The sequence below is a fragment of the Tachysurus vachellii genome, chromosome 17 (genome assembly GCF_030014155.1).
Source record: "Tachysurus vachellii isolate PV-2020 chromosome 17, HZAU_Pvac_v1, whole genome shotgun sequence".
Taxonomy (NCBI): domain Eukaryota; kingdom Metazoa; phylum Chordata; class Actinopteri; order Siluriformes; family Bagridae; genus Tachysurus; species Tachysurus vachellii.
The window spans coordinates 8,544,919-8,604,015 of NC_083476.1; the positions used below are offsets into that span (position 1 = coordinate 8,544,919).

The following is a 59,097-nucleotide window of genomic DNA, read 5'->3' on the forward strand; positions in this document are numbered from 1 at the left end:
ATCTGATGCGTGCAGCTGCGGGGTGGTATGCGAGAACTTTGGCAGGTTGAAAACAAGCCGGGCAGCTGCATTTTGGATCATTTGCAGAGGACGGATTGCGTTCATAGGTAGACCTGCCAGCAGTGATGCCAGCGTCCCTATGCAGGGACGCCCAGACTTCCCTCTCCCCAGACACTTCCTCCAGCTCTTCCGGGAGAATACAGAGACGTTCCCAGGCCAGCCGAGAGACATAGTCCCTCCAGCGTGTCCTAGGTCTTCCCCAGGGCCTCCTCCCGGTTGGACATGCCCGGAACACCTCCCCAGGGAGGCGTCCAGGAGGCATCTGGAACAGATGCCCGAGCCACCTTAGCTGACTCCTCTCGATGTGGAGGAGCAGCGGCTCTACTCTGAGCTCCTCCCGGGTGACCGAGCTCCTCACCCTATCTCTAAGGGAGCGCCCGGCCACCCTGCGGAGGAAACTCATTTCGGCCGCCTGTATCCGGGATCTTGTCCTTTCGGTCATGACCCAAAGCTCATGACCATAGGTGAGGGTAGGAACGTAGATCGACTGGAAAATAGAGAGCTTCGCCTTGCAGCTCAGCTCTTTCTTCACCACAACAGACCGGTATATCGACCGCATCACTGCAGAAGATGCACTGATCCGCCTGTCGATCTCCCGCTCCATCCTTCCCTCACTCGTGAACAAGACCCCAAGATACTTAAACTCCTCCACTTGAGGCAGGAGCTCTCCACCAACCTGAAGGGGGCAAGCCACCCTTTTCCGGTTGAGAACCATGGCCTCAGACTTGGAGGTGCTGATTCTCATCCCCGCCGCTTCACACTCGGCTGCAAACCGTCCCAGTGCACGCTGAAGGTCCTGATTTGAGGAAGAAAAAAGCAGAGACGAAATCCTGTGGTCCCCAAACCGGACTCCCTCCAGCCCACGACTGCGCCTAGAAATCCTGTCCATATAGATAATGAACAGGACCGGTGACAAAGGGCAGCCCTGCCGGAGTCCAACATGCACCGGGAACAAGTCTGACTTACTGCCGGCAATGCGAACCAAACTCCTGCTCCGGTCATAAAGGGACCGGACAGCCCTTAGCAGAGGGCCCCGGACCCCATACTCCCAGAGCACCCCCCACAGGTCACCACGAGGGACACAGTCGAATGCCTTCTACAGATCCACAAAGCACATGTGTACTGGTTGGGCAAACTCCCATGAACCCTCCAGCAACCTGGCGAGGGTATAGAGATGGTCCAGTGTTCCACGACCGGGACGAAACCCACATTGTTCCTCCTGAATCCGAGGTTCGACTATCGGCCGAATTCCCTCTCCAGTACCCTGGCATAGACTTTTCCGGGGAGGCTGAGGAGTGTGATCCCCCTGTAGTTGGAACACACCCTCCGGTCCCCCTTCTTAAAAAGAGGGACCACCACCCCAGTCTGCCAGTCCATAGGCACTGTCCCCAGCCTCCACGCGATGTTGCAGAGGCGTGTCAACCAAGACAGCCCCACAACATCCAGAGACTTGAGGTACTCAGGGCGGATCTCATCCACCCCCGGTGCCTTGCCACTGAGGAGCTTCTCAACTACCTCAGTGAGCTCAGCTTGGGGGATCGACGAGTCCACAACTGAGCCCTCGGCCTCTGCTTCCTCAGTAGAAGACATGTCGGTGGGGTTGAGGAGAACCTCGAAGTACTCCTTCCACCGTCCGAGGATGTCCCCAGTCGAAGTCAGCAGATTCCCACTCCCACTGTAAACAGTGTGCGCAGGGCACTGCTTCCCCCTCCTGAGGTGCCGGACGGTTTGCCAGAATTTCTTCGAGGTCAACCGATAGTCCTTCTCCATGGCCTCACCGAACTCCTCCCAGACCCGAGTTTTTGCCTCCGCAACCACCCGGGCTGAAGCTCGCTTGGCCCTCCGGTACCTATCAGCTGCCTCCGGAGTCCCCCTAGCCAACCAGGCTCGATAGGACTCCTTCTTCAGCTTGACGGCATCCCTTACTTCCGGGGTCCACCACTGGGTTCGGGGATTGCCACCACGACAGGCACCGGAGACCTTGCGGCCACAGATCCGAGCGGCCGCGTCGACAATGGAGGTGGAGATCCCCTCGGGATCTGGTTGAAGCTCTGCCGGAGGTGGGAGTTGAAGATCTCTCTGACTGGAGACTCTGTCAAACGTTCCCAGCAGACCCTCACAGTACGTTTGGGTCTGCCAAGTCTGTCCAACTTCCTCCCCCGCCATCGGATCCAACTCACCACCAGGTGGTGATCAGTTGACAGCTCTGCCCCTCTCTTTACCCGAGTGTCCAAGACATACGGCCGGAGGTCAGATGAAACAACCACAAAGTCGATCATCGACCTCCGACCTAGGGTGTCCTAGTGCCATGTGTACTGATGGACACCCTTATGCTTGAACATGGTGTTCGTTATGGACAAACTGTGACTAGCACAGAAGTCCAATAACAGAACACCACTCAGGTTCATGTCGGGGGGGCCGTTCCTCCCAATCACGCCCCTCCAGGTGTCACTGTCGCTGCCCACGTGAGCGTTGAAGTCCCCCAGTAGAACGATGGAGTCCCCGGTCGGAGCACTTTCCAGCACCCCTTCCAGAGACGCCAAGAAGGTCGGGTACTCTACACTGCCATTTGGCCTGTAAGCACAAATAACAGTGAGAGACCTATCCCCGACCCGCAAGCGCAGGGAAACGACCCTCTCGTTCACCGGGGTGAACTCCAACACATGGTTGCTGAGCTGGGGGGCTATGAGCAAGCACACACCAGCCCGCCGCCTCTCACCACGGGCAACTCCAGAGTAGTAGAGAGTCCAGCCTCTCTCAAGGAGTTGGGTTCCAGAGCCCAAGCCGGCAAGCCCAACTATCTCTAGTCGGTATCTCTCAACCTCCCGCACCAGTTCAGGCTCCTTTCCCCCCAGCACGGTGACATTCCATGTCCCTAGAGCCAGATTCCGTGTCCAGGGATTGGGTCGCCGAGGCCCCCGCCTTCGACTGCCACCCAATCCACATTGCACCAGCATCTTACGGTCCCTCCTGCAGGTGGTGGGCCCACAGGAGATCGGCCCCACGTTGCTCCTTCGGGCTGAGCCCGGCCGGGTCCCGTGGGGTAAGACCCGGCCACCAGGCGCTCGCATGCGAGCCCCAACCCCGGGCCTGGCTCCAGAGTGGGGCCCCGGTTGCGCCATACCGGGCGACGTCACAGACCTTGTTATTGAATTACTCAAGAGTATACCAATAAACCAAAAAAAATTGTGGTATCTTACAGAAGTGAGTACACCACTCACATTTATTAAATATTTTATTGTATCTTTTCATGTGACAACTGAGGAAATTACACTTTGCTACAACGTACAACAGTGAGTGTACAGCTTGTATAACAGTGTACATATGCTGTCCCCTCAAAACTCACAGCCATTAATGTCTAAACCTCTGGCCACAAAAGTGTGTCTTGCCTACAGTCAAGCATGATGGTGGGAGTGTCATGGTCTGGGGCTGCATGAGTGCTGCTGGCACTGAGGAGCAACAGTTCATTTGGAGCTGCAGGGCAGTATTCCAACATGATAACCACCCCAAACACATCTCCAAGATGACCACTGCCTTGCTAAAGAAGCTGAGGGTAAAGATGATGGACTGGCCAAGCATGTCTCCAGACCTAAATCCTATTGAGCCTCTGTGGGGCCTCCTCAAACGGAAGGTGGAGGAACGCAAGGTCTCTAACATCCACCAGCTCTGTGATGTCATCATGGAGGAGTGGAAGAGGACTCCAGTGACAACCTGTGATGCTCTGGTGAACTCCAAGCCCAAGAGAGTTAAGGCAGTTTTGGAAAATAATGGTGGCCACAGAAAATATTGACACCTTGGGCCCAATTTGAACATTTTCACTTAGGGGTGCACTCACTTTTGTGGCCAGCAGTTTAGACATTAATGGCTATGTGTTGAGTTATTTTCTGGGGACAGTAAATTTACACTGTTATACAAGCTGTACACTGTTTACTACTGTACATTGTAGCAAAGTGTCATTTCTTCAGTGTTGTCACATGAAAAGATATAATAAAATATTTACAAAAATGTGAGGGGTGTACTTACTTTTGTGAGGCACTGTACTTGAGCATCACAGTCTAGATTTCCTTTACATTCAGTTTGCTGCCACTCTTTTGGGAAGGTTTTCCGCTAGGTATTGGAGCATGGCTGTTGGATTTGTGATCGTTCACCTTCAAGAGCATAAATGAGTGCTGCAACACTGTTTGATTCAAGTGATTTGGCCAAGGCTCAAAAATTTAGTCCACATTGTAGGTAGAAATGGAACACTGCTGATCACGCTGATAACACCTTCATGCAGTAAAGCACGTTAATGCTAGCATTATGTTAAGACTTACCCTGGGTTGCTTTTCTGGCTAATGTCCAGAGTGGTTATCATGTTCTTCTATTGTGCATGTCTTTTGAAATAAAGGCTTTGAACAGCACCCACGATAAGACCATCATGTTTTCATAAATATCTATAATTATGTGCCAGACCTTTTTTTGTTTATTTTGGGCAAAAACAGAATAGTTTTTTTTAGTTTGTGATTTCTACAATTGTGTGCATTTCAAATGTGTGTTACTGTGTTTATTGTATCCAATAATTTCTGTCTATTTTTAAGCATGCCAATACTTCTGGAGTTGATTTCAATTTGCAGATTATATGCTGCCACCTGGTGGCTATTTACCGTCTCTCTCGATATCTCTTACACTCTCTCCCTCTAACTAACACACACCCTCACTCACTCTCACTCATCTTCTACCACTTATCCGAACTACCTCGGGTCACGGGGAGCATCAAGGCAGGATACATCCTGGACAGAGTGCCAACCCATCACAGGGCTACCCACACACACTCTCATTCACTCACGCAATCACACACTACGGACAATTTTCCTTGATGCCAATCAACCTACCATGCATGTCTTTGGACCGGGGGAGGAAACCGGAGTACCCGGAGGAAACCCCCGAGGCACGGGGAGAACATGCATACTCCACACACACAAGGCGGAGGCGGGAATCGAACCCCAACCCTGGAGGTGTGAGGCGAACGTGCTATCCACTAAGCCACCGTGCCCCCCCACACACCCATACCCACACCCACACCCACACACACAAACCAAATTTGTAGACCCTTTACATATTGTACATCAGAAGTAACAAATTATCAGATAGCATATGTAAGATTATTATTATCAGATTATCTCTGATTGGTTAGTGGTTATGGTTAAATTGTGGTTAATTTTATTTCAAAGCCTTGGAAGGTTTGTGATGTTGATATTGAGACATAAGATGGAAGAATTTCGGAAGAGGAAACCGAGAAACGAGGAGTACCCGGAGGAAACCCCCGAGGCACGGGGAGAACATGCAAACTCCACACACACAAGGCGGAAGCGGGAATCGAACCCCCAACCCTGGAGGTGTGAGGCGAACGTGCTAATCACTAAGCCACCATGCCCCCCCCGTGTTAACTGTGAAACAAATTTCTAGAAGTTACCATATAATATAACTATTATATCTGAACCATATTTCATGCTGCCTGAATCTTGGAAAGCAATATTTCCTACACCTTTTTCTTTATTTCTTTTTTCTTATTTCTGAACAAAATAGTCACATAATAGACATGAACAGGTTTTGTTTTTATGAGAAATCCTATTTCATTTCATTCAAGTTATTTGTATGGTGCTTTTAACAATTCACAACTATAGAAACAGTATAAAAAAATGAAAGTTCAAAACTAAGTTACTATATCGCTAACATCTATCCCTATAGTAGTGTGCAAAGTGAACATACTGTATAGTGTGAAGGTATGTCAGCATTCTTGCTCTTTCTGCTTGCTCGTATCAGATGTTATGTAGTTTATATAGATCTTGTGAAACTATAACAAAAGGAACCAAAAGGAACAAAATTTAAATTGAATGCTGAACTGCTTGCTTCACTTTGGCATTCATCACCTTTAGGAGCTTTAGCTAACTGTGGGGTGGTATGGTATGGATGCAGTAAAAAAAAAATAATTACTGTTTAATTAGTGAGGATTGCCAGAAAAATCTTGAAAAACCCATAAGGAAGAATGTGGAATGAGTTGGACATGCAAAGGTGTACAGGTTTTATGTCACATATTGGATTTTGAATTTTATATGGGTTACTATGGTCTAATCATTGCAATTTGTAATTAATTATGCGTTGATCCTCTCTACATCTCTGGGTCTTTATCTCTTTACTTGTAACCACGTCCACACTGTAATTCCACAGAGATAAGCAGAGAGAAAGAAATGTAGAGCTAGACAGCAGATAACATTTTATCTGAGCCAGGTGTCTGTACTTTATAAATATTTTATATATGCATATTTTAGAGACAAGTCAAAATGTGGTATATTCTATTGCACAACCAGTGCAAAACAGTAGGCTACAAGTGGTACATACAATTTCTTGTGGATATAGGAGCAGCATTCACAGGATGTCCGATTTTGGGATCACACTTCCTGAGTTCCACAGGAAAGGACTGAATGTTAAAAGCATGGTGTAAATCCCCCATTGCATGCCATTCCTCTCCAGCTTGTTTGTGGGGAGAATAAAGAACCCCACTGTTTTATTTATTTATTTATTTTAAAAACTGAGCATAAAAGAGGGTTAAAAAAATGATGGAGAGGTGGCCCAAATTGCCAAGCCACTCACATCTGCTGCAGAGTGCAAGAACAATGTGGAGTCACATGGTTTTAAAAAGGTGAGTGAATTTTGAAAATCTTTCATGTATTTCCACCCTTTCCTAAAAATAAATCATCTAAAATATTGATTGATATTTAATTCTGTTAATTTCATTGTTTACAAGACCTGCATACTGTTTTGGCATATTAGTAATACTGTACATTTTGAAAGACTTTTACCAGGTATACTGAAGCTTTTGTTTAGCCATGCTTACACTGTTTTTCACTCTCACTCATTTTCTACACTTATCCGAACTACCTCGGGTCACGGGGAGCCTGTGCCTATCTCAGGCGTCATCGGGCATCAAGGCCTCTGTTTTTCAACCATGAATAATTTCTAGTCAATAATTTAAACAGTAATAAGGCAGTTAAGAAATCCAGATATGTATATTGGTGTAAAATTTAACAGAGACTTGATTAATTTGAATAGATTAATTTGCCTTAATATACTGGAGAGATAACATTTACACCATATTGGCAGACGTCCTTATCCAGAGCGACTTAAATTTTTATGCAACTGAGCAAATGAGCAACCCAGCAGTGGCTGCTTGATGGACTTGGGATTCGAACTCACAACCTTCCAATCACATTCCCCATAACTGCGCCATATGGACATTCCTATTTCTCATATTCACAATGATTGACAACCCGTATGTTCTGGGTTGGCCACTGAAGTAGATAATGATTTCAAGGGTGACCACAGTAAACACAGAGGAGTATATCTTCATTGCAGAACAAAAGTGTCTAGGGGGTGTTTGTAGTCAATCCTGATCCAGCTTACCTGGGCAGAGACACACAAAAAAGTTGGTGTGTTTCAGTCTGTATAAGAATCTTGTTAGGTATGTTGTTCTGTGTTGTAGAGTGTTGGATCAGATTCAGCTCCACCCCCTGAGCTTCTTGACTGAATCTCACTGCAGACCACCCCTTAGCTTGTGCCTTGGTGCAGTGTGTTTGAGTTTGGATTTGCTTAGACATGCTTCTGATTACTCTTTATGATCTGACTGTATAGACACTCCACTGTTCTGTCATGACTAAGGGCCCGTTAGGTTGGCCCCTTCAGTAATGAGTATTTAGTGCCATTAAACACTTTAGTTACTTTAGTTTGGAACAACTTCTACAATTGGCTGCATAGTGTGTTTGTGTGTGCGCGTGCGTGCGCAAATGCGCTTTTAGAAACTGACGGAAAGTTGTTTTTTTTACCCCTTGTGCTTTTTTTTTGACAATCTTTTGGCTCGAGTTCATCCTACGCTTCCAACACACACACACACACACACACACACACACACACACACACACACACACACACACACACACACACACACAGTTCTCATAAAAGGAGCAGTAGGATGCGTGCTGTGTATGATTATCGCGTGGTTACAATTTTCTTTACTTACTTTTAATAGTGTTTTGTCCCAAAGTAAAATATTTAAACACACTTTCGACTGTGTGTTTGTGGGAATTTCGGATTTGGGACGATCTTGACGATCTTGTTCGAAATACACTGTGTGAGTCTGGAGACCGGGGGAACGCTCCGTAAGTTTTGACTAGTCAGCACACACACACGCACGCATGCACGCACGCACACACACACTCACGCACGCACGCACGCCCTCACACACACGCGCGCACACACAGACACACACGCGCACACACCACGCACACACTCACACACAGGCGCGCACACACACACGCGCACGCACGCACTCACACACAGGCGCGCACGCGGCGAGGACCCATTTGCAGCAGAGATGTTGACTTGTGTGGGATTTGTGGTATTGTGTGTAAGTCTGTATGGAGGTGGTGCTGCAAAATGAGTGTTTAAGCAATCCTTGGGCATTAAATGTTCAAATGGTTTATGCTGCTGAAAACAAAATGTGTATAAGTGTATAATTATAGTCCATTCCCCAATAGCATTTAGAACATTTGTCAAGATAAGTCCTGCTTGAATTTGAGAGATCATTGTATTCTGGATTGTTCTAAGTATATTGTGATATCAGATAAAGTAGGACATTATAATATAATAGTATTTGTTTTTGCCCTGGTAAGTGAAAGTCTTAGAAGTTAAAGGTTCAGAATCAGAATATCAGGGATTCAAGCCCCAGTACTGCCAAGATATCTCTATTTGGCCCTTGGGCAAGGCCCTTAACAATTTGCTCCACAGGGCACTGTTCCATGGCTGCACTTTTTTGCAAGAATGTTTATGATAATTAATAAGAAAAACAAGTTTTACATCTCAAAAGTTAGGTGAGTACTTGAAATGTAGACCAAATTTGCTGGAAAGCCACTCCATCTTTTGAGATGTAAAAAAGCTCATTTTTAGGCTTTGGCACAAATCACTACAGTTTGTAGAAACCCAGTCCTTCAACCTGAGAGCACCATCCCGAATGAAGCATGATGGTGAGAGCATCATATTGTGGGGACTCTTTTCATTATTTCATCGAGAACGTAAAACTGGTTAGGTTTTAAGGGCAATATGAAGTTATGTGCCTCTGTCCTTAATGAAAAATTGGTCCCTGGAGTGATTCAAAACATAGGTGTCAGACTGTCACTGTCAAAGCCCAAACCTCAATCTGTTTGAGTCTTATTAAAAAACTAAAACTGCTGTTCACTTATATTGTCTTTACAATCTGACAGAGGGTGAACAATTGTGCCAAGAAGGACAGGCAATAACATTAGGGACCAGATGTGACAAGCTGAATCTTTTCAATCAAATTGTCGAAATTCTAAATAAATTAATTTCAATTTCAGGCTGTAACAATACAAAATGTGGAAAATCTTAAGGAAGTGAATACTTATGCATTTTACTAAAATTACTTTAGACTAGTATATGTGCTACCATTTCGGATCAAATTACAGTAACAATCATAACTGGCATTCAAAAATATTAGGAATATTAGGACAGTCATTAAGATTCTTTAATATTAGTTGATCTCATTGTCTTGTCATTGAAAAAAGAAAGACACACTCACACGCACATTTTCAAAGGTACTTTGAAAAGTAAGTTTAACATGTGGGGCTGTTAGTTGTGTGTGCTTACATGTGGCTGCTGTTTTAGACAACCACATATCACCCACATGTGGTAAAGTTCCAACGAAAAGGTAGAACATATAAATCTTCAGACTGTCTCATATACCTCAAGAGGTTTAACATAGATTAACCATATACCTTGTTGTCTGTTGTCTGTTTAATATAGCTCAATTAACTAATGGTCTTTCATCCATACAGAGCTGTTCTGCTATATATACGTGTGTATATATATATATATATATATATATATATATATATATATATATATAAATATACACACGTATATATATTTGGTATTTAAAAATTAGTTTGTTAAAAATCATAAAAATAAGTTGCATTGTTACTTGTGGTAATACCAAAACACTTAATTAAAACCTTCTTATGTATAAATAAAAAACCTAAATTAACAGCTTTTAGGCCTTATTGTCAGCTTGTGGGTAGCATAAATGACATTTTTAGTTTAATTTGTAGTTCCTTGACTATACAATTGTTTTTATGATATTTTGATATGGTAGCAGTTTTTGTTTGATATATTGCTAACTGTCAGTTAGTTGATGATACACAGCTACTCTACTGTGAGCAACATTAACTTTCCCAAAACAAAGCTTTGGGAGATCTTGCTAGATATTTTGAACATAATAGCTGTTAGCAAGTCACCTGAATTATCGACTGATTGATGTCATGATGTGTGCAAAAATTCTTTAATCTCTCTCTCTCTCTCTCTCTCTCTCTCTCTCTCTCTCCCACATACACGCAATATCAGATAGCACTCATACTTGGAAAGAGGACTTCTATCTGCCAGAGGCACCACAGACTTTGAGAGAATGACAGTGGCTGTGTGTGTGAAAAAAGGGGGAGGAATGTATTCCACCGTCATACTCTCTTCTTTTCTTTTCTCCCTCCATGCAAGTTGCACTCCTGCACAGTTCCACGGTCATCATGGGTATCCAGCATTTCTAATTATAAATGGTTGTGTTTGCTAATGTTCTAGTCATAGAATAATAGCTTCTTCTGATTTGCAATGCATCCTAATGTGAACACTAATGCATGTCATGATCACAGGGGTGCATGTTGATACTGTCCTTTGAGACAGTGTTTTGTTTTGTTTATTCCTAGTACTGTGTATGTGCCTCCTGCAGGCGGAGAGTATGTGTTGGGAAAGCCAACAGAGTAGTGACCAGTACAGAATCTTTCCTCCAGCCAGTACACAAACCGTACCTCACCATGTGTCTAAACCAACGCATCTGTAGCACATACAAGTAGGAACACAAACACTGGAACTGACTGGTTGTATGTGTGTATATGTGTTGTAAAGAATAGCTAATTGCCGTGTTTATGTGGGTGTAAAAACCTAGAGTATATAAGTTTGTTAATGAAACCCTAAAAGTGTATCTGATCCATGCCTTTCAGGACAGTGTATAAAGTCTCCTACAGACAGGTGAGTCGGCTAGAGCTGAGCTCCCACATTTTCCCAGAATGCTGTCCAGGATGGAGACGTGTCCACTCGCTCAGCTGTAATCACGGTAATACACCCAAAGACACTAAAATGCCTTGGCCACACATATAAATATGTTGGAAAACATTGTTTTCTTTTTTTTTTCAGCAGCAAATCAGCTATCTATATCTTATAAAATGTGTGTTTGTGCTGGTGTTTACCTTAATGTTTCTACAGCGGTGTGTGCGCAGGCATGTCTTAATGGTGGATCCTGCACGAGGCCAAATCACTGTGCGTGTCCAGTCGGCTGGACAGGACGCTACTGCCAGATAGGTGCCCAAAGTCACACATATCACACAATCCATTGAAAATACTCATACTACCAGCATATCCTTATATTATAATCCTCATACTATTTCTTCCTCACATATACATTTACATTCTGCAGACAGGTGACTGTGAAAAGATGCAATGTATTCACAAAATCTGTTCAGACCTGAAAGATTTTAATGCTGCTTTATACAAATGCTTAAGTGGTCTAGTAACAATGAAAGACAATTTCAAACCTATTGCATAAATACTTTATACAATGAAGTCATCAATACATAATCAATGTAAAGGTAGCTTAGCTGGCAGGTTCATCAGTTCTGTTTGATTGAGTTTGAGTTTCACATGATTTCTTTGCATGTAGGAAGAGAGATATAACATTGTGTAATTACTTTTTCTTAAACTAGCATATTTTCTTTCTTTCTTTCTTTTTAGTTTTTTTTTTTCATTTTACTGATCATAATAATTTTTTCCTCTTTTATTTGAACTCTATTTGCACACAAATTTCTTTGCTTTTATTACACTACTGTGACACCATGATGGAATCTTAATTTAGAAATGAATTTTAAGAGAAGAACTTCTGTAAGTGCTACACACACACACACAGCTGGAACCATTCATATCCTATTTGTCAAATTGATGTCCTCTATGTAATGCTCTCTTCCCCCCTCTCTTTGGTAGATGTGGATGAGTGTAAAGGGGCACATGGTTGCAGTCAACAGTGCATGAATTCTGCAGGAAGTTATCAGTGTGTGTGTGCTGACGGATTCCATCTGGCTAAAGACAGACAATCTTGTCTAAGCCGTTGTCCTCTTCCTCCTCGTGCAACTGTAGAGAGCCAACGTGAAGTAGACAATCACTTATCCACAAATAACAATAGAGGTGAGAAATTCATTTAAATTATAATAAAGATATTTTGCACTCAGTCTCTGTATTATGCATGTGAAAATTAAAACACAGACCCTGTGCATGAGCACACCAGTCCCCTTCACTAAATTCTAGTTCACACAATTGTGCAATTTTCGCCCCAATTTCCCCTTTACCAATTTCCCATTCTAAGTCCCTGACTCAGGGACTACCTCCTAAACTCTCCTGTGGTGACTGCTTGTGTAGTGTGAACAATTCAGCTATGCGAATTTCACAGCTTGTGACCTGTAGCTAAGGCTATTTTTAAGCATGTTTGTTATTCTCTGAGATGAATTGTGTAGTCTAAGACCCTTTGGAGCTAGTAGCAAGAACAGTGCTGAGAAACAGCCAATGAAAGTCTAGAGTAAATCAAACCCATCTGCTGTCATGATAAGCAGATCCCTGTTAGTCATTATTTCATCCATCAGTTTGTGTCGGATTGCAAGGGCAAAATGTAATGCTTCCCTAAGAAATTATTTGGCATGTCTTACAGCAAAAGCTAAAACAAACATGGTATGAATCATGGCAGTGCACAGTGTAAATGTGGCTGTTTTTGTATTTTACTTTTATCACTGAACCAACCAATCTTTTCTACATATTTTATCTTATTTCTCCTTTTTCTTGTTTTCATACCAAATAATAACATGTTAGAACAATTATTTTCTATTTAAGTGATCAGGTGGGCTACAGCCGGTATCTCTCCAGCATATAGTTTGTGTTGCATGTGAGCCTTTTCTAGAAGCCTTTATCTTGTCTCATATACATTACAGTACAGTGAAATTCTTTCTTCACATATCCCAACTTTGGAAGTTGGGGTCAGAGCACAGGGTAAGCCATAACACAGCACCCCTGAAACAGAGAGTGTTAAGGGCCTTGCTCAAGGGCCCAACACTGGCAGCTTGGCAGTGGTGGGGCTTGAAACCCAATTTTCCAATCAACAACCCAGAGCCTAAACCACCTGAGCCAACACTGCTGACCTCTGTCTAGGAGCAATTATGTTGTGTGCACATCATTATGTCATAAATGCTAAATCACTTATATATCATACAATTCTGTTGTGTTTTCTGGCTACAATTTTATATTGGTTCATATCAGTGATAGGGTTTTGAGCTAGTATCACGGTTCATTATTACTTTTGGTACGCGCTATGCCCTCGTCACCTCGTACCGTGAGTAATAGTGCACTGTGACTGGCAGCAACATCAATGGACAAAACACACTTTCCGACACACACTCATGCGCACATACAGTACCTTGGATCAAACAGGATAGAAAAGCTAACGCAGATATTTCACATTTTCATATTTTTCTCAGCTGTTAAAAATATTACAATATTACAGTAGTTGCTCTGAGTGGATTTAACTTGGACTATGAGTGATGTTAATTTATGAATTTATAACATTTTTAGAGGCTTTAAAATGCTATATCTGTGATTTCTGGGCTTCTTTGTTTGTGTCCAGCTGTGCAGTCAAACAGGCCAAGAATTCTGTTGTAAAACTGCAGCTTGCAATCAGCCAACATTTCTGTAACACCTACTGTAAAAGATAGTTCAACCAACCCAAACGTTCCAGAAGAAAACTTAAGAAAAGCACAGTAGTCCCTTCTTTATGCCTGAGCACCAATATATGATGAACCCACATATGATGTATTCACTGATTATTAGTCTTGAATATCAGCTAAAATATCAGTCAAACCTGGGATCTCAAATATTTCTTGTGAAGAAACAAGACATGGCCCATTCAAGTGAGGCAGATTCTGACTTGTGAATGGTTTGACCATCAGTTATCAACACTTGGTTTAACCGAAACCACAGGATAGCCTATGAAGAAAACAATTAGGACCAGAATAGAATCAAGACACCTTATGCAAACCCCATTACCCTCTGGTGTGGCCCAGGCATTGAGAGAGAGAGAGAGAGAGAGAGAGAGAGAGAGAGAGAGAGAGAGAGAGAGAGAGAGAGAGAGAGAGAGAGAGAGAGAGAGAGAATAAATGGCAGACTAGGAAGCTATACACACTAGGAAGCTATACTTAGGCAAAAAAATGCAACTGACTTTTTTCTATTTTAATACACAGAGTTGGTTCAACCTCCCCCTCATCTTTCTCTCTCTCCTCTCTCTCTCCCTCCCCGTAGCCCAACTTGCATAATAGCACACACATCTGGGACAGATTCTCAAGATATAATTGTGATATATGTGTATGGAAGAAGCCAAGTCAAATCTAACGTAGGCATGTGTGTGTAGTATAGAACTGGCTGGCCCTCATTCAAACCCAGATCAGGACCCAAGCATTGGGGTCAGTAGACCCAGAGAAACTTATTGTCTGATTGGTTTGGAGTCCAGCCAGTCAGATATGTGCTACTAAGATTACATTCTCCTCTTGTTACTTAGTGAATTTGGAAAGCACTCATAACATTCCTGAGTTGGGGTCATCGGTATAAAGTGGGGGACGTCTAAAGTGTCTGACTCACAATGAAAACCACTAACCCACTAACCACAGCAGAAACTAAATAAGTTAACAAGCTTTTAAACGGGAACCAAATATGTTTTATTTATATAAGTTAAAATCTGTGCAAAAATATGGCTTTAATGTTCTTGTCCTTCAGACAGTCACACTGTTTTTGAACATAGCAGGATTGTTGAGCTGCACAAGCAAAGACTCCCGCAATGTGTTATTGCTGCCGAGGTTGGATGCAGTAAGACAGTCATTTAAATTTCTTAAAAGATCCTGAGAGTTATGGGACAATAAAATCAAGTGGTAGACCCAAAAAAATTTTACCTGCACTGAGCCGGAGGATCCTCGACCCAAATTAAGGCCATTACTGATGTTGACTGCAGTATAACCATAAGACAGTAACTGCGAGAGAAGGGCTTAAAAGGACAAAAAACGTGACGGTCCTGATGGCATCCATTGATACTGGCATGACAAGGAGATCCCACTGAAGGTGTTTTATACCCGGCACAGTGGAAGATTCTCCATCATGATCTGGGGTGCTTGTTCCTTTGATGGGAAAATAGAGCTTCAGATTGTGCAGGGGCATCAAATGGCGGCTGGCTATGTGGACACCTTGCAGCAGACATCCCTCTTGACTGAGGGCCCTCGTCTGTGTGGTAATGAATGGGTTTTTCAACAGGACAACGCTGCAATTCACAATACCTGCCCGACGAAGGACTTTTTCCCAGGACAATAACATTGCACTTCTGGACCATCCTACATGTTCTCCTGAGGCAAATCCCCTTGTGAATGTTTGGGAATGGATGGTAAGGGAAGTTTACAAAAACAGACATCAGTTCCAGACTGTGGATGCCCTTCGTGAAGCCATCTTTACCACATGGAGCAACGTTCCCAACAGCCTCCTGGGAACAGTTGCATCAAGCATGCCGAAACAAGTGTTTGAAGTTATCAACAAGTACGGTGTGGTTACTCACTATTGAGAACTTTTAGTTCTGTTGTGGGTATTTTTGGCCTATGGTCTGAAACTTTTGATGGACAGCCTGTTTGAGTTTGAATGCAGTTTTTCAATAAATTTCCAATCTCTGTTTTTTGTCTTTTGCTCCTTTTTTCTTCTTTTGACATTTTGAAACAGTTCTTATAAGCTGGTTATGATCCACCATTGCAAAATGCAAATACTTGGAATACTTGCAATATTATTATTTTGTTCAGGAATGTATTATTTTTTTTCCATTCTGTTAATCACAATCTGCCTTATTATATTTGAGATAATATTAGACAAATACTATTGCATGTTTATTTAAAACTTATTGGAATAGATATCTAGTATTAAATGTTTAGGTGTGTTTATTTGAATGTGGGTGTGTGGGACTCATGAATGTGTGTATTTGAAGATGAAGATGCTGGACAGGTGGCAAATGTTACAGAAGAGGTCCAGATTCTCAGAAATCGAGTACAGCTGCTGGAACAGGTAAGACACACACCAAGTATCTGCATAAACTATGTACCGTATGGACTATAAATTCTGTATAGTTGTCAGATTAAACAATTAGACTGTGATTAAAAGGGAACATAAGATCCAGGAGAAACCCTACGTGGGAATAAGAAAGATGCAAAGATAGGAACTTATGCTCAGCACTGAACTAAGTATCTCGGAATACCAGGTGGAAAAAGCCACACAGACACAGGAAAACCTGGTTGTGTAGTTGCACTTTTTGACCATGTAGTGCACAGTTATAAAAAAGACATTATTTATAGAGATTTACTGAGATAAGGATTCAATTTTGAGTTTGATTCCTCTCAAGGTTTTTTACTAATATGAAATCAGGAAGTTTTTCCTTGTCACTGTTTCCTCAGGTTTGCTCATTAGGGATAAATCTAAATTTGAAAATTATATATTGTGAATTTATATATTTCTGTAAATTTGCTTTGTGTCTATTGTTAAAACCACTACAGAAATAAAATTTAATTGAATAAACTGAATTCACAAACATACATTTGTTGGATCCATGGCTGAAATTTAGCTTTACTGGCTTGGCTTTAAACAATTGTATAAGAGCTAAAGCTATACAGGTTTTAAACAATTTTATAAGCGCTAAAGAGCTAAAGCATCTTCACTCTTAGAAATAAATGTTTTAATATGTCTTAGATTTTCCCTCCAAATTGTAAGAATTTTATATGTATAATTCTCTTAATTTCTTTTGTGTAACTTTCTCACATTATTAGACAAAAGGTTAAAATAAATTCTTTTGTCTTTCTCTTGGTAGAAATTGGAGATGGTCCTTGCACCATTTTCCACTCTCTTTCCACCGGAGGAGGATATGGCCAACAGAAATGGTATCCTGTTGGACAGGACAGATTTCCTGTCAGACCAGACCAACTTCCTGACACACTCGCTGCGGCAGCTGGACAGAATAGACTCTCTCAGCGAGCAGGTCAGCTTCCTGGAGGAGCGCCTTGGATCATGTGAGTTTGAGCAATGGTAAATGAGAACAGAGTGCAAGTATATTCCTCAGGTTACTGATGTATAGATGAGTGAACTGAGGAAGGACAAACAGTGAACCAGGATCCAAAGTTCACTGATGCACATGGGGAGTGATGCCCATCTGGGCCAAGCTCACAGAAAAGTGTCAGAACACAATACATAAGCTTGCTGCGTATGGGACTGGTCAGACACAAACTGGTTAGAGTGCCCATACTGATATCAGTCCACTGACAAAAATGGCTACAATTGGCATGAGAACTAGAGCATTGAGTAATGGAAGAAAGTGGCCTGGTCTGCTTTTTTATTTGCATAATGTGCACATGTGTATCACTTACCTGGGGAAGAGATGGTACCAAAAAAGGCAAGCCAGTGTGATGCTCTGGGCAATGTTCTGCTGGGAAAGCTCCTGGCACTCATGTGGGTGTTACTTTGACACACACACAAAACGTTGTTGCAGACCAAGTACACACCTTCATGCGACTTTCTGCGGAATGCTCACTGTCATGCTGCAAAAATTGCTCAGGAAGTGTTTTAATGTTGCATATAGCCAAATTCTAAATCCAGCACACTATAAATGGATCCACAAAAAACATGCCGAAATGGGGTGTGGGTATAACACCTAGGACAATTTAGAAGAACCAGTCCACCTACTGGTAGATTTTTAGAGGAAGAAATTCCTCGAGGGAGCCCATACATTTAGATTTACATTTTGGTATTTGGCAGATGCCCTTATCCAGCGCAATATACAGTACAAAGTGCTTTTAAGTCTCTATTGATGATAACACTGGTTCACTACGTTACAAACTTTGGATACCATCAAGTCTGTTCAGGTTTTTTTATTATAAACAAACAGGGGAAGAAGTGCTACTTTAAGTGATTCAGGAAGAGGTAGGTCTTCACTCGTTGCCAGTGACTTAGCTGTTCAGACATCCAGGGAACGTTAATTTGAATCATTTGCAGAGGATGAATTGTGTTCATAGGGAGACCTGCCAGCAATGAGTTGCAGTAGTTCAGTCTTGAGATGACAAGAAACTAAGAAGCCTGTGTTGTTAAAAATGGCTGAATCCTTCTGATGCTGTAGATAAGAAACTGACATGAACGTGTCACATTAGCAACGTGTGACGAAAGTTGATTGTCCATGGTGGAAGGACCTGTGGAAGGGCCTGTTGTTTACCGAAAAACTACTTACAGTTATTGCTGCAAAATTTCACATAGTTTTACAAGTCACAGATATGTAAAGCTGGATCATTTTTCACAATAATTAATTGATGTTTGATTGTGTTCACTTTGTTTAATTTTAGGACTGTAACCTGTTCAGCTCAAGCCTGGGACCTTGGAGCTATGACAAATGAATTCTAACCACTGTGTCACCATGCCACCTCAAATTCATAATAAATTAGATTTAATGCATTCTGCAGTTCTGCATGACAAACCTGACCTGTAGTTTTAAATGTCATGTTACTGGATCTGAAATACAATGAAATTTATCCCATAGTTTCCCCAGGCTTTAACTGTCCAGTCTTGGTAAGTCTGTGCCCACTGCAGCCTCAGGCTTATGTTCTTGGCTGAAGAAGCAGAACCAGATCTTCTGCTGCTGAGGCTTATTAGCCTCATGGTTCATTGTGTTGTACCTTCTTAGATGCAGTTCTGCTCACCACAATCATAGTGTTTATTAGAATCACTGCAACTTTTCTGTTCAAACCAGTCTTTCTGACCTATCTCTCACTGGATATTTTTTTTATTTATTACAGCATTCTGAGTAATCCCTAGAGAGTTTTGTGTGTGAAAATCAGTAAGCCAGTAGATCAGCAGTTATAGAAATACAAAACCAGCTTATATGGCACCAACAATCAAACCATGATCAATATCACCGAGATAATATATTCCTCCCATTCTCATAGTTGATGTGAACATTCCCCAAAGAGGATGGTTCATATCTGCATGATTTTATACATTGCACCACTGACACGATTGGTTTATTAGGTAATTCCTGGAATGTAAAGGTGTTCCTAATATAATTTTTAATAAGTACATATTACTGGATATTTGACTTTGTATAAAAAAATAGCTGTATGTATGTACATTTCATGTCCACATTAATGAAGTGCAGCTTTTCAGTGATGAGTGATTTTGGTCAGTTCAGTTGCTTGTTCAACAATTTGTTCAGTTACTGTACACTCTTTTCCCTAATCAGAATTAGAATAATGGCAGGTTTGCGGTCCTCGTTACATACTTTCACAATTTTTCTGTCCTTAAGGTGTGTAGCTATCTTTTACATTATGGTGACCATTTTCCAACTTTTCTCCATTTCAGGCTCTTGCCAGGAAAACTAGATGATCAGTAACAACAAGGCACATCTGCAACCTACAACTGAACACAGCCTGCCTTCAACTTCAGGAGAAAGAACAGTTAACCAGTGGTCACATTGACAGCTTTGTCTTTAAATAACCTGTAAGACAAAAAGTATGTGGGCACCTCATCATCACACTCATATGAGCTTGTGAACCCATGTGCCATCTCTTTATAACAGCCTCCACTCTTCTGAGAAATCTTTCTTAAGTGATTTTGGAGTGTGGCTGTTGGAATTTGTGCTCATTCAGTCAAAAAAGCATCTGTAAGCTTGAGCACTGATGTAGGATGAGGAGGCTTGGCTTTCAATCAACATTCCAAAGGTATTCATTGGGGTTTTTGAGCAGGGGCACAGTAAAACTGAAATAGGTAATAGGTCTTTCCTAAATTGCTGCCTGAAAGTTTAAAGCAGACATTATGCTGTGGCTTAAATAATACAATTAATTGAATCTAAGTGGCTTAGCCCAAACCCTGAAAACCAGCCCTGTTATACCTCCTCTAACAAACGTTATGATTGGTACTATGCATTGTACATAGTGCTCTTAGGCTTGTGTTGAGTTCTTGCATGGTCTACAAATTTCTGGCTAAGTTGAAGCATCGGAGCTGTTCCTGGATGCTTCTGTTTCAAAATAATAGCACTTACTTTCACTAGTGCAGAACCAGGGCAGAAATTTCATGAACTGACTTGTGGCAGAGGTGCCATGATCAATAATTTCTTGAATATGACCCAGTTTAATGTTCCATGTTTGCCTATGGATGTTGCTTGGCTATACACTATGAACTCAGTAATTAGGAGTGGTGTCTATATACTTTAACCCACATAATGTAAATCTATTAGCCTCCATTCATGTGAATCGTGAATGCAGCGCATGCCAAGTAAAGAACAAAAAAAAAACAAAAAAAAAAACAATGGGTTAACACCCTCAGGTTGATTATTTTCATATAAATAAGTGTTGTAAACAACTATATTTGTGATGTGACTTACATATAGTAGCTATAAACATTCTATTCCATCACAAAATTCCTTTTCTTCTTTTAATAAGACAAAAAATGCTGCTTGTCATGATCCAGAAAAAAAGAAAATGCAACTCCTTTATCCTTAAGACCCTCCTTTTGCAGAAAACCACATTACCTTCGACTGTTACAAAGCACTGACACTGATGACTCCTCATACGTTAACTGAAATTTCACAGAAAGCCATAAATGGTTTTCTTTTCATTAAATAGCACGTTAAAACCTGTTATTATGTACAGAGCATCAGAACATCTGCATATTAAAATGAGCAATCTATCCATTCTCTACACTGTTTATCTTATTAGGTACAGTAACAGGGAAACTAGAGCCTATCCCAGGAGACTTGGTGCAGGAGGCAGGGTACACACACACACACACACACACACACACACACACACACACACACACACACAAGCCAGTCAACCTACAATTCATGTCTTTGAACTGGGGAGGAGAAAAGAGAACATGCAAAATCCACACACATTGCAGGTGTAAGGGAAACCATAGTGTGAGGTGTGAGGCAAACCCTGCTAACCACCAAGCCACCATAACCCCAACAAATAAATAGAATTCTATAAAAAATCTTGTGATCTTACTTTCAGTGCTCTTGCAGATCAGACATTTATTCGAACCCTCTGATAAGCCAGAATTGAAAATCCAACAGTATGGTAATGTAAATGATGCATGGGATTTCTAATGGCTTTGAGAACAACCATATTAATACCACTATGAGCCAAGTATTTTCTGCAAAAGCAAAATACTCAGGACTCAATACTTGCACACTTCTATTGGCAACTATTTTTGTAAGCAATGTTTGTCATTTTTATACTCAACATTTTTCTCCAGCTGTATTATGTGAGTGAATTACTATTTTGATTAGAATGATGAAGTGCTTCTTGTGAATCAATAACGGCATGCCTATTCATTTATTAGTGTTTTACTTTATTACCTTTTATGCTGCAGATGTTTCTAATAAAGTCTGTTTGTTATTTAGAAGATGAAGGCCTGGTGTGTGGATCCTTGTGAACATATCGCAATTTTACCATCGATCAGCCTCAGAAGCACAGATACAGTGCAATGCAATAAAATGCAAAAAAGCCTATTATCATGTGGAAAAAGATGACATTTATTTAAGTTTATTTATCCAAGGTAGTTTACACAGGCTGTTTTCAGATCTACTGCATCTTTGTGTATAATTACAATGTAATATTAGATTTTACAATGGGCTTTCACACTGAACATTTTGTGCATTTGTAATACAAATTCATCAAAACACACCAGACCAGATCGTACACACAAATTAAAGGTGATGGATAGAACAGTTTCCTTCAATGCAATAAACAGCATTTTATAACTAACCACCAGTTTTTACCAGGAACAGCTTTAGTGACTTGAAAAAAATAAACAAAACAAAATGAAAAAGCTCCAAACAAATCAAAGTGCTCAACATTAAGCGCTTCAGTGCAATTATAATAATATGAACTATTAATGGTTTAGACGTTTGCTATTTATTTGAAATCCCAAATAGTCTGGATTCTGTATCAGTATGAACTTTCACATCCATAAAATGTATCATACTCATCAAAAATCAATATGTTCTGAACAATACTGTAAATACAATCACTTGTGTACATGTTATATGGATCACTGAGAATATACAGTTTTACATAAAGCATGCATTTCTATATTTCCTGTAAAAGACAGGTTTAAATAAGGACACATGCCTTTTAGAGTAGTGGGTCACATTCATTTTGGTAGTTTTGACATTCAGTTTAATTTTTTACTTAAAGGTGTAATAAATATATTTACCGCATTACATGTTATCATAACATCTAGTAATGGAAGTTATTTTTGAGCAGTGCTAAATCTTCGCTTATTGTTAAGTCTTTGTAATCCAGGACAAAGATACCAAGCAAAATTTGGATGTCAGACATGCATTTGATGAAGTTTGGAAATATACAGTATATGGGCAAAATTTAACTTCACAATCAGTTTATTAGGAATACCAGTACACCTACACTTTCATGCAATTATCTAATCAACCGATAGTGTGACTAATGAAATGCATAAAATCCTGCAGATACAGACCAGGAGTTTAAACCATCAAAATGGAATTTGGGGGATCTCAGTTGCCCATGGCAAGAGAATTGTGCCAGACAGGGTGTACTGAATTGGTGTGTATTTCTAGAACTGTTGATCAAGTATTTTCACGCACAGTAGTTGAGCAGTTCATTAGTCCTAAGGTTTTTCTGAGAAATAAATATGTATACAGAGAGTATCAGATCTGCAGATAGAAATTGCCTGGATGATAAGGGGTCAACAGAGAATAACCAGACAGTTTTGAGCTGACGACGGCTATATTAACTCATGACTGCTCTGTACAATTGTGGAGAACCGAAATGAAATAAATGTAGCCTGGTATGATGAATCTCGATTTCTGCTGAAACACAAAGATGGTCAACAATCCAGGCTGGTGGAGTTGGTGTAATGATGTGGGGAATGTTTTCTCGTCACATATTAGGCATGTGAATACCAATAAATAATCACTTTAGTGCCACAAATAATTTTAATATTATTGCTGATCATGTACATTCCTTCAAGGTCAGATATTACCATCTTCTATTGGCTCCATGATTGTGCTCCATATCAGAAAGCAAAAGTCAACTTAAATGAGTTCTACAAACAAGGCAATGAGTTTTGCTGTGTTATCAGCAGCCCAGTCACCAGATCTAGATCCAATAGAACACCATACAAATGTAGTAGAACTGGACAGTTGCAGCATGGAGTGCAGTCAAAGAATCTGGCAACTGAGTGATACAATTTTCAACAAGGTCCAGAATCTCAAAGGAAGGCCTTGTGGAACCCATCCAAAAGGAATTGAGGCTGTTTTTAAGGCAAAGGGAGTCTTTTCCCAGTATTAGTATAGTCTTCCTAATAAAGTGCTCAGTTATAAAGCTTAGCAAGCATGCTAACTACTGTATGCTAGCAACTAGCTGTTTTGGGTTTCCTATGTAATTATACTAGTATACTATTATATTAGTTCATCTTCCCATCTGCTACTGGCCCTGCCAGTCTTGAGCCAAAAAGTTTGCCTACCCTTGTTCTAGACGATTGCGTGCTTTGAATGTTTGTTGCAATCATTTGCTTGAGATCAGCATATTGATCAGGTTTTTACAAACTTTTGGCCATATAGTAGACGTTAAAGAATTTGATTACAGATTAGATTTTAGTTTTAGTCGTACATTTAAGAAAAATATGGGTCATGACTGTACTAATGAGGGATCTAGGGAAGAAAAAAATCTTAACAACTGCTTGGCATTTCGAATGAAACAAATATTTATTTCAACCCAAATGAAATGGAAATACAGGTATGGAAATGCCTAGTTTCAACAACATTAAGCACAATTAAAGTTTGTCAATCAAAAATGACAAGCAGAGATAAACAAGAATCAACTTCAAATATATATTTGGTGGTTTTCAGAGTATTGTTCAGCTACTTTTTTTTGGAAAATTCTTTTTAAAAATAAAGGTTATACCTTCAAGGAAAAAAAAAAAAAAAAGAGGTTTTACATAATTTTTAGTAAGGTAACCTTAGTAAGATATTTTAAATCTGCAATCTTACACAAAATAAACTGAGCCAGTACTGGGAAAAATTATAGTTTGCAGAAAACAAATCAAAACAATGTCACCCACCCCACGCTCTTCAATACTCTCATCCATCACTGATCACTAACTGACTCACAGTGCTGTAAGTGGTAGCTAAGAAACTTCACACACATGGCACAAGAACACTTTATAGCATTTGTTTTAGTACATTACCTGATTATACCAACAAATGTATTTTTTTTTAATTAAACATATGAATAAATAATCATTAACCAAAAAGGTTATTTTAAAAATCAGTCTATTATTTTCATAGCAGGCCACATTTGATTTAGAAGTGTTATATACGAATACCAAAGGTTTTGTAATTATCCACACACATGTAGCATATGCATGCATGGAGACAGGTCATGTGTGTGGTGCTAACCAAAGGTCTTATGTAACGGTCTGTGTACATGTACATTTACATTTGCCAGATTGAAAGCATCATGTAGATGCTTAGAACCCGTCCTGAAAATGTTACTTTGAAATGCAATGAGCGGACTAAGGCTGTTTTATCTGAAGGCGATAAAAAATAGCCAGATTGTGGTGGATACTGTTTAATCTGGCAGCACTGAGTAAGCTTATGACACAGATTAAATGCATCACAGCAAAGATAACAGCACCACAAATAGCTACTTCTAATTCACATGTGAAATAAATTATTAAATACTACATTTTAACAGGCTATATTTAATTTACTTTTTTTTAGTAGCCAATATGCCTAGTACAATCTAACACTGCACTTTATGAAATTACCTTTGACATTTACAGCTTAAGAGGTACGTTTTCCAAAACAAGGGACAAAATGTAAAAAGGCAGGAATACAAAATAAATAAGGCTAAGCAACAGAAAGGCTTAGTTTTTTTACGTGCAAACTCTAATGATAAGGCTTATTAGGGAAAAATATTTTATCAACACTGAGTATAACCAAGTGAAAAATTCCTCCCAAGTTACCGACTTCTGCTTCATGGGGTAGGTCTTGGAATGGTGAAAGTTTGCCACTGGTGGTAGTTACACTTAAAGTACACTTTTAATTGGCTGAGTCCTAAGGCAGGACTGATGGCAAAAGACGATTAAACAAACAAAAACTAGATGAAAAATTATTTAAAAGAGTATGTGAAGACCTAAAAGATCAGCTACAAGTAAATGATTATCAAGGAAGGGACGAAAAATATAAAATAAAATGCCAAACTACCCAGGATTTTAAAAAAGCAAAGGAGAGAAAAAGCATCCAAAGGCATGCATGATTAATGCACATCCACAACAAACTTCCTTTCTGAAACAAACCTATTGAAAGAAGGAAAATGCTCCAAACAGACTGTCTCCAATGGGCAAGGACAGCGGTCACTGCCCTCAACTCCACACCCACACACTTCCAAAAGTCCCAATGAGAGACCAGAGTGTATTAGATGTGTGTGTATATATAGGCATATAAGTGTGTGTGTGTTGGTGTGTGTGTGTAATGTGGCTTTATATGGACACTGAAGAAGATACTGGAAGTGTCTAGTTGCCACAGCTACCGTCAATCACCATGACTGCAAAGTCTCGAGCCGCCAGAGAGCATTGCGACTATTAGAGGCAATAGGAGAGAAACAGTAGATGAAATCGCCGAAATGCTCAGTGATTGGACGGCCCATTGGACTGAGGTGATGGGCTGGAAATTTCCCGAAATTCAGCATGCATCACGGCATGCAACCGTTCACAGAGTGACGACACATCATCTGATGTCAGGCCTTTGGTAGCAATTTTGGGGAGGATCTTCAGAGTGATCGTTCCTATTAGAAATTTGAGAAAGACTTCATTACTATTAACAACATAAGGAACTGACCAATTTTTCACAGCACAGTTACATGCAGTAGGGCTCCACTAGCAAAGGTGTTCCAACCACTCACTGATTTTAAAAATACTCAACAGTGAGGAGAAAGTTGATTTGTCAGTTATACAAAATGTATAACTGGATGCGACAAATCAACCAGAGGAGCAAAATCTGAGACCAGCAGACCTCCACATATACAGGATTTCTATCAAAGTCTCACTACACTGCATCTTATATACACTATGCACTTTTACTTATCAAAACAATACTAAATTAAGTCATCAAGTATAATCTATACTATTTAATGGTGCATGTTAAATTAACTTGGCATATAAAACTGTTATTACAAATGTGGTAATAAAATGATGATGATATGAATAAATGTACCAAAGTATTTCACCTGATTTGAACTCTTTCTCCTTCCGAAGGTAGAAGTTGCTATAGGAGGAGAACACAATGGGGATGATGGGTGCCTAGGAGTTTGTGAAAGAGAAAGAGAGAAAGAGAGAGAGAGAGAGAGAGAGAGAGAGAGAGAGAGAGAGAGAGAGAGAGAGAGTTATCTTCCCAGACTAAAAATAGCCCAAGGTCATATCTCCCAGCTGGTAAAAACTGAACTGCAGCCCAGAGATCCTTTGGAAACTGTTTGGGAAACACAGGCTACTTCTTAAAAGGGTTCTGTGCCAGTTGGAAAGGTGTATGTGAGGTCAAACTAATGTACTCCAGGGAAACAGTAGCGCCCCCTGGTGTTCACTACTCTCAGTGTTCTTACCCATATATTGTACATTTACTGCACTCAATCTGCACAGAAGAGTAAACTTCTGACAGGTTCACGGCAGATTTTGCAACTAAAAACATTTTCTTTCCTTGAGTTCTATTTAAGCTGCATCATGTGTTCATAAAGAGCAAGGATCCTAACTAAACTTTCAGTATATAACTATAATCTGATTAACAGATGGGCTATATTTCAGTCTGTCTTACTGCAGTAGTGCACCTGCTGGTGGTTAAAGCGTGAAAATCTCATTGGCTTAACAGACCATAACTGATCATATTTTAGCAATAACTCACATGCAAGGTACATATATAATACAGTTATAATCAATATAAGCACGACTGTAATTCGAGTGCCGAAGGTAATCTGCATCCGAGATGACTGTCATCCAAACAACTGTTCCCACATTATATTCCTGAAAAACATCATTTGCTATGTCTTCTGATGATGTTGCTAACACACTAGTAATTATTATAGGAAGATTAGAGGAGTGAGATAAAATGTGAACTTTCAAACTACATCACCGGACTTTGATAAGCTGCAGTGATGTCCTGTAATTAACACAGTGAATCACTGCAAAGTGTCTAATCTCATATATAAAACACACACATATCTAAGCATGCACACACATCCCTGCATGTGGAATCAACCATTCTGTGCTTGGTGTTAAATGTGAGCCGCTTACCTGAGCCTGAACTGCCAGATGAAATGCCCCCTTTTTAAATGGCAGAATATCACCTTTCTGGTTCCGTGTTCCTTCAGGAAACACCCACAGGCGGATCTGCAAAGACAGAGATATAATATTTCAATTATTTTTGTAATTATTAATATTGTTTCAGAAGATAATAACCAGGAAGAAATTAGCAGGAAGAAATTAAACTGTGTGTTGAAGAATGATATAGTTTTCATTTAAAAGCAGTTCCTACTTTTGAAATGAATATCAGCACATGTCTTACAGGTACATATCAATAAATTAGAATGTTGTGGGTGGGAAAGTTCATTTATTTCAGTAATTCAACTTAAATAGTGAAACTTGTGTATTTTATATAATTTATAAACTACAAAAAGTAGTTTGTCTTTGGTACTTTTATTTGTGATGATTTTGGCTCACATTTAACAAAAACCCACCAAATTTCACTCTCTCAAAATTAAAATACTTCATAAGACCAATAAAAAAACATTTTTAGTGAATTGTTGGCCTTCTGGAAAGTATGTTTTTTACTGTTTACATTAAATTTAAATTTTTCTGTATATGTACTCAATACTTGGTTGGGGCACCTTTTGCTTTAATTACTGCCTCAATTCAGCGTGGCATGGAGGTGATCAGTCTGTGTCACTGCTGAGGTGTGTTACGACCGGGTCTAGGTCAGACCGTAACATACAGGTAAAAATAAAAATCAGTATGAAAATGAAAGGAGAAAAAATAAACAAAACGTAGCACGACAGTTTCACTTCTTGGATTTATTCATTTTTTTTTAGGTGGTGACGGCTTCTGAGGTCGGAAAGGCCAAAATAATAAATAAAACTCCCTCTAACTCAACAAATACCACTTAGTTAACCTGATCCAAAGAAAAGAAAAGAAAATACATGTCCTTCCCTCACTCCCTATCTAGCCAAAAAACAATAATAAACAGAACTAGAACGTACATTTCCTGAAGAAAATGTGAATGGTGCTTGCACGTGGCAAGTTCCCCTCATCGTGCTGAGTGTTTTGGTATGTCACATGTCCATGTTGTGCTAAATTTTGATTTTCACGTGACATTACGTGACGTCACATGACGTAACCAGAATATACGTGAGGCAGTTCCCCTCATTGTGCTGAGTGTTTTTTTATGTCACATGTCCATGTTGTGCAAATTTTTTGTTTTCACGTGAAGTCACGTGACTTCATCAAAATACACGTGAGGAAGTTCCCCTCATTGTTGTGAGTGTTTTGATATGTCACATGTATGTCATATATGTCATATGTCCAAGTTGTAAAAAGTTTTTTAATTTTGCATATTTTGGGGGCGGGGCTGAGGCACAACCGGAAGGCCAGTCGGTACATCAATTTAAAAATTTGTTCAGAGTATCACCCTAAAGGAGCTGGCCGAGTTTGGTGTAGATAGTTTGAAAGCTTGCCGAGTTATAAACCTCCAAAGTTTATAATGGGAGTCTATGGGAAAAAAGGCCACTTTGAGACCCGGTACCGGAAGTACCGGTACTCAGATCGCTTAGAAAAGTCGCACACCTCTCCTCAATGAGCCGGTTTCCTCCTCACCTCTCCTCAAAATAGCACACCTCTCCTCAATGAGCCGGTCGATTTGACACCCATTCATGGGTCTAGGACAAAAGCTGCGGCACAATAGTAATAATGTTGCTTTGCAAGCACCATTAATAACCAAACTGGCACCGACTTCCTACAAACCACCGAACAGGGTGTATTTACATCTTCATATAACCATATTTACAAAATCTACATGGAAAACACATACAACAGGATGCGCACACAACGAGGCAGAAAACACAAAATGACTAAGTCAACCCACAAGTTCGACAACACAGTGCTTTGCACAACGAGGTAACACGGCACGCAAGACACAGCATACAACCATTCAAAACCGGCTTTTTCTCTCTCTCCTCTGGGACTCTTGCTGACATGGTTTAAATGTCCACCTGAAATTCCCATCCAGCCAATAGCACGACGAAGAGGCGGGGCATAGCGTGTCATACGATGATCGTCCAATGAAGTACAGGCGAAAACGTGACGTAACTGGAAGGGCTGAAACAAGAAACAGACACCGAAAGACACCCAGCCACCAGTGACAGTCACATAAATAATAAGCACAATTCAAAAGCATACTACGGCGTAACAGGTGGTATGGAAGCCCAGGTTTCTTTCACAGTGGGCTTCAGCTTATCTGCATTTTTTTGGTCTCTTGTTTCTCATTTTCATCTTGTCAGGTTCAGGTCTGCTGAGTGTGCTGGCCAGTCAATCACACCAACACCATGGTCATTTAACCAACTTTTGGGGCTTTTGGCAGTGTGGGCAGGTGCCAAATCCTGCTGGAAAACGAAATCAGTATCTTTAAAAAGCTGGTCAGCAGACAGAAGCATGAAGTGCTCTAAAATCTCTTGGTAAACGGGTGCAGTGACTTTGGTTTTCAAAAAACACAGTGAACCAACACCAGCAGATGACATTGCACCCCAAATCATCATAGACTCAAAATTTAACACTGGACTTCAAATAACTTGTGCTATGAGCTTCTCCACCCTTCCTCCAGACTCTAGGACCTTGTTTTCCAAATGAAATACAAAACTTGCTCTCATCTGAAAAGAGGACTTTGGACCACTGGTCAACAGTCCAGTTCTTCTTCTCCTTAGCCCAGCTAAGATGCCTCTGACATTGTCTGTGGTTCAAGAGAGCCTTAACGAGGAATTCGACAACTGTAGCCAAATTCCTTGACACGTCTGTGTGTGGTGGCTCTTGATACCTTGTGAAGGGTGTCAATGTTTGTCTTCTGGACAACTGTCAGATCAGCAGTCTTCCCCATGATTGTGTAGCCTAGTGAACCAAATTGAGAGACCATTTTGATGGCTCAGGAAACCTTTGCAGGTGTTTTGAGTTGATTATTCAAATTTTTTGTGAATTGGTGGGTTTTTGTTAAATGTGAGCCAAAATCATCACAATTAAAAGTACCAAAGACTTAAACTACTTCAGTCTGTGTGTACTGAGTTTATATAATACACAAGGTTTACTATTTGAGTTGAATTACTGAAATTAATTTAACTTTTCCACAACATTCTAATTTATTGAGATGCACATGTATTTTAAGGTTATCGAGTCACACCTTGTCATGTAGCATGGTCTTGGCAGCGTCGGTCATAACGCTCTTAGCATCACTTGTTTTCTTGCGGTTGATGAACACGATGCCCCCCAGCCAGCAAACCATGCCCACTGTTCCTGCCCACAGCAGTTCCTTCTTGGCAATAGTGGTGCAGCGATCAGGCAAAACCTCCATCAGACCTACATGGATCAAAAATACCATCAATTATTTCTCAAGACTTCCCCTTGATAAGTAATTGTTATAATTGTAGATTATTGTAGGTGAGTAGATCATGGTTAGACAGTTGAGACAGGTCGCTGTTCACAAGTTATTCCTACACATTCTTAAAGACACTTTTGACTAGCTTTCAGGTGATATCATCTTTAAATATAACTAGCTTCATTTTGTTACTCAGTCCAGCCTGTTTCCAGTTGTTCCAAATAATGAACAATATACATTAGGACAACAGGGTGGAACAGAGGGTGAAAAAATGTAATATCAGCATTACAAATAAACACTTTACCTCTGTTCATTCATGCAATTATCTAATAAACCAATGATAGGATACAGGTGTTCCTATTAAAGTGGCTAGGGAGTCTGTGTATATCCCGTGTATATGGATCTGTACTTTATTGATAGTGCATGATTATCTGTAAACAATATGTAATGTAAAATGTACATCATGTAACACAGTGTTTATTACATTACATTTTCATCATGAGGAATGTTAAACATTGTTAATTACATATTTGCCCTCAAGATAAAGGAGGTTCATGTATCCAAGAGTAGTGCTGGAACCACATTTCAAGGACAAAAATGTACTCTCAATCCATCTATTGAGTCACAGATTAAAAATAATAACAATAATAATCAGCCTGTAGATTGAGCACAACATCTGAAAGCTATTTATTACCGCAATACCTGTGTGTTGTGTTCATTACCCATATTGAAAAATAATTGTACGATTACACAAATAAATTTATATTCAGGAAAATCCTGTCATGTCGGAAAAGTGCTCACATCCTTCTGATGTTTCAAATTATACTTTGCATCTATTACATGCAAAAAACCTGGCATAAAACCCGTGTATATATTGGTCAAACTGTCTGGGGTTAGAGTTTAATATATTGTGCAGTCTCTTTTTTGCAGAGCGTATGTTATTGTGTGTGAGCGTATGTGAATGTGTACGTACCCAGGACATCAAGTGAAGACTGGTGGTTGGAGATGATTACATACGGCCCCTCTGACTGCAGATGCTCCCAGCCACTGACCTCAAAGCGTAGACCCAAGAGGTACTTCACATGGCGCACCAAGAAGCGAATGACCCTACAGTGAAAGCAAAATAAAACGTGGGGTTTTATTGGTTGTGGGGTTGTTGAAATTTTGTTCTAGTGCTATTCAATCTGGCTGAAATGTGTTTTTGTGGAGCTGCAAATACACCACTATTTTACAGGTTTTAATCACTATATACTGCTTCCCAACAATAAATATCTGAACTTGTCCTCTATTTCACAGCATCATAGCTCTATTTGATTCTGAAATTATTTTGAAGAAAAATGACTAATTTATTTCTATATAATAAACAATGTAAAACAATGAGCTTTTTGTCTCTAGAAAACAAAAAAGTTTCAAAAAAGTTATGAACAGTGGATTATTTTATATTGAATTATATCATTTAAATAATGAGATTATTTTGTTGGGCAAAATACAGCACTTGTTCTCAGACACTGTAGTAGTGCAGTTACAGGATTGGTGACGTTTGAAAGTTACTGGAGAGCTTTTTAGCTAATAAATAATATGGTCGTGTAATCGTATCACCTATAATGGGTGTTGGTTGCAATCCTGAGCTACTGAAAAGTGTGCTCTATTGCTGGTTTTGCAGATTTATTATTTTTTATTGCAATGCATGTATTGTCACACACCTACATTACAGTTTAGCATTGAAATGAACAGTCACCTGAGCAGGTCTTCTGAGAAACCAATCACATCATGTTATTGTGTTTGTAGAGTTTTTTTTTTTTTTTTTTTTAAGTACATCTTCAGATGGATTTCCTCCACTTTCCATTAAACTCACCAAAACGTATGTAGCTATTTGTAGACCTGTACTGCATCAAGTGAGTGTCTTATTTGGTTTACTTTTGGAAAGTGCTTGTGTTCTCACAGTACACTGTAAAAAAACAATGTCTTTGTAACCTGCAGGTTGTGTACACTTAAAGTAATTTTTCTAGATAGATACTATCCACTTACATTCACGTGTACACAACCTGCAGAATAAACAGAATCATGAAGGAGCTATCAAAACCTGTATAGAACCAAGTTCTGGGAAAGGATTATGATAAAAAAAATCCCAAATTCTGAACATCCTGTAAATTACCATACAGCACTGATGAGTGCATTAATAAGAGAAGAAACTAAAAGCGTTTAACTCAAGTGTAACTCAAACAGGTTGAGAGAACTTTAACTAACATGGGAAATGCTTGTAGAACAACCAAAGTGTGTGTGTATGTATATATATATATATATATATATATATATATATATATATATATATATATATATATATATATATATATATATATATATACAGGGTTCCCACTCTTTTTCAGAGATCATTTTCCAGGACTTTTCCAGGACATTTCAAATTTAGCAAAAAAAAGACAAGGCTCACAGATTCACGGCCTAAAGTAATATGTTCTTCTCTCCAGAAGTCTTAAAAACAGCGTACACTTTATGGCTATTACTTAACTATACTTTTAAAGACAATTTGTCATGTGAATGAAATGTCAACATTTATAAAATAAAAAGACCGCACATATTAATACCCTTTCCTTTCTCAGGCCAATGCCGTCATGCATGCTTTAGTTTGCTGTGCATTCCACTTGCACATGATATTCAGATTAACAAGGTTAATATAACCTGTTTACCCGTCACCATTTGCTGAAAACATTCGAGCACTTAAACCATTCCTAGCAGCTGAAACCACCAACACAAGACAGCGTCATCCATCACAGCGAGATTAACCAGCATAACAAAAAACACGTCAAAACTCAGCGTCCCTGAACAGAGCGCTTTCTGTTACTAACGTTAATTGTTTTGACCAGTTGTATACTGTTCTTTAAATGATCAAGAACATTTAAAAATAATAATTTTCCAGGACAACAAGATTTTTTCCAGGACAATTTATGTTTTCTCTCATTTTCCATGTGTTTTCCAGGACTGGAACATTTGTCATTAATTTTCCAGGATTTCCAGGTTTTCCAGGACGCGTGGGAACCCTGATATATATATATATATATATATATATATATATATATATATATATATATATATATATATATATATATATATATATATATATAGTCCTTAAGAGTTATGTGGTGGAAAGTTAATACCGCTCTTCACCCTGAAAACAACATCTGGAGTGATAATGGGAGCATCACATTAATGTTTTGAAGCACACTGCTGAAGTTGCATTGCTAAAGTGGTTCAAAATCAAGACTCTGTGTGTATTAGAATGTCAGTCTAATTGAAACGATCTAATAAATGCTGTTTATAAAAAAGCCTAAAAGCCTGGACTTAATAAACTTATACCTAATATATAGAGTGGGGGAAATAATTATTTGATTCCCTGCAGATTTTGTAAGTTTACCCCCTTACAATGAAATTAACAGTAGAATTTCTATGCTAGGTTTATTCTAACAGAGACAGAATATCAACAAAAAATCTAAAAAAAAAAATATCCAAAAAAAAAATTAAAGAAGGGTTATAAATTAATTTGTATTTGATCCCCTACCGACCAGCAAGAATTCTTACCCCCACATACTGGTTATGCACACAAATTAGTCTGGTGTACAAGGCTGGAATGCGCTTCAAGCCCATCAGCAAGAAGCTTGGTGAGAAAGGTAATAGTAGAATGGGAGAAATGGCAGAAATACAAGATGCAAGATCTCAGCTTGTGGGTTAAAGATGATACTGAGAAAGGTGAATGATCAGAACAGAATTACACGAGAGAAGCTTGTTAATGATCTTAAGGGAGCTGGGGCCACATTCAACAAGAAAACCATTGTTAACACACTTCGCCGTAATGGATTAAGATCCTGCACATTTACAGACCTGTCTGTGGTTTGCCAGTGAACACCTGAATGATTCGGAGAAGGCTTGGGAAATATAATATGGTCAGATAGACCAAATTTGAGCCCTCTGACATCAACTCGATTCGCCATGTTTGGAGGCAGAGAAATGCGCAAAATGCGACATGCAGAATCCAAGAACACCATAGAGGTGGAAACATTTTGCTTTTAGGGCTGTTTCTATGCTAAGGGTACAGGAAGACTTCACTTCATTCAGGGACCTATAAACAGGGCCATGTTCCATAGAATTATATGAGAACCTCCTGGCCTCAGCCAGAATACTGAAGATGGGTATTCCAGCATGACAATGACCGAGAACATACAGCCCAGGCAACAAAGGAGTGGCTCAAGAGGAAGCATATTAAGATCCCGGAGTGGCCTAGCAAGTCCCAGGACCTTAATTAATACGTAGAAAATCTGTGGAAGGAGCTGAAACTTTGAGTTGCCAAGTTAAAAACATCAATCACGCAATCACACAATCAAATAAAAATTATGTTATAACCTTCATTTAATGTTTTTTCTGGATTTTCGTTTATACCCTGTCTCTCAATTAAAAAAAGGATCAAAAAAAATTTTTTTTCCCACCGTGGGTGCGTGTGTGTATGCATGTATGTGTATACGCAAAAAAAAATAAAATGCCAGAATGCACAATAAACCGAAGCTTGATTCAAACCTTCACATCCAGTTACACTCCTGTCAGCACAGGAGTCTGACGGTACACAAGGGGCACAAGCTTACTGAATCAGGCCAGTTTAAGGTCTTTTTTTAATTTTGCCACAGATTTTTTTCCAAAAATGGGTTAAACTATGCCCTAGAATAAGAGCCAAACATATTTTGTCATTTTTTGTCATTCTATCTTTGGAACGTAAAACATGTTTTGGTATTCATGAATAAGAGCCGTTAACTAAACAACAGTTATTACAAAATCTGTGATGCAACTGCGCTGTAAAATACCCTTTGTGTGACTTTGAGTTCAGTCTGATGAGTTGTCTGTGAAAAGCAAGGGAATAAAAAAGCTATGACAAATGAAAGTAGTACTATACGCATCTACCCCATGACCTTTGCGCACACATTGATTCATATCTCAAATAATTCAGGACTGGAATCATGTGTTGAGGACAAAGTGCAACCACACATTTACATATGGCTAGAACAGCTCACAAGGTGGCATAGAACTATCTGATACACATAAGCAACCTACACAGTTCCTCTAGTTCCACTAATTAACTTTTATACTGAACCTTAAACCTCAGTTGGAATTAAATCGTGTAACTGCATTGTGAATATATTCTACAGCAAGAAAAATATTTAACATGTATAGTGTTCGTTTTGAAGCTTGCTTCTTCCTGACTGGGATTTTCCTGTATGACTCCTTCATCTAGCTTTATGAAAGTGCAAATTAAAGAGGATTATATATTACTATCCAGTGTGATAAGCCAGATGCGATTATGATAATCTTGTTATAAGAGGCTAAAACCACTGACCTATTCAACTGAAACCCAATATTGAGCACAGTGTTATAATTGTGATTAAAAAGCTATTATAATTATACTATTTAATGAACTTATAAAGTGTGGAGTCAAGCATTATTTCTAAAATTGTAGAGTTGAAGAGCATAAAAATAAATCTGGAAAAAAAAACAAAAAACAAAAAAAAAAAAAAAACATACCGTAACTAGTGATTCAGTGGGAGAATTATGTGGAATATTTCAGATTTCACTATTCAGTGTCTCACAAAGAGCAATAATTTGTCACTAATAATTAGCTTGTGCAACAAGACAGTTTTATTGTCTGAGAGATGTCTATTCAGATTGTTTAGTAAAAGAAAGATTTAAACAGTGGCAACTGATCCATTCACTGATATTCCGTTGATTTGCTCTGATCAAGATTTCTTTCAAGATTCTGTCCACCATAGGGCAGGAATCACACTGTCATGGTCAGATCCACAGACTCACACCAATGCCCCTTTTCCACCAAGGCAGTTTGAGCCTAATTTGAAATCAGTTCTTTCTTTTTCGACACCCAAAGCACCGGCTCTGAACCAGGAAAAGTGGTTCTTAAGTAGCACCGAAACATTGCTGGTCTAGACTGTGACCAAGACAAAAGAGAACATCATTACGCCATTTTTAAATCATTTTAAATCAGGATTCGCTGCGTTTGGATGCCTATGTAGGTTCGCATTAACAGTAAAGCAACATCCGCCATTGTTGATGTTGTGTTTGCCGCTGCTGCGCTAACGTTGCTGTATGACGTTGTATACAGTGACATAAGACATGGCTCTGTGATGGCTCTCTAGCCCATGGAAAGGCAAACTGGTTCTTAGAAGGCTCGCCAGTGTAACCAACTTCGAACCAGCACCCGGTTCTTTCTGGTGGAAAAGGGAGCACAAGTAGTCAAAAATGAGAACTGCAGCAAATGCTAATGGAGAACCAGAGGGGCATCTCACCACCCCATGCTTATGAGTATTTACTAGTACTTTCAGCAAACCCTGTTAGTAACAGGATTATCAGGGATATTAAAAAAAAACTCAAATGGCTACAAATATCTTGTAGGGGGTTTGTCTATAAATTTCAAAGATAGTACCTTACACCAGAAGCCATATGTGAGTATCATAACTTAATCTAAAACTTATCTGAGGCTATGCTGTCATTAATGTCATCCTGGCCCTGCTACAGGGTTTATATGTTGACTCTCGCTTGCTGCTGTGGTCTCTGGTTGCACAGATTTGGAACTTGGGAAATGACCTTTCTTCTGAAGCTGATCATTTCATGCCAAAATGTATAATGCTGTCCTAGTAACAGGAGCAGTGCAGACCTTCAGCTGATGTAGAAGCTTGTATGTGTACAGTATCTGCATTGCAACAGAGAGACAGTATGCAGAGACAGAAAGCAAACATGCACACCTTGTATGTTATTCACAGAGCAGTATGTTAGGCAACTGCTGTCTGGTTGAGGTGAAAAATATTATTTACAGGATAAATACACACCTTACAGTTACTGTAACAAACACCTTTACACATGCATTTATGCAGTTATCCAATCAGGCAATAACATGGCAGCATACAATGTGCAAATTCATGCAGATCCTAGTGAAGATCTGGGGATTTTCATTTATTTATTTTTACACACAACAGTTTGAACACAGAATGTGCAGGTGTATACAGGTGTTCCTATTAAAGTGGTCAGTGAGTATGTTGTAAGTTAGTTTGTTAATGTTAATAAAAATAAATCAGTATAAATTAGTTTTAGACATCAAAAATATAGTAGCAGCGCTGTGGTTAAAATATGGAGAAAAAAGATGCAAGTCACTCTAGACTCTGACATCTGTAAAAATATATACAAATTAATGTGTATTCCTGTGTTGTGGTTCTGAATACAGCAGGTCTCACCTTCGGCGAGCTTTCGATACAGGCCTTCCGTCACAAATTGCCATCTCTTGAAGACCTGCACAGCAGTAACGTGCAGCAAAAACTGATTTTCCCTCCAATATAATTCTTTAATCTGTCTGCAATCCTGGGATCAATCCTATGTTGTGCTATATAGAGCGCAAGGCCTCTGGAAAGTGCTGATGTGCAGCAATAAGAGAGCGAGAGAGAGATGGTTAAGCTGCAGTTCTGCTTGTCAGAGTGGGCATAAAATGCATGTTCACACAGCTATATTTTATTTCAATAGACCAAGATAACTTTTTAAAACTAATAATAGGGTTTGAGTAAGTGAGGTAGCTAGTGGGCAGGTAGTTGTTAGTGAAAAGGTGGCATGCGGTACGTGGGGCAGATTTTCAGGTTTAGCAAACTCAAATAATTCAAATTGTCCCAAATATGATTACTTTTAATATCTGATAACACAGTTTTTGATGCATAGTGAACATGATTTACATTAAAAACACATGTTAGATGGCATCATTATGATTGTTTGTGGCATATAGTATCGTATTATTCGACACAAGACTTGATGAACAGCCTGTTTTATCAAGCCCAAACACTGTCCTCTCCAGGGAAAAAAACTGCTTGATTTTAAATCAAGACGCAACAAGGGTTGAAGAGGAAAAATTATTATTTTAAGCACTCTTAAGACACTGTTTTGCGTAAGCTCATATGCTAACATACATACTAGGGAAAAGCAAGAATACACACAAAAAACACTACAATCAGGAAATACATAATTAGTAGAGAATTTAAAAACACATTAAGCACTACAGAGCTCTATGTGACTTAAAAGTGCAATTGTCTCTAATCTATCTAATATAACTAACAAGAATCAGCAGAAACAGTGAGGGGGGAGAAAAGAAAAGTGTGCTGTGTTGCCGCGACAAAGCAGATTTGTGCAGTTCTGGCCAGCACTGCTACTTCTGTGCATTGTTATCATGCATGGGGAATTAGGAACATCATGACAAAAGAACGGCAGCAGAGGAAACAATGCAAGACATTTATAACAGTAGCAGATTACATGCAGTCCCCTGTCCTCTGCATGGAGAAGCAGATGTTACAGCAGTACGATTTTGAGGGTTACAATCTCTCTCTCTGGATAGTTGCAGCTGGACACAAAAGGGATGAGAACCACTGGAGTAAAGATCTTCACCATGTGACTACGGTGACACAATAATAACAAATAATCCAGCCCACATTACTGATGCTAGTGCACCATTCGATACATCGAAGCTTTAAAGGGTAAATCAAGCGGAAATACAACACATTCATATACAACATTATAGCTGTACTGTTTTCCTACTTTTAAGTAGTTTTATGTCAAATCATGGCTTGTGCATTTCTACTGTTTGGCTGAATCGGTTGAATTTATGAAAGTTTGGGAGATTTCTGTCTTTATTGGATGCTGACCTTTCAATTGTCCAAACATGAAAGCAGCTGCAGCCTCTGCTGTGTATAAACAGCTGGATCATGGAGCTTGCTTTGTGCAAGAAGTACTGTCATGCTGGTACAGGTTTGGGCTCCATGACGGAAATTTGTAATGCTACAGTCAGATCTTATAGAATTTGGTGCTTTCGACTTTGTGGCAACAGTTTGGGGAAAAACCACTCACGGCCACATATTGTACTTTTTTAAATATGTATTTGTAATTCCCATTCATGCATGCACTTAAAATCAAATGTCAAATAAAGACAAAAATGGCTACTGACCTTGACCTGTCTCTAAATCTCTTGCTCTCTCACACACACGCACACCCACTGTAGTGTACATATCACTGGCTATCTTCAAACGGTGGTTGAAACCTACTTATTCAGAAAACACTTCAGCTAGCACTTCTTTCCCTATCTTCTGCATTTATTAAAAACTTTTCATTGTAACTTTGAACAATGTTTTAAACTTAATCTTAAGTATGTAACCTAGTGAACCAGCATTAATGTATACAATGATAGAGATTTAAGCACTTATGTACGTCACTCTGGATAAGGGCATCTGCCAAATGCTGTAAATGTAAATGTAAATATCAACAAATGTCAACCCGTCCCATCATTCTGACAGTGAAAGTAATGACAGGCAGTTTAAACTCAGATTAAATATATATTTTTATTAAAGCACAAGGTGCGATAAAAGGTGAAAGAGTCTTAAAAGTTTTAGTACTTCTAGATGGATAGAAATACGCTCTTCATATATACACACTCATCTCTGAATAGAAATTCTCTGGTGTAAATAGGTCAGACTTTCACACCTTCCTCTTTGCATGAACTACTGTCTTTGCCTCCAAACTCTCTGAAGACATACGTACATAGGAGAAAGAAAGTACAAAAGGTAAATTTATAACTTTTGTACATGTACACACAGACGGAGTCATCAGACCTAGCCATCTTCTTCCAGTTCTGACGTGTGCATGTCATTGCAGGTATTTTCAACAGTAGATAATGATCAGTATGGAATCTCTGTCCCCCTTCAGCATGACCTTTTTCAACAATTTGTGCTATAGTAGCTCTCCTCTGGGCTTGGTCTCAACTCGCAAGCCTTCACTGCTCACATACATCAGTGAGCCTTGGCCCACTTCTTTTAGGTACTAAGCACTTTATACCAGGACCACCCCAAAATACCTGCTTCAGAAAGGCTTTTCTGGTATTTACAGTGACCAGAAAAGCATCTCAGTACAATTCAATTCAATTTATTGGTATAGCGCTTTCAACAATTCACATTGTCTCAAAGCAGCTTTACATAAGTATATAAACCTTAGGCAGTCGGGCTACAAAAAAATGTCAGCCAAGAACAGAAAGTCGAGAGTAAACTGGACACGTGCTCACCTTTATTCTTTAGTGTTCAAGCTTTATAACCTTAGGTGTTTGTACACAGCTGAGAAAGTGACAACTGAACACATTCAGACATCACTTTCCACACAGATGAAGCAACAATGCTACAAATGTGTCAGAAGTGGGAAGCTGAAACCCTAGTAACAGTTCTTGCAACTTTTTGAGCATGTGTTTGTGACCGTATTGAACTTTTCAAGGCTCACATCGCAGCTGCTGATAAACTAGTTGAAAGAACAGATTTGCTTGACTTACTATCAGATATAAGCAATTCTAGGCTGTGTCTGCACCCAATCATTGACTGTAATTTGAAATGCTAGGGATCATGAGAAATAAATCTAAAATCTAAGCTAATAAAATCATGAGGCTGACTGATTAGCTCAGGGTCCACATTTCTCACAGTTACACAACAACAATTCCTACAACAAACAACTTGAAGGCACTATTGCAAAAGTCCCACTGAAACGTGCTTCTAGGATAAAGGATCACTTTAGACTATTCGAGTCTCCATTTAAATATCGACCGATGTGGCACAGCAGCTCGGGGCTGATTTGACCCTGTTATCATCATCAGCCTCACCAGTTGAATCTAAACCAAAAACAACAACTATATACCGTTTCATATAGAGTGTACACTGATTTCTGGTCGGGAAAAAAAACCCTGCAAATGTATTTCATTTCATTTCACCCTGTATTTCAGTATTTTCCGTTTAAAAGATAAATTGTTGATTTTGTTTTGCTACCTTTAATATGGAATTGAACAGATAATAGAATTCTATGAGAATAGAATGTCAGCCCGAAGGCCATGAATGAGGACCTAGCTTAGCATTACTAGCTAACTGGCTTAAGCAGACACGGAACATCTGGCTACACAAACCGAGATCCTAGACAATAACAACTAGTCCATTCATCCGTTCAAAAGACACAGGGACACGAAATCATCCGAATCATATTAGCCACAATAAAATTAGCTAAACGTTATAAGTGGTTTATCCTCGTTCTTTAGTATTTACTGTATTATACGCGTAAATTAGCTGGTTTAGCAACATAAAAGAAAAATAAGTAAACAAAACGGTACATACTTCTACAGAACACTGAAATGCTGCTGGTTCTGACGTTTAACAGTTAGCACAGTCGGCTAACGGCGCAGTGCAACGCCGAGCGCCAGCTCCGTTCGTTACTCACCGCATATTCTCGACGTCCCGTCCGCCGCTTTTAAGGATGCAGATGGGTATCGCGATCAAAGCCAACAGCATCATATAAGCCACGTAGAAACATTTTTTGAAATAGTAAACGAACGTGGTGCTGGTCCAAAAAAGGACCGGCACAACGAGAAGCGGCAGGAGCCACAAAACCTCCATACCGCCTCCTCTCTCTCTCTCTCTCTCTCTCACTCACTCTCTCTCTCTCACACTCTCTCTCACACACACACACACACACACACACACACCGCTAAGCTCGCGCTACGTGTAATAGGCGAAAGCTGAACGACGCCTACATTGAACTTCACATCGATAAAACACTTGAGCAATCGCGACTACGTCGAATCAGGCGGAACGGAAAATGCCAATGGTAACCAGACTGGAAAGACGAAGGATGAAGTCAAACGTCAGCCTCCGCTGAGGAAATGTGGGCTCCTCAGAACGGGGAGCACGCGGCACAAGCTGTTCTGTGCATTTCCGGGTTTCCGTTGTTTACGTTTCACGTCATAACCTTTCGTGTGCCTGGAGATCACTAAGCAGAAAATAAAAGCGGGATTTGTTTTTTTATTATGCCTTTACAGGATGCACTATTCTATACATACATTTAAACCAGGTCATAAGATGTATTATTTATCTAGATTATGCTTTTTAGGATTGTTGGAAATGTATTAAAAAGCTGTGGAGACGTCTTTGCAGGGTTGCTTCACCTCTACTGGGTGTGTTTTATTGTCACTACTCACAATAACTATATTAATAATTAATGTGCTTTTATGTCAATGTCATTATGGGGAAACCTGTTTGTCACTACAGGAGATAGTAGTTCGGGTTTCCTTCCTACACTAAGGTCATAAACCTTTGTGAGGATCCTGAGGCATCGAGAGATCTACCAGCTCCAGTTAGACTCTGCGATACTAAAGAGGAGATAACAACTCCATGTGGCCTTTTGCATCAATACAACATTTGTCAGACTGTATATTTATAATCACACCCTCCGGTGTCACCCAAATGAGGATGAGGTTCCCCATTGAGTCTGGTTCCTCTCAAGGTTTCCTCCTTTACCATCCAAGGGAGTTTTTCCTCCTCACAGTCACCTGTCACCTCAGACTTGCTCATTGGGGATAAATACAAACACATTTAAATATATCTATTATTAATCTTGAATTTTGAATTCTATTAATCTGTATATTATTCTTTATAATAACCTTTTGTTTTATGTTTATGTTCTGTAAAGCTGCTGTGAGACAATGTCAATTGTAAAAAGAGCTATACAAATAAACTTGAGGAATTGAATTGAATTGAATTGAATTGAATTGAATTGAATTGAATAAACCTGATCGTGATATTTAGGAAATCATCATGATGACAAATTGTGTCTATAAAAGTGTTTCATATTGAAGAGTGCACATAAAATGCAGGGTAATCACTAGTATCTGTGTTTTACAGATAATTGTTTGTTTGTTTGTTTGTTTAATTGACTTTCTGTGTAAGACAGGCCAGCCAGTTCTTGAGTTCAGAATAAACTGTTTCCTTGTAAAAGAAATCATGCCTGAGATGGTTCATGAACGGTTTCCCATGTGTTGATTATTGGTCAAGGCTGGATGTGTTCTATGCAGAACAATACACCTAGTTGATGTAATTGAATTCTTGTGATTAGGTTATTCTGGTTTACCCCACAGTGTTCTAGTAATAAGTGATAAAAGAAATAGGACCTATATATAGTTTCTTGGGCTAATCCATAAGCAGGTAATTGCCAGTCACAAAAACAACCCAGATAATGTACCTTTTGATGAAATATAGTCATAAAGCTGCAAATTCATGGAATCAGACGTGGTCTTATGTCAAGGTCCAGCAGATAACAGACTACTGTTCTTGGTAAATAGCATGAAAGCCTTACACAAGTTAGTTATTAAAGTGCACACCAAGCCAGTTCTCTAGATTGTGGTAACAGCTTGTACTCTGATCACAATATTACAACAGAGCCTAACACCTGTCTCCTGCTTTGGCTCTCCTTAACCTCTGGACCAGTATGATTGATCCTGATGCTCCACTTCTGCTTTGCTTTGCTTATAACTAACCTCCTGATGCTGAAAATAAACCCAACTGGACACCATAAAGACTTTGTAAACACATTGTATAGACACCACAAAAACATTCCAGGTTTACTGGCCAAGTGTGTTGACGGACACAAGGAATTTGGTTCCAGCTGTTTGTGACTCTCAAAAGTACAGACATAAATAACACTATAATGCACAAGACAAGACAATACAGACTATACAAGACAGTGCAGATGTGATACAATAGACAGTATGAGTATTAAATATGAATACAGAATATATGACTGATCAGTTATGTACATAAAGTGTGGGAAGTGCATGGTAGCGCAAATAACAGTATTGTGCAATATTATGCTTTTGTACAATATACAGCAGCATAGTGTGTGTAACATACACGGATAATGTGATGACTGACAGCTCTGTAAATGTAGTACTTAGCCTATGAAGCAGGGAATATAATTATGGTGAGTTGTTAATCAGGGTGATTGCCTGGGGAAAGAAACTGTTCCTTTGTCTGGCAGTTTTAGTAAGCAAAGTTCTGTAGCGCCTGCCAGTAGGAAGGAGCTGAAAGAGGTCCTCATGACTTTTTTCTATATAAAACCAATCATAGTGGGTAAAAAAATAGAAATAATAATGTTTAACAATGCTGATATTAATCATACAGTTTTAAATACAAGGATGAATAGAATTAATTCTTCATTATTTTGAATGAAGGAAAAATAGTTTAATAGGCTACATTAAAAACAGCTGAGAGGATACAAAATCAAGCATGTAAAATCGTGCCTGGGCCACACCAGCAATTTTGTGGGACCCTCAATGGGCATAATCAAAGTCTTTATTTATTTATTTATTTATTTATTTATTTATTTACTTACTTACTTACTTATTTTTTTTAATGAGTTTATTGTCTTCTTTTAACCAACACCAGTAACCTATGCTGAAATTAGAACGGAAAAGGTTTTATGAAAAAGAAGAGCTAATGTTTCTTTATTCAGATACGAACTTCTGTAGTGAGAACCAGGATTAGCCTATTGGGATGATTCATATTTATTTGTTGTCCATGTTAGAAGGCTATTAGCCAGATATTCTACATTATATTCTAGCTACACTATAAGCACAGAACAATAAATGTAAGAGCTAGGGAAGTAGCTTGAGTTTACTGCAAAGAAAAGGCATATCAGGATTTATAATATAAGGTGTAATTTTCACCTTGTAATATTTATATATTTATTTATATTAATATCAATATAATATTTTATAATGTGTTTATAGACTGCTGTCTGGTATCCACCTGAAAGCCATGAGCATGTCACATTATAAATATAATTGCACAGATCAGGAGAACAATTATTTAGAATTTTATTGATTTCTTCATTCTTCTAAAATTATATTCTGGTTACTCCAATGCAGGCATAGAACTCAATTTGTTTATGGCAAACACATTTTAAATGAGTGTGACTTACATCAAGTGCAGCGCCCATGCTCCATTCAGACAAGGTAGAACCCAAACTGCACATATATACAGAGATTTACAATTATTCTTTGTCATTGGTTTGAGTAAAGCAGAGATGGCAAAAGTACACACATCCTTCACTCAAGTAAAAGTACAGACACTCATGTTTAAAAAGACTTTGGTAAAAGTTGAAGTACTGACTACACTTTAGTTAAGAAGTATGGGCTACCTGTTTTAGTGTCACTGCTAACTGGAAATCACACAATATTAATACAATAATAAAAAAGCTCACAAAAAAAGAAAATAAATAAAAAAACAATTTGCAATCACACAGGTTACATCCTAGATTATAGGGTGTTTATACCTCTTGCCACTGGAAACAACTCAAAAATGATTAGAATGCTTTAAAAATGACAAAACTGCGGTGTTATACTGTAAATTATGTTGAAATGCAAAAGTGTAGGGAAAAACTATTTCAAAAACTGAACCAGTGAGTGTGCATGTGCGTATGTATAGATATATGTGTGTGAGTATATATGTATATACAGTATGTAAGTCTGTGTGTGGTCATTTCTGTGCGCAAATCACTTCAAGAACAGTCCTTTGTTTAGCCTGAGAAGCAGCTGATTCTTGGAATCCACATGTGCCCTTTTTGGCGAAAAATCAGTCCTGTGATGCTGAACAGTCGGCCACAAGCAGCTGAGGCTGGTATCGGAGTGTTAAGCCTTGATAAGTGGCATACTGTAGAGAAGGACTTTAGTAACTCCATTGCATGAAGGTGGTTGAGAAGATGGCAGGCACAGTGATGGTGTTTAGACAGTTGATATTCCAGGCCATCATCTTGGTCCAACTGGTTCCCCAACACCCTTACTGTTTTCCACCTTTTTTTCATCACTATCATCACTCTCTCTTTCTCCCGTCTGACTTCACACTGTCAGGGATCCACCAGCCACACCTTCACCTAACCCACCTATCACTCCAAACAGCTCTCCTACCTACAAATGTTCTACACCTGGCACTCATCAGCCTCTAGGCTACAGTTTATAACCTACGCTCCCCACCAAGCTCATTGTCCGTTCTACAGTTCAGGCTGATGAACATTGCTGAACTACGCAAGTGACGTACACTATGTGTCATAGTATTGTTGTCATTCACTGTTTAGTTCTCTTAATGTTATTCCGGTCATAGCATTCACCAGGTTTTGCTATACCTGGAGCTTAGCAGCTGGTTTGCCGTTTTCTGCAATTGCCTCTTTTGTTTCTTCATTAAAACAATGTGAATTGCACTTCGGTTTCCGGCACGTTCTTCCGCCTGACACACACATGCCAGCTTTCAGGTTGTTTTCATTTTCTCTGTTAATATTTCAACTTTGTTTTTTACAGTGCCACAAGACATTACCACAACATTTGGTTGAAAAAGATTCACAAGTGGGTGTAGACCCTGAAAGACAAAATTAACAATAGCTTCATCCACGCTGTGCTGTGAGACACTTTTGAATTCCCACAACTTTATTTGCTTTAATGAGGGAAGTCGAAGTCGAAGTTAGCTGGGTATATCTCTCAAAGTGGGTGATGTGCTTTCTTTAAAATTTACAAGGCATACATTGCAATGCATACATGCAAGAAAGGGACAAGACATACAAAAGAATAAACTAAAAGAATCAAAAATCCTTAAATGTACCCACTGGTGATCTAGTTATGGTCTTCTGCTAGTGAACTGCCCTGATAGCACATGTACATCACAGAGAGGTCTATTTGTTGTCTGTGCTTACATTTGGAAGACATATTTTTTTTAAAAAAACATTTGCCCTCCTTTTTTAATGTTAAATAGACGTTCAAATATGTCTTATGATTTAGAATGTATGTACAACAGACAACAAATAGTGATGTATGTGTGCTATCAGGGCAGTTCACCATCAGAAGACCATAATCTTTGTAAACAGCAGATGTTTCCAGACGAAGCCCTCTTTAAAGTATATCTTGCATACATATGTGTGCTGTCTGGGTGATGGTGAATTAAGTTCATTTATTTTCCAATAAAAACGAGAGATAGCTTAATGTACAAACATATCTAGCTTAGATGCTTAGATTAGTGTACTTTAGCTAACACATTGTACATGTACAAGTTAATATGCTGGCAAATCATGTTTTTTAGGTTGACAATTTGTAGGTCATTTGACAGGAATCCTTTTTGATGTCGAACATTTAGAAGATCTCCCACATATATGGCCATGGGAGATCATGAATGTTTTTATTTACAGTCTTGTCGACATCACTAACTCCCTCTGTCTTATCCATAACTATAGCTGTTCATCTTGGTCAGTAACTATTCGTATTTTAGCTTCGCAGTCTAGCCAGCGTACATTATGTGTGGCGTGTGGTACTATATCCAGGAAATGAGCTTTTCGAAAAAGGCATGCAATGACAAGAAATAATATTGATCATGCCACCAAATACAGATTGAAACTAAAGTAACAAGCCGGGTTTGAAAATGTAAGAAGTAGAAAGTACAGATATTTGTGTAAAAATGTAAGCAGTGAAAGTCAATTTTTGTCAGATAAATAAATAGTGTATTCCTCTGGAATGGAGGGGCTTCCTCTGACTACAGGATACAAAAACTTCTTTGCTAAATGATTATAAAATGTGCTTTTTCATGTCTATTTTGTAAATTGGCCTTGGTCATATGGGGCGATAAATGACCAGTTTACCTCTTTTAGCAATAACAGTTCTGGTTTTATAAAATATCTGATTTGACTGACTATCATACTTGTGTTATTCTAGTTCATTGACATTCACCAATCCAAAATGTCCTTGTTTACCCTGTATTCAATTTTTCCAATATAACTTTTAAAGGACTCATTACATTATAGACAAAATGCCTGCATTTACACTAAACTCAGACAGCGGGGGATTTGCAAAAAACCAGGAACATGACAGGGCAAACTACTGTACTGAGCAGAACAAGAAAAGACATGGACACTGCGAAGCCAAATGTAACACGGATGAAATAAACAGATTAATAATATAAACTATAAAATAAATATATTATTTAGTTATTAAATAAAATATAATAAAAGAACATGTGACACATACAACACACTGCCGGAAGGCCCCATAATGTTCCGGCAGAGAACGTCCAAGCAAGGCCCTGAAAGACAAACAATGACTTGGACAATTCCCTACCAGAACACCAGGAGGCTTTGTTTAGGTCTTTTGCCATCTGCTTTGTTTATGTTTTGTGTCCTCATGTGTCCTCATGTTTGCACCGCAAAACCTTATCCTGTTCCCAGTTCTGCACACCATGTACCTTATGTTTCATTGATACACTTCCCTATTTATACCTGCCATTTTGTGTGTGTTTTTGCAGAGTTTTCATCATTCGTTTCCTGTTTTCAGCGCCCGTTTTCATGTCACACTTGAAAGTCTGATTTGGCCCAGGCAGAAACTGTATTTGACAATCCTGATGTAGACTTAGTTATTATCTCATGTAGTTCAGTGGTCATGTAGGTCCAGTGGCAGAATCCTGCGCTCTCATTGCCATGGCCCAAGTTTGATTCCCGGGCAGGACCCGAGCTAACCCAGCCACTCTCAGTGCCAGTCCCCAAGCCTGGATATAAATGAGTGTATAAAAGAAAACCCATCACATTTCTCTAAAAAAAAATCTATCAATCTTTAATATGTCAGGTACTGAAATTATCCAGAACATGTGAACCGGATTTATTAAAGACAACTTTATTTCACAAGCTGTCAGGGCTTCAAATAACAAACTGTGTCACTCTATCTTGTGGAAAATCATATAATATTCAATCATATCTTATTCATTATGACTCCATATTCATAGATCATGTGTTTCTTAGAAATAACATTTGCACTGAACCTCAGTAACCAGTATTACCTTTCATATAGCAACAACACAAACAGACAACTTAACACACATAGAATATGAAATTTGGACAACTACTTCTATGCTGTTAGTTGCAGTGAAAAGACTCTATTCACACAATTCCAGTAACTGTATTGCTTTGGGCTGTATGTTTGGTACAACTATATAACTGTTGTGTTATATTTGTTGTGTTGTATTTATTGTTCCATGGCTACATACACAGCATATGTTTATTGTCCTGCATCTTGTTTATTTGCACTGTAGTTTTTTACTTAATTACACAGTGCAGTTATTATCTTGCTTCACTGTTGTCACTTTTTTGAATCAAGGCCGAGTGTCACATAAAAAACTAGCTTTCAGTTTGCAGGCCTTTCTTCATGTAAACAAAAGACAATTTCTCAAAATTCTCATAAAATCGACACCTAAACCTTAACCTAAATGTAGTCAATAAGCCAAGACATGATGACATACAGCATTTATATTTATTTATTTATATTTTTAAGGATTTCATTAGTGCTAAGCAGTTATTAAATTGTTACTGTATAAAAAGTAAAAATAAAGACAAAAATAAAAACTGCAGTTCTGCAAGATGTCTACCCTTAAATATTACAGTGTTCAAGTTAATGTAAACATTTATCATATTTAGATCAATTTATAGATCACATATAGTCATTCATTGTCCTATAACACATCAGCAAATCTGTGTGACCCTAATAAAAACTGGTTTTAAGCATAAATTATTTTTGACATAATTTTTCTTATTACTTATTACAAGTAATACTAATTGTAGTTAAGGTCAGATATCCATATGTTTTGGCTAATTGATTATAGTTTTGGTAAAGAAAAACGTGTGGACTTTTTAGGCATTCTAACATTTGGCATATTGAAGTTCTAGAATACTAACACATCTCTAGTCTAAGTCAAGCAACAATAAGGAGAAATATTCATTTTAATCTATTTTTGTAATCTGACTAAATCAAATCTTCTGTTTATGTTTCAATTATTCATTTTATTTTATTTTTTAAAATAAAGAACATGGAAATGATCCACTTGGATCCCCATAACAATTAATTGAAAATTCAATTGAAATAGATCAGCACTTTTTATTATTTATTTTTCAATAACTCAAACTTTTTGAATTTCATTGATATAATGATGTACCAATAATCCTGATATTAAAGTTGATTAAATGCTGGGTATACTATTCTACTCCTAGGATTCATACCATGTCATGTCTACTAGATTAATATGGAAATAAAAACTAGTTTTAAAACTCGGATTCAAGCTGGTTTTCCTCATCAATGTTTTTTTTTACCCAACAGAAATTGGACAGATTTGGCTTGGTTCATTATTAAGGCATAGTGTACATACCATATAGTCACAGTAGTATCACTAAACGCTTACTATCACTGATCCTCTCACTGGTCTTATTGCTCATTTGCAGAGGTGGGAGTAAGTCACACATGTGCAAGTCACAAGTAAGTCTCAAGTCTTAACCTTCAAGTCTCAAGCAAGTTCGAGTCAATTTTTGTGAGTGTCAAGTCAAGTCAAGTCACTGCTTTATGTCAAGCAATTCAAGTCAAGTCGTAACTTGAGTCAAGCAAGTCACTGGCAAGTCATACAGATGTTTGATGATTTAACTAAATGTATATATTATTAAACAAAGTTAAATCTACAGTATTTATGGTATTTACAGTATTTAAAACTCAGAGTTTTATTTGCAACAAAAAATGATTATATGCATTTATTTTTAAAAGGTGTCCACATACAGGTGAGTTGTAAATACAATAAAAATCTAAAAATGAATAAAAATCAAAACTACAAAGCCTAAGATGTAAATGTAGCTGAAATAAGGCACCATAAAAGCATGAAAAGTTTCAATATGCCTCAAACATGGCAGAAGACCATGGAAAAGTATATATAAAAAAGTACAATGGTTTCTATGCAACCAAATGGCATTTTTTTGAACAGGCATTCCCTTTTAATGGGACATGAACACATCCTTAAATTAGATCCTTTCTTTTTAACAACAGAATAACAACAACAATCATGTCAATCAAAAAATGTAAATTATTGAATCACACAAACCTTGAAGTGACTTAACTATTGGAGAAATTTATACAGGTTTGTAACATCATGAGGGTGAGAAAATGATGAAAGAATTTTCATTTTTGGGTGAACTATCCCTTTAAATTGAATGTGTGTGCGTGTGCATGCGAGACAAGAATATGACTGTGCTTGCAACTCAGAGGTTTTATATATATATATATATATATATATATATATATATATATATATATATATATATATATATATATACAGGGAGTGCAGAATTATTAGGCAAATGAGTATTTTGACCACATCATCCTCTTTATGCATGTTGTCTTACTCCAAGCTGTATAGGCTCGAAAGCCTACAACCAATTAAGCATATTAGGTGATGTGCATCTCTGTAATGAGAAGGGGTGTGGTCTAATGACATCTACACCCTATATCAGGTGTGCATAATTATTAGGCAACTTCCTTTCCTTTGGCAAAATGGGTCAAAAGAAGGACTTGACAGGCTCCGAAAAGTCAAAAATAGTGAGATATCTTGCAGAGGGATGCAGCACTCTTAAAATTGCCAAGCTTCTGAAGCGTGATCATCGAACAATCAAGCGTTTCATTCAAAATAGTCAACAGGGTCGCAAGAAGCGTGTGGAAAAACCAAGGCGCAAAATAACTGCCCATGAACTGAGAAAAGTCAAGCGTGCAGCTGCCAAGATGCCACTTGCCACCAGTTTTGCCATATTTCAGAGCTGCAACATCACTGGAGTGCCCAAAAGCACAAGGTGTGCAATACTCAGAGACATGGCCAAGGTAAGAAAGGCTGAAAAACGACCACCACTGAACAAGACACACAAGCTGAAACGTCAAGACTGGGCCAAGAAATATCTGAAGACTGATTTTTCTAAGGTTTTATGGACTGATGAAATGAGAGTGAGTCTTGATGGGCCAGATGGATGGGCTCGTGGCTGGATCGGTAAAGGGCAGAGAGCTCCAGTCCGACTGAGACGCCAGCAAGGTGGAGGTGGAGTACTGGTTTGGGCTGGTATCATCAAAGATGAGCTTGTGGGGCCTTTTCGGGTTGAGGATGGGGTCAAGCTCAACTCCCAGTCCTACTGCCAGTTTCTGGAAGACACCTTCTTCAAGCAGTGGTACAGGAAGAAGTCTGCATCCTTCAAGAAAAACATGATTTTCATGCAGGACAATGCTCCATCACACGCGTCCAAGTACTCCACAGCGTGGCTGGCAAGAAAGGGTCTAAAAGAAGAAAAACTAATGACATGGCCTCCTTGTTCACCTGATCTGAACCCCATAGAGAACCTGTGGTCCATCATCAAATGTGAGATTTACAAGGAGGGAAAACAGTACACCTCTCTGAAGAGTGTCTGGGAGGCTGTGGTTGCTGCTGCACGCAATGTTGACGGTGAACAGATCAAAACACTGACAGAATCCATGGATGGCAGGCTTTTGAGTGTCCTTGCAAAGAAAGGTGGCTATATTGGTCACTGATTTGTTTTTGTTTTGTTTTTGAATGTCAGAAATGTATATTAGTGAATGTTGAGATGTAATATTGGTTTCACTGGTGAAAATAAATAATTGAAATGGGTATATATTTGTTTTTTGTTAAGTTGCCTAATAATTATGCACAGTAATAGTCACCTGCACACACAGATATCCTCCTAAAATAGCTAAAACTACAAACAAACTAAAAACTACTTCCAAAAATATTCAGCTTTGCTATTAATGAGTTTTTTGGGTTCATTGAGAACATGGTTGTTGTTCAATAATAAAATTAATCCTCAAAAATACAACTTCCCTAATAATTCTGCACTCCCTGTATATGCGTGCGTGTGCATGCGTGACAAGAATATGACTGTGCTTGCAACTCAGAGGTTTTATATATATATATATATATATATATATATATAAGCTGACATTTCCACATAAACAGTGACCAACCATTTACACTACATTGCACTTGCAAAAAATGAAGTTTGATAGAACTTTGTCACTCAAATGTGAGCGATGTGGTCGCATTATCACCCCACCATGGCTGAATACACGTTCAACAGGTGCACTTGATGCAGAGATGGCCATAACTCTTACCGCTACCTTGAACAAAGAGGGGAGATTGTCTTGTTCTAGTATCAGTCTGTTTTAGTATACCTCTCTACCTCTTAACCCTTTATTGTCATTGATTGATGGATTTGAAATGTTGAGCGGCGCCGCGACCAAACGTCAAACGAAGACTTCTTTTGATAGGTGAAATGAGATGTCGATCAGCATCAAACTTCCAATGCTATCAAATAAAAATTCGGGGTGGCACCTGATGTGGCCAATCAGATGTCAGTGAGACCCCTCTGGCTCCGCCACTGCTCGTGCCTGCTGCGTCACGTGGTTATATTATGCTCTTGCGTGCGTTCAAAAATAGATTAACAAAAAAACAAAAAAAAATCAAACAAACAAAAACAAAAAAAAGTTATTTCGAGTCTTTTAACTCAAGTCACAAGTAAGTCTCAAGTCATGAATGTCAAGTCAAAGTCAAGTCGTCTTTTTGTAATATTTGTCAAGCAAGTCTCAAGTCTCAAATTTGAGACTTAAGTCTGACTCGAGTCAATTCATATGACTCGAGTCCCCCATCTCTGCTCATTTGGCTTTATCACAATTGCAGACTGGAGTTCTTTGACTTTAATATACACAAATTAACTTAGGAGCCAATCCTAAGATAATAATGAGGAGCCCATCTGTAATTTGCTTTGTTAGTCTGAGCCACAAATCTAAAACTCCAAAACTCTTTCGGTAGGCTGGTTTGAGCATTTGAGAACTGCTGATCTCATGTGATTTTTTTTTTTTATTAAACAAAACTGTTCACTCTAACAGCAGAAGACCACAAGATACCTATCAAATAAGAACAACAATCAGGCTAGAGTGGTCAGAAGATCACAAAATCTGGACAATTCATGTTTGGAAAAATTGGCAGGAATTTGCCAGGAGTTGCCTTTGCTAAATGTAGCCTCAGATTCCTGTTATTGTTTGAGGAGAGTGGAACCTGATGTGGTTTTCTGCTGTTATAGGAATCAGTGTATCATCTGTCCAGTCCACTTCTAGGAATAGTTAGAATGATTAAGAATATATATAAGTTATATATAATATATAAGATGGTACTATACAAATGTTCTACAGATGTTTGAGATAAAAGGTTTGATGATGAAATGTCATCTGCCCATCTCTCCCAAATCAGTTGTAGCTAATCGATGTGGAAGGCTAGCTACAGACACACTGAAGACTGAGGTAGGGAAAATAGGCTTAGCTCTTAGATGACATACAGGACCGTGTGCTTTTCTCCTTCAAATGTCTGTGACAGGACAGTGACCAATCTTGTGTCAGAGATGTCTACTATAAAGGGGAAATCAAAATCAGGATTCCACAGGATGGACTTTATTGCTAGTATCCGAAAAGGGAAAGGTAGGAGGAGAGAAGGAACAAATATTTTGTAATACCCTGCCAACCACAGAAAGGGATGTATCTGCTTCTTTTCCTGTGGTTTTGATAGACCCATGTGGTACCCCAGGTACTGTACCTCAGTCAGCCCCAGATGGCATTCGTGTGGGTTGGCTGTCAGTTCTGGAGCTCCTTGAGGTGGTACAGGTGGTCTGACAAGTTGGGGGAGTGTATGACAGCATGGTCCAGGTACGCAGCTGCAAACTGTAAATGTAGTCTCAGAATCAGAACGATATCCAACAGGAGCTGGAAGGTTGCTGGAGTTGCATGTAGCCCAGAAGGGAGATACTGCCAGTCATTACTGGCTCCCTGGCAAAAGGGGCCACAGAAAGGGGATAAACATTAATACGGCAGGGCCGAGGGAGCAGTGAAGGGTGCAGCATGCCTGGGGAGCATAGGCCTCATTACTGAAGTGATTGTGGGATTTATTGGGAAAATGGTGACTAATACTAGAGTCACAGTTCCAGTAGGCACATTTTTTTCTTTCATACCTGTATAGGTTTATTTTATTATACAGTAATTCTATTCTATTCTATTTTTTATAACACAGAGAGTAAAAACTCATTTTACCGCATGCCATACTGTGTATGGCTATATATGTGACCAATAATATTTACATCTTAATTTGAATTTGACATGGTTTTGAGTGCTCATTATGTCCATTCTTTCAGCCAAAGTGCACAAGTCAGCTGCAGATAGTTTACCTTGTTTTAGTGTTAGCAGTCTTTCTACAGCATTTTTATTTACGACACATTGTGAAATCACCTCCAGGCCTTAAGAAGGGGTTCCATCACTCACATGAACCAAATGTGGTGACGTGGTTACTTGCTGATCCACTTTGCTGTTTGTTGAATCTGCTGTTTGTTATCTCTGATTAATTGGCCTTGGGAGGTTACAGTTGTTTGGAGGCTGTGCACTTTGGCTGTATCCATGGTAGATGCCAAACCTTCTGTAACAAGGGATTCAGTGTTAGAGTTTAAGGAACGACAAACACAGTATACTGGGGCAAAGGCATAAAGTCAAAACAGGAAGCCATACACCATAATAATAAATTATAGTTTTAAAACCAGATGTTTTGATTATTATTGTCCAACCCCAGTCAAAGAACAATGCTGATATATCAGCAAGATATCTCAAACACAGAGAATCAGTCCACAAAATTATGTTTAAGAACCCACAAAAGAGCAGACAAATTGAAGGCTTTGCTCTAGAGTTCAAGTTCATTTTCTTTATATAGCATTACAAATGAAAAAGGTTTACTATTCAGGAGAGTGCCCTCTGGATGTCTGAAGTAACAAAGTCTGCATTAGATGTTTGATGGATATTTATGAGCTACCACAAAAGCCTATATTAAAAAGTACATATTTTACTTGCAGAATAGAATATGTTGAAAATATGCTAGTTGTGTTGCATTTAGTCATACTTTTGAGATGAATCACTAAGTGGCAGATTGCCACCAGATCCTTTTCCAGTTCTAACATTTTCTATTTTTAGAAAAACTTGCTTCAGTCATTTGTTCTATGATTTCAAGACTTTCTCCAAGTGATGGCAAAAGTGATGGCATGTACAGTTAATGCCATAGTTACGAAACATCCCAGTCTGAAAAACACAGGACCTGACACCCTACAAGAGCAGGATGTCTGGAATTGTCAATAAAAGCTGGGCAAGACAAGGGAACTGTGCAACAGTGAAGTTACCCACTACACTGTTATGTTATGTGTGAATTTGTCAAGCTGATGTTATACTATAATCAATGCCAACATATATTTTTTAAGTGTAGCTCTTCTAAACAAATGATTTTCTTTTTAAATTGTTTTAAATTTTGATTATGAAAGCTTCTATCATAAGCTGTTTATTAAGTCTTGAATTAATCTAGTTTCTGATTTTGGTCTGGCCAAGATCAAAAAAAAAATCCTTCTTCTTCTTCTTCTTCTTCTTCTTCTTCTTCTTCTTCTTCTTCTTCTTCTTCTTCTTCTTCTAATTCTTCTTCTATTACTTCTTCTTCTACATTCGGCTTTTCCCATTAGGGGTCGCAACAGCGAATCATCTGTTTCCACCTACCTCTATACTCAGCATCCTCTACTCTCACACTAATTAACTTCATGTTCTCTTTCAACACATCCATATACAGTATCTCCTCTTTAGCCTTCCTTTTGACCTCTTACCTGGCAGCTCCATCTCCAACATCCTTCTATATAACCACTTTCACTCCTCTGTACATGTCCAAACCATCTCAATCTAGCCTTTCTTACCTTGTCCCCACAACAGCCAACTTGAGCTGTCCCTCTGATGTGTTCGTTACTAATCCTGTCCATCCTCGTTACTCCTAAAGAGAACCTCAACATCCTCATCACTGCTACCTCCATCTCTGCCTCATGTCTTTTCCTTTAATTAAGTTAAAAAAATCCTTGATTGTTAATAAAAAGTGTTTTTATTTGGTCACAGAGTGCTTATTCTTCAACTGTTGGAATCTGCATAATCTGGTTGTGTGTAAGTTTTGTTGCATGCACAGTGTTTACATATTTTTCTGTTTTCTGTTTCTGTTTTCTGTTTCTGTTTTTTGACATGTTTTTGATCTCTAAAAACACACCTAAAGAATGCAGGTTTTGAAGATAAAACTGTCTCAGATTAAAGGATGTAAAGAATGCTATAAGAGCAGAAATGCGTAGAACAGGAGAGTTGTTCGGTTACCGGACAATTTAAATTCAAATTCAATTTATTTCTATAGCATTTTTAAAAATTTTAATAAAGTTAGCTGTTAGACGTTGCAAACTATTCCTACATTTTCCGGTTTGTCTGAATAGTTAATTCATTCATTCATTTTCTACCGCTTATCCGAACTACCTCGGGTCACGGGGAGCCTGTGCCTATCTCAGGCGTCATCAGGCATCAAGGCAGGATACACCCTGGACGGAGTGCCAACCCATCGCAGGGCACACACACACACTCTCATTCACTCACGCAATCACACACTTTTTTCCAGAGATGCCAATCAACCTACCATGCATGTCTTTGGACCTGGGGAGGAAACCAGAGTACCAGGAGGAAACCCCCGAGGCACGGGGAGAACATGCAAACTCCACACACACAAGGTGGTGGCGGGAATCGAACCCCCAACCCTGGAGGTGTGAGGCGAACCTGCTAACCACTAAGCCACCGTGCCCGTCTGAATAGTTGTTGTTTCCAATTCATTCCATTGTTGTGTTTCCATTGATCCATTTTTGTGTTTTCTGTTGTGTTCCATTGTTGTGTTTTCTGAATTGTTGTGTTTTCTGATTTGTTATTTTGTTTTCTGAATTGTTATTGCCTTTTCTGATTTGTTATTGTGTTTTGCACTTCTTGGCCACCGTAGGGCATATCATTCTGATTATACAATATCTATCTTGACACAATTATGTCACATGCAGTCTTCTGATATCCTATTGTGATTTTTTCATACATAAAAAAATACCAACTCTGATAGAGTTCAATCAATTTTTTGTGAATTTGTACATTTGTAAACGTATTTTCAATTAAATAGAAATAGAAATGTATCAGAAAACTTGAAATGTGTGAGTTACTAAAACATAATTAAGCCAAACAGTTATATTTATTAAATATTTAAAGCTTTCATTTGTGTAATTTTGGATATTGTCTTTTATGGGATATAATCCATGAATGTGTCTTTATTTTGAGCTCTGATTACTTTGAGTATTTAATTACATCCAATCTTTACATTGAAAGTAATCTTTGGGTAATTATAAACATTTTATAGTAATTATATACTAAATAAACTCACTAATAATGTAGTACACACTTAAAATAGGTGTGTAGACAATGCTAAATCTGCATGATGTATAAACCT

The 59,097-nt window shown here is 38.8% G+C and overlaps 2 protein-coding genes across 4 annotated transcripts; one reads left to right on the forward strand and one right to left on the reverse strand.

Moving 5' to 3' along the window:
• Positions 1-6,585: 6,585 nt before the first annotated feature.
• egfl7 (EGF-like-domain, multiple 7) lies at positions 6,586-21,705 on the forward strand. Of its 3 annotated transcripts, none has more exons than XM_060891486.1 (9): positions 6,586-6,739; positions 10,510-10,689; positions 10,886-11,005; positions 11,157-11,269; positions 11,419-11,514; positions 12,190-12,390; positions 16,256-16,332; positions 17,129-17,343; positions 19,660-21,705. In XM_060891486.1, exons 2-9 carry the CDS (start codon positions 10,571-10,573, stop codon positions 19,688-19,690), a joined length of 972 nt encoding a protein of 323 aa, XP_060747469.1. In that variant the 5' UTR covers positions 6,586-6,739; positions 10,510-10,570; the 3' UTR covers positions 19,691-21,705. The 3 variants fall into 3 exon arrangements, with proteins under 3 accessions (XP_060747469.1, XP_060747471.1, XP_060747470.1); XM_060891488.1 differs by having other exon boundaries at positions 17,129-17,327; XM_060891487.1 differs by lacking the exon at positions 6,586-6,739 and adding an exon at positions 8,049-8,252.
• Positions 21,706-21,811: 106 nt separating this feature from the next.
• Positions 21,812-42,590, reverse strand: agpat2 (1-acylglycerol-3-phosphate O-acyltransferase 2 (lysophosphatidic acid acyltransferase, beta)). Its single transcript, XM_060890536.1, has 6 exons — positions 42,302-42,590; positions 31,938-32,071; positions 30,770-30,945; positions 27,625-27,720; positions 26,571-26,643; positions 21,812-26,129 (listed from the first exon to the last, which is right to left on the reverse strand). Exons 1-6 carry the CDS (start codon positions 42,475-42,477, stop codon positions 25,972-25,974), a joined length of 813 nt encoding a protein of 270 aa, XP_060746519.1. The 5' UTR covers positions 42,478-42,590; the 3' UTR covers positions 21,812-25,971.
• Positions 42,591-59,097: the final 16,507 nt, after the last annotated feature.

Coding starts and splice junctions, on each gene's coding strand:
- egfl7 (XM_060891486.1), top strand. CDS start 10,571: ATGACAGTGGCTGTGTGTGTGAAAAAAGGGGGAGGAATGTATTCCACC. Junction 12,391..16,255: donor ATCCACAAATAACAATAGAG/GTGAGAAATTCA, acceptor GTGTATTTGAAG/ATGAAGATGCTGGACAGGTG. Junction 16,333..17,128: donor GAGTACAGCTGCTGGAACAG/GTAAGACACACA, acceptor TTCTCTTGGTAG/AAATTGGAGATGGTCCTTGC.
- agpat2 (XM_060890536.1), bottom strand. CDS start 42,477: ATGGAGGTTTTGTGGCTCCTGCCGCTTCTCGTTGTGCCGGTCCTTTTT. Junction 32,072..42,301: donor CGGGACGTCGAGAATATGCG/GTGAGTAACGAA, acceptor CTTTCACTGTAG/GGTCATTCGCTTCTTGGTGC. Junction 26,130..26,570: donor GGAGAAAGAGTTCAAATCAG/GTGAAATACTTT, acceptor AATTTCTAATAG/GAACGATCACTCTGAAGATC.